The sequence below is a fragment of the Malaya genurostris genome, chromosome 2, assembly GCF_030247185.1.
Source record: "Malaya genurostris strain Urasoe2022 chromosome 2, Malgen_1.1, whole genome shotgun sequence".
NCBI lineage: Eukaryota > Metazoa > Arthropoda > Insecta > Diptera > Culicidae > Malaya > Malaya genurostris.
In genome coordinates, this window is record NC_080571.1 from 275,567,898 (window position 1) to 275,631,228 (window position 63,331).

The window sequence follows — 63,331 nt, forward strand, 5'->3', positions numbered from 1 at the left end:
CTATGTCGATAAAATTCGCCTCCCTGTTCGGCTTTTTGTTCCAAATGTAATGAATTGTACGAACTGCAAAAAATTCGGCCACACAGCTACTTACTGTAGTAATAAACCAAAATGTATTAAGTGTGAAGGGCCTCATAAAGATAATGATTGCAACAAGGAAATTGAAAAATGTATTTATTGTGGGAATAGTCCTCATGATGATATTTCAGTATGCACTGCATTTAAAGTGCACAAAGACAAAATTAAGCTTTCTTTAAAAGCACGGTCTAAGCGCACATATGCAGAAATGCTTAAAACGGTCATTGATGTCCCCCCTTTGGAAACCGAAAACGGGTTTTCAAATCTAGAGGAACCAGAGGACTCTGACTCTGACGAAAATAGTGAAGGTAATTCGTTTATCACTACCCAAGGGTCAGTTAAGAGAAAGAAGTCTTCCTCCAAATTACCAAAAAAGACACCTAAAATTTCATCTTCAAAAAAAGATCCCCGTGTTAAACAAAAAAAGTCAAAACCAAAGACTGTGCCTCCTGGTTTGTCAAATTCACAAACCAATCCAGGATCTAGTACAGAAAAAGATAATAATCCAGTGGGCTCCATTTCACAGCCACCAACAGGATTACTGAAGTTTTCGGAAATTGTTGAATGGATTTTCTCAGCATTCAATATATCTGAACCCTTAAAGACCCTCATAATGGCATTCCTTCCAATAGCTAGAACCTTTTTGAAGCAGTTATCAGCTCAATGGCCAATTGTCTCAGGTTTTGTATCTTTTGATGGATAATTTATCACCCGTCGCAAATGATACAATCACTGTCCTGCAGTGGAATTGTCGAAGCATCATGCCAAAACTTGATTCATTTAAAATATTATTGCATAGTCAAAAATGTGATGTATTTGCTTTATGCGAAACATGGCTTACTTCAAACATAGCTTTAAATTTTAATGATTTTAACATTATACGTCTCGATAGAGACTCTCCGTATGGTGGAGTGCTTTTGGGAATTAAGAAATGCTATTCCTTTTATAGATTAAACATCCCTTCAACTTCTAGTATAGAAGTTGTTGCTTGCCAAATAAACATTAAAGGCAAAGATATTTGCATAGCTTCGGTTTATATTCCTCCAAAAGCACAAGTTGGACAGCAACAGCTTAATGAAATGGTTGAAGCCCTTCCTGCACCACGATTGATTCTGGGGGATTTAAATTCGCACGGTATTATGTGGGGTTCCGTTTACAATGATAGCAGATCATCTTTAATACAAAACATTTGTGACAATTTTAGCATGACGGTATTAAATATGGGTAGCATGACACGGATCCCAAGACCTCCGGCACGCCCAAGTGCATTAGATCTATCTCTTTGCTCAACATCAATTCGACTAGATTGCACCTGGAAAATACTGCCTGATTTACACGGTAGCGATCATTTACCAATCATCATCTCAATTAGCAGTAGCAATTGCATTGCTACTTCCGCTAGTATTCCATATGATTTGACAAAAAATATCGACTGGATTAAATACCAAAGTAGTATCTCTAGTATTTTGAATTCAATGGAAGAGCTCCCTCCACTTGAAGAATATGACTTCCTCATTTGTTCGATTCTGGAGGCAGCAGAACAATCCCAAACTAAACGCTTTCCTGGGCCAACGACTAACAGAAGGCCTCCCAACCCCTGGTGGGACAAAGAGTGCTCAGAGGCTAAACTCGCAAAACAAAATGCTTGCAAGACGTTTCTAAAACGGGGAGGAGGAACTCCTCAGAATTTTGAAAAACTTATGGTTTTAGAAACCAAGTACAAGAGCATACTTCGAGCCAAAAAATGTAGCTATTGGAGACATTTTGTCGAAGGTTTGTCAAGAGATACCTCAATGAGCACTCTTTGGAACACGGCCAGACGAATGAGGAATCGTAACGTGGGCAATGAGAGTGATGAATACTCGAACCGATGGATATTTGACTTTGCTAGGAAAGTTTGCCCAGATTCTGTTCCTACGCAGAGCATTATACGGGAATCTCCTCCAAATAATGGTTTTATTAATAACCCATTTTCAATGATGGAATTTTCTATAGCACTCTTGTCTTGTAACAATAACGCTCCAGGGTTGGACAGAATTAAATTCAACTTGGTGAAGAATCTGCCCAACCTCGCAAAAAGACGTTTGTTGGAATTGTTCAACAAGTTTCTTGAGCAAAATATTGTTCCACCTGACTGGAGACAAGTGAAAGTTATCGCCATTCAAAAACCGGGGAAACCAGCTTCCAATCACAACTCATATAGACCCATTGCGATGTTGTCCTGCATCAGAAAATTGTTCGAAAAAATTATTCTACGACGTCTCGACACTTGGGTCGAGACGAACGGTTTGTTGTCAGATACTCAGTTTGGCTTCCGTAGAAATAAAGGGACGAATGATTGCCTTGCATTACTTTCGTCTGACATCCAAATTGCCTTCGCTCAAAAGCAACAAATGGCATCTGTATTTTTAGACATTAAAGGAGCATTTGATTCAGTTTCCATTGATGTTCTTTCAGACAAGCTTCACCAAAATGGACTCCCAGCGGTTATAAATAATTATTTGCACAACCTTTTGTCAGAGAAACACATGCATTTTTCACATGGCGATTTGGCAACACTCAGAAATAGTTACATGGGTCTCCCGCAAGGCTCATGCCTCAGTCCGTTCCTCTATAATTTTTACGTAAATGACATTGACAGCTGTCTAGTAACCCCATGTACACTAAGACAATTGGCAGATGATGGCGTGGTTTCAGTTACTGGACCCAAAGCTATTGATCTGCATAAACCATTGCAAGATACCTTAGATAACTTGTCCGATTGGGCTGTTCATCTTGGTATCGAATTCTCTGCGGAGAAAACAGAGCTGGTCGTCTTTTCAAGAAAGCATGATCCCGCGCAGCTTCAGCTTCATATGATGGGAAGAATGATCCAACAGGTTTTGACTTTCAAATACCTTGGGGTGTGGTTTGATTCCAAATGCACGTGGGGAGGACACATTAGGTTTCTGATAACAAAATGCCAACAAAGAGTAAATTTTCTTCGAACAATAACAGGATCTTGGTGGGGTGCTCATCCGGAAGATCTAATAAAATTGTATCAGACAACGATACTTTCAGTGATGGAATATGGATGCGTTTGCTTTCGTTCCGCTGCAAACTCTCATATTATCAAACTGGAGCGAATTCAGTATCGTTGTTTGCGAATTGCTTTAGGGTGCATGCATTCGACACATACAATGAGTCTTGAAGTTCTGGCGGGAGTTCTTCCATTAAAAGATCGATTTTGGGAGCTTTCATCACGCCTGCTAATAAGATGTGAGGTGCTGAATCCCATGGTAATTAATAATTTCGAACGACTAGTCGAGCTTCGATCTCAAACAAAATTCATGACAGTATATTTTAAACATATGTCACAGGAAATCAACCCTTCAAGATATATTCCTATCCGTGTCAGCCTCCTAAATGTCCCTGACTCAACTTTATTTTTCGATACATCCATGCAGCGCGAAGTGCGTGGAATCCCGGATCATCTACGTTCGACGGAAATCCCAAAAATATTTTCAAGTAAGTTCAGGCATATTGACTCTGAGAAAATGTTTTACACGGACGGATCGCGAATTGAAGAAGCGACAGGGTTTGGTATGTTCAACAATAATGTTTCGGCCTCATTTAGGCTTCAAGAACCTGCATCTGTTTATATAGCAGAGCTAGCAGCAGTTCATTATAGTTTGAGTGTAATCGTCACATTAATTCCAAACCATTATTTCCTCTTCACAGATAGTCTGAGTGCAATTGAAGCCATTCGCTCAAACATGACTGGCAAGACTGAACCGTTTTTCCTGGGCAAAATAAAACAGTGCCTGAACGACATATTGAACAATAATTATCTAATCACTATAGTCTGGGTCCCGGCTCATTGCTCCATTCCTGGCAATGAAAGAGCCGATATTTTAGCCAAACGTGGTGCTATTGAGGGTGAAATTTATGAGAGACCAATTGCTTTCAACGAATTCTATAGCTCGTCTCGCCAAAGAACACTTGCCAGCTGGCAAGCTTCTTGGGATAAAGATGATCTGGGTCGGTGGATGCACTCAATTATTCCGAAAATATCGACAAAGGCATGGTTCAGGGGACTGGATGTGAGTAGAGATTTCATTCGTGTGATGTCCAGACTCATGTCCAATCACTACACGTTAGATGCACATCTCCTTCGAATTGGGCTCTCCGAGACTAATCATTGTGCTTGTGGCGAAGGTTATCGAGATATTGATCATGTCGTTTGGACATGCGTGGAGTATCGTGATGTCAGATCTCAACTAATAAATTCTTTGCGTACCCAAGGTAGACTATCCAATATCCCAGTTCGAGACATTCTTGCTTGTCGTGACCTTTCATACATGAAACTTATTTATCATTTCATAAAGAAAACTGGAGTTTCAATTTAATAAAGGCTTAGTTCTGATCCCAGCTGCGTCCATGAGTTCAACCAATAGCTAAATTAGAATAAAAATAATGTAATGATACAAACAAACTCGAAACAGTTTATGAAATTATTAACAAAATGTCTGAAAATAACAGCTTATTTTATAATTTATAGAAGTTAATCGTTTGGTTCAAATAATATTTCCGAGTAGATTTCATAATTAATGACGAGTTACCTAAGATGATATTTAAGTAATAAGAGAATATGTTTTAATAAATGCAAAACGTTGTGACTATGTTAGAATTAAATTAGGATAAGAATATTATGTAAAAGTGATGCTACGGCGAAGAAAAACTTATGTAAACTGCCTTAAGAAATAAACGTATTTATGAAAAAAAAAAACAGCCTCATTTTCAATATTTTACTGTCTCATTCGTAAATGACCGACACCAGAACAAACGAAGCGAGACGAAGCATTCTCGTTTCTCATTGAAACAAAGAGAGAGTATAATTGCCAACGTCACTCGAAACAAGACGAAATCAAACTAACGTCTTCAGAGAGCATCAGCAGAATTTCAATTCTCATTCTTTCATCGATGTATTGAAAATCTGTGACGCTTGGCTACAAAAAGTGCCTAAAATATGACAAATCGAAGTAATTACATGCCAGAACCTCTTTGGAAACCAAAACTACTACAAATTCGAGCATATAAAAGATAAAAGTTATTGTGAAACCTTTTTCTGTCATTTTTGATACTCACAGCTTTGGTTGAATATCGACACTGCATACTATGGGATTTTCACTGAAAACTGCAAATGATTGAAAGGGCAAATGAAAGGAAAAACACAATTTTGAAACTACTCTCCCGCTTATGTCATTGACTGGACATGGATTTCGTTCTCATAGTTTGCAAGCGAAGCTGAGAGTGACAGTAATGTCTTGTCATTTTCGTCTATTTTGAGTCAATGAAAATTACTTTTATTAGCTCTGGTTGCACGTTTGCAGACCCCGTCAGCTTGGAGCGAATCAATCTTCAGTTCAGCAACGCCATCGCACGGCATCACATTCAACATATCATGTCAATTGTATGAGTGTGCAGTGCTGCTATTTTGGCGGGCACGAATTTGACATTTCTGTCCCATACTTCTATGTACGAGATTCGATGCGGACTCGCCTGAGGGTACCATGCTTGCAAGAAAGGATGTTGCCAATAATTTGTTCAGGAAATGTGCGAGCTGGATATCTTGTTAATATGATGGCTTTGACGTTTGCTAGCTTGAGTTTATGATAATCCATAAATAAAGATACATCGAGTGCATAGACCGCCATCTACGTGAAGATAGTGGAACTAAACGCAGGAAAACAACAACATGCGAAATGGTACTCAACTTGTATAACTGTACTTGTATACAAATTTTAGAACGGTTAAATTCGAAGCGAAAACTAATGTCGTTTTCGTTTTTAAATTGCACTACACCGGTGTAGCGAAAGTTGCACCTAAACCGTTCGTTTTTACCAATTGCACTACACCAGTGCTACACTTTTTCAGCACCGATACCACTGGTGTAGCACTCATCAAAAGTTTGGTGTAGCTCTGTGCAATGGAATCGTTTATTGTAGTCAATGGTTACTGTTTATGTTTTCGTCATTTTTGTTCGTTTATTCATGCCTCAGTGTAGCACTGCACCGGTGTAGTGCAAATTAAAAACGAAAACGCCATAACAAAAGCCAGGACAGGCGTTCCATATCATGTCCAGCACCTAAAATAGAATATTTCCCAAGTCGACATTGGTTTTCAAATGAAGATATTAGATAAAATTATTATTACGATTACTGGAAAATGCATAGGAGTTTCTTTTGCGTATGATAATTACAAACACAATTAAATCGATTTCTTTAATAGATATTTACTAAATGGTGCTCATTTCACAAACGTTTGTAAAATACAAAATAGGACGTATTATTGACTTAAATAGCTTATTTCTTACACTACACGTAATGTTCGTTATCAAAATATGTTTTTCCTCAATTTTCTGTTTATACCATATGGACGGACGGAATTATTACAAAGTATTGTTGAAACTATTGCTACAGCAGTGTAATTAAATGCTCAAACCTCCCGTGGTATTTTAAACTGGAAAACCTACATACAAATATAGCAGAATACTTATGTACAGCGTTCGACACTACCCTAAATCAACTCAATATCGTTTAGTACAGTCATTATTGTGACAAGAAAGCAGTAGTCGAAATATTGTCCGTGCAATCAAACTTGCGATTGTATAAGCTTACGAAAAATCGTTAATAAAGCTTCTCGTTCTACTTATTGGATTGTTCACCTAACCTAGTTCTCGTTCAGCCCTAGAAAGATGTAAGCCTGCCTGATTTTGTTTTCTGTGTGTATATTGATTTTCATACTCTTGGGTTCAAGAGACTGCGATAGGAAAACAAAATATCTCTCACCGGTACCTGTTAATAAATTTACTCACTACGGTCGAGCAGCAGGTCTAGCGTTCATTCTGACCCACAAGGATTGAATATATTTCGTATGATAATTACGGCTTAAGCGCAATGTGGACAGTCTCGAACGGGCTAGCGGCGACAACACTGTGCCCTGAACGATAAACATTCATGAAAAGACGCACATGAAAGTTAATTAACGCTCGTTCCAAAAGAGAAAGGCATCTGTAAATAGACTGAAAGAAAATAAAAGTTCAGTATTAAACGGATCCAATGCAAATGGGTTGTTAAATTATATTTAGAAATAGTTATCGTGGATGAATAAATGACACATATTAGGTGAGCTTTTTCTCTAGCTTCGAATACAAGGGATCATAATCTTATGATTATTCATCTCTCGGGTCAAAACAAAAGCTTTCTGATTCTATGTGTGGGATTGGGAATCGAATCTAGATAGATTGCATTAATCGGATTTGGAATCGTTTCGCTATTTAGGAATGCGTGCCAGTATAATTGAATTAAGTCTAGAAGGTGTTTTACGTCTTTAGGAAATATGAAACATGAAGCTATTGATTCTATATTTTGACAGCTATGATAATCAAATTTTTACGATGGACGTACTTTAGCCTAAATTTCGTGTTCTAAATTATTTTTTGTTTGATTTTTATTTTGAAAAGAACACTTAAATGACAATAATATGACAAGATAAACAATTACATGGGAACAAAATTTATTTCATGAATTCCAAACACACTGCGCCCTATAATTCCGGAACCGGAAGTCGGATCCGGAACAAATTTAGGAATTCCATATGGAAACACAGGATCTTTCATTTGAATCTAAGTTTTTGAAAATCGGTCAAACCATCGCTGAGAAAATTGGGTGAACTCCGTGTGGAAAAATATGACCACTATTTCCGGTGCCTCCGGAATCGGAAATCGGGAACAATGATAGCCGGAATCAGTTTTTCAACCGTCTACAGATAATGACTATCGAATGGAGTAGTTTTGAGGCCATTCTAAAAAATTTTTCAAGTGTTTGTTTCGCCCATTTAAGTGATGGTATAAATTTTTTAACACACTTTACTCTATAATTCCGAGACCAAAAGTCGGATTCAGATGAAATTCAGAAGTTTTGTATATAATCGTAGGACCTTTAATTTAAATCTATGTTTGTGAAAATCGGCCACGCCATCTTTGAGAAAAAACGACACAAATATTTTAATTTTTTTGCACATTTTACTCCATAACTCCGGAGCCGGAAGTCCTATCCAAACAAAATTTTGTATGGGATCATAAGGCCTTTCATTTGGATCTCAGTTTGTAAAAATCGGTTTAGCCTTCTCATACACACACAGACATTTTGCTACTCGACGAACTGAGTCGAATAGTGTATGACACTCGGCCCTACGGACCTCAGCTCAAAAGTCGGTTTTCCCAATGATTGCATACCTTTTTATATGAGGTTTTTCGGAACGGGATTGATGAGTAGATGACGGAAAACGATGTTTGAAGTGGCTCGGATATCCAAGATGGCGACTTCCGGTTTGTCGATATTTCATAAAAACCCATACAATGTGGGTATTTTCGGACTGGAATTGGTGAGTAGATGACGGAAAACGATGTTTTTAAATGGTTCGGAAATCCAAGATGGCGACTTCCGGTTTATCGATAGAGTTTAAAAACCCTTACAATGTGGGTATTTTCGGAACGGGATTGATGAGCAGATGACGGAAAACGATGTTTGAATTGGTTCGGAAATTCAAGATGGCGACTTCCGGTTTATCGATATTGTTTAAAAACCCTTACAATGTGGATATTTTCGCAACGGGATTGATGAGTAGATGACGGAAAACGATGTTTGAAGTGGTGCGGAAATCCAAGATGGCGACTTCCGGTTTGTCGATATTCCTTAAAAACCTTTACCATGTGGGTATTTTCGGACCGGAATTTATGAGTAGATGACGGAAAACGATGTTTGAGGTAATTCGGAAATCCAAGATGGCGACTTCCGGTTTGACGATATTCCTTAAAAACCCATACAATGTGGGTATTTTCGGAACGGGATTGATGAGCAGATGACGGAAAACGATGTTTGAAGTGGTTCGGAAATCCAAGATGGCGACTTTCGGTTTATCGATATTGTTTAAAAACCCTTACAATGTGGTTATTTTCGGAACGGGATTGATGAGCAGATGACGGAAAACGATGTTAGAAGTGGTTCGGAAATCCAAGGTGGTGACTTCCGGTTTATCGATATTGTTTAAAAACCCTTACAATGTGGGTATTTTCGGAACGGGATTGATGAGGAGATGACGGAAAACGATGTTTGAAGTGGTGCGGAAATCCAAGATGGCGACTTCCGGTTTGTCGATATGCCTTAAAAACCTTTACCATGTGGGTATTTTCGGACCGGAATTTATGAGTAGATGACGGAAAACGATGTTTGAGGAAGTTCGGAAATCCAAGATGGCGACTTCCGGTTTGACGATATTCCTTAAAAACCCATACAATGTGGGTATTTTCGGAACGGGATTGATGAGCAGATGACGGAAAACGATGTTTGAAGTGGTTCGGAAATCCAAGATGGCGACTTTCGGTTTATCGATATTGTTTAAAAACCCTTACAATGTGGGTATTTTCGGAACGGGATTGATGAGCAGATGACGGAAAACGATGTTAGAAGTGGTTCGGAAATCCAAGATGGCGTCTTCCGGTTCTTTGATATTGCTTAAAAACATTCACAATATGGGTATTTTCGGGACGGGTTTGATGAGTATATACCGAGAAATTATGTTTGAGAGCGCTTCAAAAATCAAAATAGAGAGTTCAGTTGTATCGTTATTCTTTGACGATCATTACGATATAATTATATATCGTTTAAAAAGATGTTATGCTTCTGACAAAGGTGTTTCCCGCTAATAATTATTGTTTGAATATTGTACTATATTTTCGAAATGACCATAACAAGTAGACGTCTGAACAGCTATAATAATTTTATATTGTTATAGTTATATTGTATGCTTTCAATATTTTATTGAACAACTAGAAGTCTCAATCTAATATTTGGAAGCAACCACAAACATTAAAATTTCATAAACATAAACATAAACATAAACATAAACATAAACATTAAAGTTTCAAATCAATGATCGTGTTCTCCATTTTTTTAATTTTCATTTATATTTTCAGTTGTTTTAGTGTACGTGATAAAGTCGAAAAAAGTACTGTTACTCTCATCACGACACATTTGTTTTTATTTGAACTTGTCAAAATCTTATGTCAACTGGCCCGTCGGAATATGATTCAACATTTTGTAAGCAATTGAGAAAAAGAGATATTATTTGGCTCAAGTGGTAAGAGTCAGTTAGACAACCACATGACACTGATTTTCTAACATTTATGAGTAATTCCAGAAATAAATAGCAGATAAACTGACGGGATCGCCTTTCTCCGAATCGGATGGAACAATGTTATACACCTCTTCAGTATGGCAATCTCTCCTTCCTGATAAAGGAACCTTTTCGACTCAATATTAATTTTTAGAATGTCGAAATTTAAAACCGTAACTAACCACTTCAAACATCGTTTTTCGTCATCTGCTCATCAATCCCGTTCCGAAAATACTTACATTGTAAATGTTTTAAAGGAATATCGACAAACCGGAAGACGCCATCTTGGATTTACAAATCAAATCAAACATCATTTTCCGTCAACTTCTCATCAATTCCGGTTCAAAAATACCCACATTGTAAAGGTTTTGAAGGAATATCGACAAACCGGAAGTAACCATATTGGATTTCCAAACCACTTCAAACATCGTTTTCCGTCAACTACTCATCAAACCCGTTCCGAAAATTCCCACATTGTAAAAGTTTTTAAGGAATATCGACAAACCGGAAGTCGCCATCTTGGATTTCCGAACCATTTCAAACATCGTTTTCCGTCATCTGCTCATCAAACTCGTTCCGAAAATACCCACATTGTAAAGCTTTTAAAGGAATATTGACAAACCGGAAGTCGCCATATTGGATTTCCAAACCACTTCAAACATCGTTTTCCGTCAACTACTCATCAGTTCCGGTTCGAAAATACTCACATTGTAAGGGTGTTTAGAAATATTGATAAACCGGAAGTCGCCATATTGGATTTCCAAACCACTTCAAACATCGTTTTCCGTCAACTACTCATCAAACCCGTTCCGAAAATACCCACATTGTAAAAGTTTTTAAGGAATATCGACAAACCGGAAGTCGCCATCTTGGATTTCCGAACCATTTCAAACATCGTTTTCCGTCATCTGCTCATCAAACTCGTTCCGAAAATACCCACATTGTAAAGCTTTTAAAGGAATATTGACAAACCGGAAGTCGCCATATTGGATTTCCAAACCACTTCAAACATCGTTTTCCGTCAACTACTCATCAATCCCGTTCCGAAAATACCCACATTGTAAAAGTTTTTAAGGAATATCGACAAACCGGAAGTCGCCATCTTGGATTTCCGAACCATTTCAAACATCGTTTTCCGTCATCTGCTCATCAAACTCGTTCCGAAAATACCCACATTGTAAAGCTTTTAAAGGAATATCGACAAACCGGAAGTCGCCATCTTGGATTTCCAAACCACTTCAAACATCGTTTTCCGTCAACTACTCATCAGTTCCGTTCCGAAAATACCCACATTGTAAAGGTTTTTAAGGAATATCGATAAACCGGAAATTGCCATCTTGGATTTTGAACCGACCCCAAACATCATTTTCTTGCACCCACTTATCACATCCGTTCCGAAAATGGCCATATGATTGGGGGTTTCCACATTCATTACACAAAACTTTTTCTACGAAGTAAATTTCAAATAACGTAAACTTTTTTTACGAACCAAATCCCAAATAACGTAAACTTTTTTTACGAACCAATCCTAAATAACGTAAACATTTTTTTCGAACTACCTCCATTTACGAACCCCTGTTTAGTTCGTAAATGGAGGTTTCGGTGTATATTTATACGTTATGTACAACAAGAGATATTCACGATCGAATATTTAACACTCTCTCAGAGGGTAAATCTTAAAAAGGCGCCCCATGGTAATTCACGACAAAATCGGTTGACCGGTCTCCTAGAAATTCGAGTGCACTTTTTTCATATTTTAGCACATTTCACCCTGTTACTCCCAAACCGAAAGTTTTTAAGAAATTAGAGTGATTTCCGGTATAAAGTACACGATCACTTTTTTTCGATACTTCCGGAATCTGGAACCCAAAATTAATGTATTTGGTCATCAACTAACCAAATCTGTCCAACTCAAGAATTATACGGCTATTTGAATGTATTTGATTGAATTTTCCGTTACATGTATAAAAACACGTCTCTGAAAATGGAATTTTAATAGGTACCAGTTTATAATTCCGGAACCGGAAGTCGTACCCGGTTGAAATTTGGTAGGATTATATTGGATTGTAAGACCTTTCATTTGAACCTACGCTAGTGAAAATTAGATGAGCGGACTCTGAGAAATTCGATTGAACGTTTTTAGTTCATTTTGCCCATTTTAGCCCGTAACAGTTCATCGAGCTGAGTCGAATGGTATATTTTTTTTATTTAAAAGATATTTTTTTATTCAGGCCTATTTGCGGACAAGCTTTACGTAGCCGAATTAGCCGATTTTTTAAATAAAGAATTTTTTGAAGTGGATCTCGTTGTCACTCTTTTTCTAAGAGGAGAAGAGCTTCCTTGTCTTTGGTTGAAGATGTTCTTTTCGCAGTTTCAGTGCAAGGTTTACCGTAGTGTGCAGGTTGTTCACAAAACTGACATATAATCAGCTAATTTTCATAAGTAATCAGCGTTTTACACGGATGTGTCCCACCTTGACCACAAATGATGTAGGATGGAATTGCCTTACGTAGTTGCATACGTACCACTCGCACGCCATTCCGGATGCCGGGGAAAAAAATTCCGCCATACTTCTCTTTCGATGGAAAGAACTTCACCGTACTGCGACATGATTTCCCTAAGGTCATGCACGCGTACTTATATGGCATTGTCCACCATGTGAACAGGAATTTTGTATTTAATGTTGTCACACTCAACGCTGTGCACCTCGTTGTTAACCGAAGCGAATGCAATTGCATCGCTTTCACGTTTAAACATAATGTACATACAGTTAGACGCCTTGTTGAATTGAATCTCAGTTACATTGTTAGCGTCTAGATGCATTCGTTCTTTAAGTAAGATTTCAATTTCATTTGCTGCTGGTCTAACTTTGCAACGCTTGAAATCTATACAAATTGAATTTGGTCTTGTTGGCTTTGTTAAATCGTATTTGACCATTCCGTACACTCTATTGTTCACTGCACTGTATTGTATTTGTTTATTTTGCTTCGACCGCAAACGATTTTCGACTGTGTTGGGTGAGATGCGAGCACGAACTGACGAATGGTATATGACAAATAGAAATTAGACGATTTTCAACATTGTTCAACTTTAACTTTAATTCTTTCGGGTAAAAAGCTTTTTTTTTAATAAATTCAAATAATCATCCAAAAATCGTTACAAAAATAAAAACTTGTCGATTTTTTTAAACCGCTGTATTTCAAGAATGGTAGCATTTAGCAAAATTTTGATTAACATCGTTTTAATTGGAAATTTAGCGTTTTTTCATAATATTTTGTTTAAAAATTAATAAAAATAAGTTTTTCATGATATTCAAAAATTTACATTATTTTAAAAATATGTAACCATTCTAGAAATTTGACAGTATTTTACTTTGGACTTTAGCTACAACATATAAAAAAACTAAAAAAAAATCAAAAATACCTTATTTGATATATTTGAATTTATTTTAATTCAAAATATCTAAAAAATCTAAACAGTCCTAATTTTTTTTATTCCTGGAACATTCAATTTTTTTTTATTCCTAAAACATTCAAAACATTCAAATCGATCAGACTCACCGTTTCTGAAACATATATTATTGAAAATTTTCAAGGGATTTTTACTTTATTGATTCCGATTGTTGATGAAAAATTACAAATATTAAATAATAAGAAGTTACAAATATTATATTCCTCGTGAATGTTTCAGTGAGATATGAAGAACTAACGTTGAAAAGACTTACAGTTTTTTCCCGAATCTCGGCTAAATTTTCCCGAATTTTGAACAACCGAGTGCTCGGCAAACTTCAAAACTATTGAAATTCTCGATATTTTTCTTCTGACAGGTAATTTGAATTTACCGAAATTTCAGGTATAGGAAATAAATGAAATTTTAAATCTAAAATAAACATTTTAGTTAAAACTCGTTATCATAGATTTAATGATTTAAACGTTATGTTTGCGGTTGAGCTATTAGGCTTGGAAATGCAAGAAAAACAATATATTAGATGAAAAAGACAATGATTAAAAAACTGCAAAGCAGTGGTTCCCGACCTTACTATATCGTGGACCTCTTTGGAACAATAATAGTTCTCCGTGAACCCCCACGTTTAAAATTGATTTTGTCCACTCAAGGTCGGATAAAGGCAAAGGCGAATGAGATTAGAGGTGAGAAATTTGGAAAACGTTTATATCTTTTTCTAGAATTCTTGAATGTGGAAAATAAAAAATCATACACAATGAAAGTAAAGGAACGTTCTCAGATTCTAAATTCAGGCCGTCATTTAGAAATCAAATACCAAAATAATTGATATCATAAAGTATTTTGAATTATGTGGAATAGGAAAATGTGTTTGTTACTGCGCTAGTGCTCTTTATTGAAGCATAGAATTACTCGTGTTGAAAATCGAATGTATAATCGATCTAACTTTGTAGTTTTTTTCAATTCGACTCTTTCTGTAGTTTTTTAATTTTCTCGTATGTTTTACCTGAAATATAACTGCGTGGTTTCTGTTGAATTAATTTGATAATTTCCATGATGGGGAATTCGAGAGTTAGCTGTTATGTAACAAATCGAGATAACGTTGTACGACTCGAAAGTGTGTCATTTTTTCGGAAACTGTTTCACTGAACCGGTAATCTCGATGAAAAGGTCACCTAATTTTGACACTATTTTTGCAAGAGAAAAAATAACAACAAAGCGTTTCAGCACACTGAACGAATATTTCGTGCAGTATATCGTTCAACAAGCGCTTAACGACCAGCAAAATAGACCCGCCTGCTTGATCTGCGCAAATCTGAGTTTCTTTGCTTTAGTTCGGAAAGCACACAATATACCAAAACAAATGCTTTGTATTTAATAATTTCAACATACTTTCTTGTAAAGTTCATCCATACTTTCCCGTAAGTGCCACGGACATATCAATCACTTATTGATACAGACAGAGATGATAATTACATGTTTAGTAATCGATGATTTTAATTTCTTGTTCTTTCGCATTATTTTAAATTATAATTCGTACTTGTTTAAGTTCGAAATTGTCTTAAATATAGAAATAGCAGCTAAAGAAACATGCGGTTTCATCTTCTACCAGAGCTGTTCCAGATTGCATTGTGCTATAACCATAAATCAGTGACGAAAGTATCTGCCCATCCGGCGTTTTCTTCCTGTTTCGGGAGAAATTGTGAGATACTTGCCGACCACCTAGCCAGTATGCTCCGATAAACAACGAGGTTGTAAACGCTCGCAAGAATGTCGTTTTCCGGAGGAAATACAAAGATACGAAATTAAAAACGAAAAAAGAGGTACATAAATTTCACTGTCATTAACCTCCACGGTACGCAACTGTTGGTTTCATTTGCCTATTTTTAATAAGACAAGTTTCCTTTCCGGAGAAGTCTAAATTGCAACGAAAGACCTTCGCCGGTCCAATGAAGTGCAAAACCACATTTCAAAGATGACGGTGACGACAGGCATGACGGCAGTCCAAACCGGTAACCGTAGTGATATTGCCAGCTTTTCTATTAGCTCAGGAACTAGGTATTTCTTATTGTTTTTGTTTCACATGTGATTTCTTAGTATAAGATCCCATTTTAGGCATGATGAAAAGCTGTTTCATGTCTCATTTAGAGGCTGTACTAGCAAATGTGGACACGTCTTAGGTCAACACCTAAATCATTCGATTTGTCCTCAAGATCAAAAAGTGACTGCACTTTCATCAAAACTTGTGATGTGTTCTTTTTTTATAATTTCTATTTTTTGTCAGTAACGTTTCGAGCCGGTTTATGGTCATAAAGAAGGCAAGCAATTTTCAGAGGGCACATTCAATCCATTGGTTTTTTCGTCAAAGTCACTTTCAAAGTAAGCCATGCAAAATGTTGTTTAGTCGTGCAATAGAGTTGCCCTAGTGCTACCGGTGGACCTTGACCATGGTGACTACGATGTCAACAGAATCAGTGAATAGCGTGACCACTGGGTAGCGCATTGACGAAGCAGTGTGGCACCACTCGGATTGTCAACATTGAGGCTAGTGGCAATCATTATTTGAAGTATTTTTTTTACCTATCGCGTTTAGAGGCCCCACGGGAAGTGCATGAAGATGTGGGATGGAACTAGTCCGAAACAAATGTCTATAGTTGTAGCTGCGTGACACGCGATTACCGCCCTGTGAGGTTAGTTAACTTTGAAATTTACTACCAAACAGATTAGTAATAGTTGATACCTATGGCGAAACCAGTGAAAGCAATTTACGCTAATCTGACGAGCCGAGTTTCTTCGGTCTTGTTAGTAAATCGGAAATACCAAAGAAATTAACGTCTAGCTTTAGGTTTTGACCAGATATATGGAATTCTTCTAGCTTTCTACGTTTTTAGGTGCACGGATGGCGATAATTGAACTTGCGTGACTCGGTTTACGTGAATTGTGATTGCAATAGAATGTAGCATTAGTACTAGCAGGTGTTATTATAAACTTGTCGTAGCATTCCTACAACCATTCTGCGACCAAGGAAGGTATCTGAATCAGTTAGTAGCTACCGTGACACACGCGATCCGTGTAGTTCCTGCTACTTGTTATTAGAGGCACCGATATACCTAGTGGTTGATTTTATAACACACGAAGTAGTGTTTGAGCGGGCAAATGATTTAACTCCGAATAATGTATCGTTAGTCATTGAAGCAATTTTCCTAGATCATTGGGGTTTGGTCTGCCTGTTCTGCATATTGAGTTTACTGTATGCGACGAAACTCAGGTGCATAAATATTGTCATAACTTATTTGATTTATATTACCTAATGCTATAAAATTCACAAGTTGTAGCATAATTGTAGTATTTAAAAATAGGTTATAAAGTAGGCATACTGAAAGAACAGAATGAAAACAATTCTACACTGAGAGTTGATGACGTTTGCGAAGATTAGTGGCGTTCACACAAAAATAGTGTACATGAAAAAAATCAAAATGCTATGGGTGCAATTCCGTTTCGACTCGGATCGACGGATCGATTAATTTAATTACTCATATTATACAGTTGTAAAGAGTGGGCAAAAAATGGATTTATATTGTAAACTATTACTGAATCAAAACACATTACAACTTGCGCCATTTTGAGTTTTAAACAAATTTTAGGGATGGCGAAAAACAAGAATGTCGTATCCGGCTATAATTGCGGTACCTTGAGGTACTGCTGTCAACAAATGCTTATTTGGACTGATATATCGGTAGAATGAAAATGTTCTGAAGTTCGGCTGCTCAAAACTCGCCAAAAGATACGAAAACTAACGAACGAAGTGAGTATCGCATAATTTCGGAAATCGACATAATAAATATCTTAACTTGAAAATTCACATAATAATCGCACAGCTTTAAAAAATTTCATAAAAAGAAAGCAGAACTTTAAAAATTACAAAAAAAACCATAACTTTGGAAATTCGCATAAAATAATTACCATAAAAAATCACATATATAGGCACTTAAGCTCCTTTTCATAAAGGGAATACGTACCGCAAAAATACGGAAAACATTGTTTGGTGCCAAGCATCTTATAAAAAGAGCTAAAAAAAGTTATTTTCATTGATTTAAAATATTCGAAAATGACGAGAAATAAATGTCACTCTCAGCTGCGCTTGCAAATTATGAGAACTAACAATGTCCATAAGCGGAACAGTAATTTCAAAATTGTGTCCTTTCTATCATTTGCCCTTTTCTGTTATTTGCGGTTTTCAGTGAAAATCACATAGTATGTAGCGTCGATATTCAACCAAAGCTTTGAGTATCGAGAATGGCAGAAAAAGGTTTCGCAATGACTTTTACCTGTTGGTGCTCGAATCTGTATTAGTTTTCGTTTCCAAAGAGGTTCGGTGTAGTTTTGTTTTGAAATTGCAAATCATTTTGAAAATGCATCAATCGTCGAATTCTTGTGCTATATCGAAATATTGTTCTATTGAAAAAAAACGGAAGTCCCAGTAAGTCGACTCAAAAAATATTTAACACCAGATCACAAGTATTCGTGCAATTCTTATGTAGAACAAGAAAACATCATAACTTTAAAAATTCGTATGAAAAAATCTCATAAATATGAAAATTTGCATAAAAACTGCATGAAAAATATCGCTTAAGACTGGAGTCTTTTTTAGACGAGGTGCGAATTTTCGAGGCTAAAAAATCTACAGGACTGCATGAAAAAGAGAACACAAAACTTTGAAAATTCGCTTCAGACAAATTTCATGAAAAACCGCCAAACTAAAGAAAAAATAAATTTCATGTAGGGGAGACCGGGGCTAAATCGGAAAATTTTTAGAAACTGTAAATAACATCCATGAAAACTGAGATTTTACCCAAGTTATCTGAACCTCCTCATCTCTAAACGCGTTTACAGTGAATCCATGAATCTAAAAAATGGTAGGTTTATAAAATATTTAAGCTTAATCACGTGTCCGGTCTAGCACCTGTCTCCCCCAATAATTGTTTGAGTTTTGGGAGGGGTTTGAACCTCTAGAACTTCTCTTTTATACGCGCCTGGTGTCGAGTATGAAACTGAAATCACATTGATTTTTCAATTATTAAAAGATGATTTCGCTCGAACTTGTTGAATTCTGAAGAAATATTTTAAGAAAATTTCGTAAAGACAAAAGTAGACAAATTGACAAATGAATGATGTGTCACATCTCCTGACAGCCGGCTAACTGTAGTTTTACGAATTCTGCAAAGTGATGTGACTTCTTGAAGTTCATCGTTTCGTTTACCGAATTTTCTATTGAGATTGTATTGTTTACCAAAATATATCCCGGATCTTTTCCCATCCTACTGGTACATCTCCTATCCTGTATTACTCGTGGAGATGCTGTGGTACCCGCGGTCTCTAGAAACAGGCATTATCGGACTAACATTTCTTTTCTCCCTCAGTTGCACAGTATTTGATAGTGGCCGGCGTCGTTATTAACCATGTAATGAAAAGTTTTCAGTAAGTGAGTATGGACAGTGAAAACGATTTGCTTCTCCCAAGCATATATTTTTTTGTTTTTTTGTGCATTTTCATTCATGCGGTCAATCACGAAGTGCAACTACGGGCTTCGGACTTCTCTCTTTTAGAAATCGGTTTTACCTTTTTTTATAAATATAAAAAATAGAAATAGAATTCGCTCAAACTTCAGAAATATTTTCCGAGGGCCGGAATGCCGAATGTCATATACCAATCGATTCAGCTCAACGAACTGAGCAAATGTCCGTGTGTGTGTATGTGTGTGTGTCTCTATGTGTGTTGTCAACTAAGAGGTCGAGATCTCTGAGATGGCAGAACCGATTTTGATAAAACTAGTCGCAAATGAAAGGTCTCCCCGTCACCCTGAACGCTATTGAATGGTTCTGCGATCGGATGTTTACTTTTTGGGTTATACGAAGTTTTATGTCAAAATTTTCAGTTTTTTGACAGTATCTGTCACAATTGACCTTGAAAACAGAATTTATTTTCAGACTTAAATTTCGCACGGTAATACCTATCCAACAAGCCACAGATTGTTAAAACCCATCCATTTTTAACGGAGATATCGAAATTTTTGTGTAAGCGACTTTTTCTCCTATTCCAGCAGCAGCAGTTTTGAGCGCTGCCCGGGAAAGAAATGCTTGGGAGCAACATAAAACACTATTTTTTCTACTGTTACATACATTTGTTTCTAAGTACCCAAAAGACTGTGTACAGCATGATATTTTGCGTCGGACCGATTTTAGCACGGTTCGTTTTTGGCAACATAATCGTTTGAATATGACATATGTAAACCAGATGATGGTAGAATTTTCGAGTTAAAAGCAATTCCATAATTATATTGTTTTAAACAACTTGTTGGAAGAATATAACACGAATATACAATTCGAATCAGTTCGTCGAGATCAGCAAATGCGTGTGTGACCAATAATTTCACTCATTTTTTTTTCGGAAATGACTCAACCGTTTTCTACTAACTCAGATTCATATGAAAAGTCGTATACTCTCAAACAAGGTTAATGAATTATGTTTAGTTCCGACCACTGGCTCCGGAACTACAGGATGATATGTTAAACGAAATTAAAATTAAACTCATTTTCTCGTAGATGGCTGAACCGATCTAAGATTTAAATGATATCTAAGATTCATCTAAGATTCAAATGAAAAGTTTTAAGATTCTATAAAACATCTTGCTTTTTCAGTCAGATCCAACTTCCGGTTTCGGAAATACAGGGTGATTAGTATAAAAAAGGTCTATTTCACATAAATTAATCAGGTTTATCGGGTTAGCAGATCTGGATAGTCGATAACCAAATAAACTTATTTCATTTTTGGTTGTATTCAGTTTTCGTTTCGGAAGGCACCCAAAAATTTATTTCGCACTACGATTCCTCAAAGATGTCTACATTGATTTTCAAACATTTTGAAACAAATGTAAACTATACAGCTACTCTGGTAAATTTGTCTGACTTCGGCTACACCAAATTTTGAATTCCGGTTCCAGTATCGAATCGTTTCTCAAAGCTCAATCGCTTTCTCAAAAAAAAAAGCCAAATCGAATTTCCTAAACAAAAGTACAAATTAAAATAAATCCAATTTTATCCAATTCTGACTTCCGGTTCTGGAATTGTAGGATGATTCCTATATACCGGCTCTGGAAATACCTTAAATAACCGTAAACTCTAAAGCGGAAATTACTTCGACATATCATGGAATGTTTAATCGGTTGTTAGACTTATAGATTCAAATTCGATCCGATGAGTAATGAGTGATTAAAATCTTAAATTGCCACTTAAAACGACGGACATTAGAATAATGTCATGAAAACTGAAACACCGAAGAATATTCATGCAAAAAACACATGCGGATTGATAAAAAAAAAGTATCATCTCACTGCTAGGTGGATTAAGCACGTTTTTTCTCAAATTATTCAAAGTTATTCAATGTTTACATACCGACATAAAAGATCGAGCACCCTGTATGACTAGTATCAACTAATTCCTTAAACGCAAAATGTTGTTTTAAGCAAAAATACCGGGTGCACGCGGAATAAAAAAATTAAAAAAACGACCTTGCGCATTTATGGATTAACCTTTATCAAGCTTGCGCTATCAAGAATTTGGCGCGAACATGATACTGGGAATTACGTTTTCATTTGGATAAGATTTTAAATCGGACTTAGAAGTTAGATAAAAATAAAAATACTTACATTGAGTGTTGTCATCGTCGTTACTTCGCAGTCACTCGCTATTTTGTTAATTCTATACGTTCACAAGCAAAGCTGTCTCTTTTGACATGATTCGTCGCCAGTGTTTTGCAACGAACGAATGAGTATGGAAATTTGAGATCAGAACCGTTCATCAGGAAATTGAATCAGATTGCACCAAGAGCTGGCACTGGTCCGGACCGGTGGTGCCGGGCAGCCGTCACGTGTCACTCCCTACACCGAGCAGCATGTTGGCGGCGGGATCGTTCGCCTTGGTCGTGAGGACACCTATCTTTACCGCAGCGGCTTTGGTAGTTTTTAGGAAATCCGAACCAACGGTCGTAGTTGAAATGTTAGCGGCGCTATTAGCCATCAAGGCCGGAGGTTTCGTATAGAACTGGGGCTGACTTAGAACGTAGGATGGCGCTGGTTTGGTAGTAGAAATTTGGCTTGATTCGAGCAGCTCGTGGTACCAGTTGAGTGGGTTGAAGGTAGGCCCTTCGCCACCCAACTCCGTAGGTAGAATATCGCGAGCGATACAGTCATGCACCGTTGACAGGTTACCACCGTGTAATTTTATCCTTTCCCGTGTTTTCTCCTTCAGGAATGGTCGAATTACTGCTAGTGCTGCTTCCACATACCACGGTTGACCGATGAAATGGATCGCTTTGAAGCGAACAGGAAAGCAATCCTGTTGGTTTGAGAAGATAATGGTTAGGTTTACACAACCAAAAACAAACATTTACTTGCTCAACCGCAAACAATAAACTTACCTGTAATCCCTCTATCATCAATTTTAGAACCTTGGGATTTAAGTTAGACGATTGTCGGAATGTGAAATTTGTCCAATCCACAATTGCAATAAATCCATTGGCTTGATTCTGCTTATCCTCCAGTAGTTTTTCTAGTGACAGTAGCATTGCCCTGTACACTGTGACTAGTGAATACGACGAATAATCCCAATTGGCTGCTAGGAAAATTAACACCTTTCTACCCCGTCGATCCCTGTTGGGCAACACACCCGGAAATCCATCCCGCAGTGCCAACTGTATGTTCTCATCGAGTACCGATAGCCTCTGCAAGAGTGAACCATTTCGTTGTCGATACGCATGATAGTTTATCACAAGTTGAAACGAATCGTTCACGTTGAACTTTCGTGCATACAGAAACCGGTACAGAAATTCGTCATCCTGAAAGCAGGATTTATCTTTCAGGGCATAATCCATACTGGCTCCAATCAGCTCTTTTAGCGCTTTCAGAGCCCGGAGCCGGTCTGCAGGCTCATGTTTATTGTAGCCCTTCAGATCCGATATGGTTAAATTGTGCCGGAACCGGTTGTTAGACCACTCGAAATCACAGATATCGGACATTTTTGTGCCGCTACCTAACCTATCTCATTCGTAAATTTATCACCAAGCTATAATCTCTGCTTTAATCGTGTTTTCAGGTTATCTTTTTGATCTATTAACAAAAACCACTTTATCACAATATCCGCGCGCGATATTCGAAAAACGTTTCTGAAGGCACCAACATTCGTTTGCCTTTTTACGGCATATAACTTTTAATCCCCTAACTCATTACGGCAAATTGGAAAGTGACCAAGTCCCATCAGTTTGAGTAAAAACGTTTCAATTCCGGTAGCATTTGTCATTCAGCACGTTCCCTTTTAGCAGGTGTTGATCGGCGAGGTTTCTGTAAAGATAAATAGTTCATCGTTAATGCCATGGTATTAGAGTGTCTTAAATGCTTAATGTATTTGCGTAGGATAATAAGTTTTGTGCTGAGTGTAATTTACTTCAGCCAAACCCACACCCACTGTTTTACAGAAAATGTAATTGATATAGTGAACGTACATATGCTACAAACCATCAAATAGGAATTAGATGGTTTGCTAATTTAGATCATATAAAGTAATTGTATATAAGGCATCCAAGCTAAATAAAAATTTAAAACTATCTGTCTTACTAGTACTAGAGTCTATATTTAAACACAATCACAATCAGAGTCTATATTTAAACACCTTCAATATTAGAGCTAGATCAATCAAGATCGCTGGTTGGCAGTTTTCGTACCTTTTCGGGTCGTCAATCATACGACGTTTTGGAATTTTTAACACTTCATAAGACCTTTCATTTGAAAGTTCAATATTGTCTAAGAAATCTATTTAGGTTCTTTTTTAGAGTTTTTGACTTTCTCTATAGAAAGGTAATGAAATTGCTGGAAAACCAACTTTCGAACAGAGTCTCGGATACCCATAGTGGTATATAACATTCGACTGTTTTTGTGTATGTGTGTGTGCGTACACCTTTCAAAAAATTTTTTATCGCTCAATTTTCTCGAAGGTGACTAAACCGATTTTCACAATCATAGACTCGTTTGGAAGCGCCTGGAAGGTTATTTATCAAGTTCGAAAATCAAATGGCCGGCACTTCCGGTTCCGGAGATATAATATTATAAATGCCGACTAAGTGCGTTGTTTTTTTAGGGCTCAGTTTTCCCAGATATGGCTGAATCGATTTTAACAAGCTTAGACTTGTTTGAAAGCTTCTATTGTGCCTTTGATTGAGTTTGAAGTTCAAATGACTGTTACTTTCGGTTTCGGAGATATAATGGCATACTAAGTAACGTAATCGCACTTTTCTCACTGGCCTAAATTTCTCGAAGATAAACTTAGGTTTATTTAAAAGCTGCAAAGTGGTGCAAAGTTAAGTCAAACATTTCAATCGCAATTTCTGAGAAATCAAAGACAGTTCCATTGCGATGTGTTTCGAACAATACTTTCAGTTCTTCCTAAACCGGAAATCGAAGACCGGTAAAGTGATTGCTTTTGTTCTTCAGCTAATGAGACTAGCATGATAACATAATTCACCGGCTAAGTTTATGGAATTTGCTCATCTTTACATTCTATTATATAAATTAACACTCTCGAAAATAAAATTTCCGGAACCGGATGTCGAATTCTGATAAAATTCAATAATAGGATATGGGACTTTTTATTCATGCAGAGTTCAATGACAAATAAGAGCACATTTTAACAACCGTGTAATTTAGAAATTTAGTACCTTTGCAGATAAGAAGTGTTTGGCCATGTTTAAACGTAACAAACCAGAATTTGTGCGTAGTGTAATATATATACTATCTTGAGAAAGGAAGTACCATTAACAGTGAATATTATATAGCGTTATTGGCAAAGAATGCAAAATCGTTTCATCAAGACAACACACAACGTGTCACAAGTCAATCAAAACAATGGCAAAACTACATGATTTGAACTTCGAATTTCTCCCACATCCACGGTATTCGCCGGATTTGACTCCCAGCGACTACTGGCTGTTCACAGACCTGAAAAAAATGCTCGCCGGTAAGAAACATTCGCACGAATGAAGAGGTTTCCGCTGGAAGTGAGGCCTATTTTGAGGCAAAATATTAATCGTTTTACAAATAGGGTATTGAAATGTTAGAGCGACGTTGGAATGACAGCGTTGCTCTGGATGGAGATTACGTTGATGAATAAAGTTAATTGTGAACCAAAAAAATTGTGTTCTCTTTGTTAGGCCCGGGATTTTTCAACTCATGTGTTATATAGCACTCAACCTTTCGTTCCTCGGTTGAAAAGTCAATTTTCACAACGCTTGTATGGCCTTACTATATGAGTTCAGATGAAAAGTAAATAAATTAAATAAATCAAAAAAATTACATGATATCGATATCAACTCGTCGACTGCCTCGTCATCTAATAGCCAACACTTAGTCTTTGTAGAGTTTACGGTCAATTTCATGCTTGCAGCCAAGGATGGCTTTTATCGTATCAAAGAACGTTCACTGGCAACTCTTCAACGATTGAATCAGTGCCATCAAACAGAAACGAAAATCATCTCAACAACAAAAACCCGGCATGGCTCATTTAACATAGAATCGACACCAGTGCGAGAGTGAATTTCTCTCGATGACATTTCTGAGAATCAAAGGTTAGTACGCTGCTGTGGGGATCCTCTCTGAAGCAACAAACGGTCGCTTATTCTCGTTTCGCGATCCGATTCTATACAGGCAGTTGACAATTGCGATAGAATCATTTTACTATTGCCGCTTATTCTAACTATGTGCATATAACCTTTGTATAAGTTGTGTCTATGAAAATGTATGTGAATGCTCCACACAAGGGTTTTGAAATATTGCAACCTAGTATGAGAATCATCAAGTTGAAACATCGATTCGATTTTCTGCGATAATTGTCAACTTGCGATTCTCTCTTGGGAAATTCCACACAGCAACGATCATTATCAGACTGTGAATTTTTTTAAGGGCGTGAAATACTCAGAGTATGAAGTGGAGCGAAGAAATGTAGCAAAATTCTCTCACGGTTCATGCATTGAGAGACTCGAGTTCTTGTAGCATATTCTACCGGATTGAAAATGTTGTATACAATATAGATAGCAATATAGCAGCTTCTGTCAAATTTTCGGCAATCACCAACACTGCTTGCAGCTTTCCTCTTAAAAGGTACAAAGATCTCTTCCACAAATCTACGATCAACACTAATAATATAATCTTCGTTATCAAAACCTATGTAAGATTGATCCGTTAGAGTTAGAATTAAAGCTCGCATCGCCCTGCTACAATTCATCTAACGACACGAAACCACCGAAATGTCATAATATCCGCTATTTGATCCATACAATTGCTCTGCTATTGAGCTAGCCAGGACTAACCGGAAGATCACCTTTTGAAGAAAAACCTGATTAAACGACTCTCATATAGAAAGGCTATTAAATCACAATGAAAACCGACTTTTGAACCGAGGACCGAAGGGCCGAATATCATATACCATTCGACTCAGCTCGACGAATTGAGCAAATGTCTCTGTCTGTGTATATGTATGTGTGTATGTGACAAATAATATCACTACATTTTCTCACAGATGGCTGAACCGATTTTCACTAACTTAGATTCAAATGAAAAGTCTTACAGTCACATAGATTGATCCAAATTGAATTTTATCCCGATCCCACATCCGGTTCCGTAATTACAGGGCAATATATGCAGATCTTTGAGATTCAATTGAGATCTTTGCGCATTCAATTTTCTCGGAAATTTCTAAGCCGATTTTTCCTAACTAAGATGCAAACGAAAGGTCTTGAAGTTCTTTAAAAAGTCGCCAAAAAGTTGATCCAGATTCCGGTTCCGGTATTACAGTGCGATTAGTAAAAATTTTCAATTTCATGAGTATTTTTTCACAAGCGATTGCGAAACGAGGTGCACATTTTTATAAAATTTACTGGTAAATTCCTATCTAATTAGCAGACCTTGTTAGTTGGTCGATATATAAATCTACTTTGAAGCAACTAGTACCCTATTTCCGCTTCCGAACGTAATAGTGAGGTAAAGCTACAAAAACGGAACTCACTTTGATTTCTCAGCAACGGTTAAACTGATTTTCACAAATCATGATTCAAATTAAAGCTCTCATTGTCTTAAAAAATACTGTGCAATTTCATCCAGATCCGATTTCCAGTTCCTAAATTTTAGGGCAATGATTATCAAAACTTCCAAACTGTCATACAAAATGATGCAAACCCGGTACGCATCGGTACGTGCTGGTACAGAAGAAGAAAACGCCATCGGCTAGCACACAGCATGCTTTGTTCAATTGTGTATACACCAAGGTTGTGCAAACTCTGGTAAATCATACTGATACAATTTAGATGCGCAAAAAAGATTATATGTATTCATTGTAAACGTTTTTTTTAATTATTCAGTTTTCGACCGAATGGTATAGAAAAACATAATTTTCTACTCGATGTAATTTCTAAACTTTTCTTTTAAATGAAATAAATAATTTTCTAACTTTCAATTGTTGACGGAATACTGGTTTTTCGAATATTTTTCAAAATTTGGTTATGTAAACGGCATTATCGTGAGATCCTAAGAAGCACCGACAAAAAATTTTAGATCGTTCTGAACAACTACTTAACGTAACGATTATTTATGATAAAAGTAGGTTTGGATCGGGTTATTAGTTACTAATGAAAATCAAAATTTTTATGCGCAATAAAATGTCCCCGCTTTGCCCCTCTTCCCCTATAATTACTGTCCACTGTCCATATTATATTAGTATCGTCCACTAAAATATAGCCGAATAGTGAACGGCTCGGACTACATTTAACATCACTGATATAAAAATAATACATACAAAAATACTCTGCTATCGTTTCAGTTCCTGATATTTCCTGTCCGTCATTTTGTTATAGACTTTGACAGCTCCTTTGGACACTCGTTATGAATGAACCGTTTCCATTTCGGATGAATATGGAAAGCAATAAGAATTCCCGAAGACTAGGTATTATACTCTAAGCAAAGGATGGCGAATAATGACGGAGCATTACTTAACCTAATTGCTAACTGTACCAAGGAACATCAAGAGCATGAGCATGAACAGCTTTGCTTATAATACTTCGGTAGTTTATTGTTTCCAGTCCATCAATATCGACCATTTGTTTGCTTCAGCTGTTACGGCGTTTCAAGCCAAAATCCTAAGCCATTACGATCAAAAAGCGGTATCAATGGAAAACAGCAGCAGCAGAGGGCTTGGGTGTATCGAAGTTAAACACTTACTAGCTCAGTATTAGGTAACAACAGCTTCTGCTGTTGGTAGATACTTGATCAGTTTACACTTCGTCTTTCAAGTGCCGGTAGTTTCGCAAGTATCATTAATTAAGTCATTTTGTGACTAGGTGGAATCTTCCTGTTATTAATAACGTTTGTTGGAAAACCTATCTATTTCATAATGAAACGCTTCACTATGAGATTGGACCGAAGAGCAATATGAAGTCGATAACAAATCTCGCCATCCATTTATCTCGCTTTCACTTGAAACCACAGCAAGGTTGCATCGAAGGTCTCTTCTTTTACTCGGCTTATGCAGATGAGTACTTTGATAGAGAAGATGGGGTGAAATTCGTGCGAGAAAATGAGGTCACTTTTCCGCCTGCTATGCCTAGCTGCAGTTTTCACTACCAACCGAAGCAAGCTGAAACTTGAATAAATGTACGCGGATTACTCATCGGTATTCTGCAGCCCGAACGGGTGGATGCGTTCACGGTTGGTACACGCAGATGAGAGGTTGCTGGAAGCCGGTTTATAAATAACCAGTTTTACCTTTCTCCCGGATTCAAGGTAGTTCGGTCGATGCACATCTGCTCGCAGTTTATTTGGAAGATTATTTTAAGGTATTAGAAGCGAGTTCGAACTCTAACTTGATATATTATTAAACAGCATTTAAACACATGATATAAAACATTGTTTAAAATAAAAAACAAAAAAAATTGTTAAATTTTGTTACATCAGAAAAATTGTACCTCACTGCAATGTGATTGAAGCTTTTGCTATTTTATTTATCATTATTATATGGTTTCTTCTCACAGTTGAACTGTTTCCACCCGAGAATCACACCGGGACTGATTCCGTGGTTTTTATTATATCCACTGATGCCATATAGGCTCTGATGCCAGGTAGCGTCAGACAAAAGAGATGGATCATACACAAAGAAACAAGCCTAATAGTAGAGGCACTCTGAGGCGTACCCGGAACATAATGATGTTATTTATGGTGTTATTTTCCGCTGCGGTTAGGTACTACCGCGAGTGCTTTAGACGCGATACTTTTAATTTAATTTTCTTGTTTGTTTTCATCCATCGCTGTTAGTTTCACAGAGCTGTTGAATTTGCAGTTAACCTAATTTTAATTTCTCGGTCGCACTAACTAAATCGTAAATCCGACCTTAAACCAGTGACTGACATTTGAGTCTTGGAAAACATGCAAGTATCGTCGAACTAACGGACCTTGAACGAAAATGGAACCTTGTCAGTCAGTTTCAAAATGTCATGCAACCAACCACATGCAAGGTGTGACAAATTACAAGATAATAAATATCTACGTTCTACCGTCAGGTTCGCTTGTTCAATCTGACATGTCTGCTATGAATCATTCACACTACACAACACAAGCCGTTCAGAATGGGACAATGTCATCCGGCTTGCCAAATATGAAAGCCCGGTTCTTGCATTCGATGGCCATCAATGTCCGTCGCTAATTTCGAATTCAAATCCATTTGTAGAATAAGTTCAGATTTGGATCCCCTTGCGTACGCTCTATTGAACGCAAATTAGGGATTTGCACACGCCTACTATTTGACCACTTGGTGGTCCATCTTTTTTTTCTCTCTTTATGAGAAGCAGTTTACTACTAGATTGGCAACGCTTTGAGCAGTCAATGTACACAATTGAAAGTTTTCGGTTATTCGGCTTTGGTAGCTGACCTCAAATCTTCCTCCTATATTCAAATGCAATCGAATGATTTGCGTACAACAGACGGACACGTGCTGTCACGTAGAGGTCAGTGGAGCAATGCATACTGACAAATGAAACAGATTAATTGAAGCTGAGCATATGATAGCAGGCGGTTTTTTACGGGAGCTGAGTTGATTAAGTGTAAGCGAACAAATGCAAAAAATGAACATGAACATTTCTTCATACTGTAAGCGTATCTATCTTTGTCACAATGTGCACTATATTTAAAGAAGAATATAATGAGTGGTAATTATCTCTTATGGTGCTCATGTTAACTAAGCATGTTATTTATTCGTTGCATTCAGTTGTGAGTTAAGGGATGTTAAATATGGAAGTCAAAAAAGAGAAGATTCGGTACCTTTTACAGCTAAACAACTGAAATTGTAAATTTTGTATATGGTCCCGACACTGTAATAACTAATCACGTGCAATGTAGTTTCGTCGTAAACATTATACATCAAAAATAAGCTTGATGTTTGGGTGCCACACCAATTAGCACAAAAAAAGCATTATGGATGGAATTTCCATATGCGAAGCGTTGAGTAAACGAAATGAAATTCACCCATTTACGTATCATGACTGGGGATGAGAAGTATGTCAACAATATTGTGCAGAAAAACAATCGTGATCAAAGTGCGGTGAAGCATTTCAAACGGTGACCAAACCAGGACTAATGAAAAAAATAAATCTATATAGCAGAAACGTCAAGAAATTCCCAATAGAAGAGGCGACGACACGACCTGCCGCTCGTCTATCAAAACTGTATCGTAAATTTAACTACCCCTCAGTAACTGGAAATGTCAAATCGAAAACGCTAGTGAATTTTTTTAAACTGGCAGCACAAGTTGATATATTTATTGATTTTGAATAACAGTCACCATAACCTTGGTTACTGCATATCGAAGGCAAGATGAATGTAAACAAAATAAATTTCAGATCGGTTATTATATTACGGAACATTTTAATGGATTTACCTAACTCGAGCGGAATGTAAAAATTGAGGAGTATGAATTATGTCTTTTATAAAGCCAAGTTCAAAATTCAGGTCTTGACTTGAAACCGTTGTGTGAGAAGGAAGACATGGAAATGACCGACAACGAGCTGAGCGAGGCTAGTGCTCTGCGGTACCTGCATAACGTACGGTAAAATGATTTTGTGGAATTCCACTAGTAATTCTCGAATAGTGGCCAACAAAGTGAAATACTGTTTCCACTGCTGCGCAATCAACCAACAATTTTGACACCGGCATATTACACCGAATCCTATTGCCCAGAAAAGCTAGCAGTTGAAGTGTACGGATGAATCGCTGGAAGCAGATCATTGTCCTCGTTCGTTGGTTTCATCCATAGTTTCGATTAAATTCCGAAAATCGAGTTCATTTAAATGCATTTCTGCTTAACTTGGACAAAGATTAACCGACGACTTTAACACTAATAGAACTATCCCACCGCTTTCAAAACATGTTTATTTGTTTTGGGGTTCCTTGGTAACTAGTCCATAGCAACTTAAACAGTGTTGCTCGAGAAGATTATTTTTATCATTTACAAGGGGTCGCTAGATTTGTGGTAACTGACGGTGAATCGTTAGCGAACAGTTTTATTGCTGATTTTTCTTCGGAGTGTCTGGTCGTGTCGTCGAAAGAGGTGTCGTATTCCATCACGACAATTCATGGCCGCACGTGTCTATGATGACTCATCAGAGGCTCTAAGTGACGAAAAAACAAAACAAACTCTAACGTGTTGCATAATACAAAGCATCATTTGAACATTTTGTTTTTTTTTTTCGTTGAAAAATATTGAGAAATAAGTCGGTGAAGAGGTAATTTTCAGGACGCTTCTTAAAAATCATGATTTGCGGTCTCAGCGCAGACTAATCAGAAGTCAACAAATCGAAGCAGTATATATAGAGTAGAAGTTTTTCTAGATTTTTAGAATTTTTTTTAACACTAATCATACCAACACTCAATATATACCTATTTGTACCATGCCCGATCAAATGACCTGACTTCTTGTTCCTTTACGAAATGTATGAAAAATATATGTTAGAAGCGAAATAATAATAAAAATTAAAGTTATTATTGAAAAAACAGCATATTGACTATTTCAAGTTCGAACCCACCTAGTAGTGTGATAATACCTTTGTCATGTCATTCAAATGATCTCATAATACAATATTTTTATTATAGAGCTAATACTCAACACAACCTTGATTAGGAACAATAATTTCCATGTTGGTTTCGGTAATCCACAAAATTGAGCTTGAACACTAAATATACAAACATGCTTTTGAGGAATTATTTGTTGAAAAAAAGTGAGAACAAAAATAATTATGTTTCATATCTGTTTGGAATACATTTAAACAATCTTGGGAAAATTTTTAAAGCTATCACACGGAATATTTTCGAAGGTACATAGATCAACAGGAACAAATATAAATTCGCGACGCTTTAGACTTTGCGCATAACTAAAGTAAAAAACCTATTTTAATCCACACTTTTCATTTTTTTTCATCATTGGTTCCGGTACTTTCAAAACCAGAAATCGAGGCCCGATATAGTCGAAGTTGGTAGGCATCAACTAACAAGGTCAAGAAATTGGAATAATTTTGTGATCAGTTTTGAATATTTTTCCCATTTCTGGCATCGTTACTCTACAAAAATTTGAAATTTTAAGCACTCATGCTTTAATCCCGGAACCGGAAGTTGAATCCGAATAAAATTCAATAGCAATACCCAAAATACCTTTTATTTGAATCAACAAATTAGTGAAAATCGGCTTATCCGTCTCTGAAAAATTGATGCGAGGTCCGATTTGGGAGTTTTTGAATACTGTTTCCGGTACTTCCGAAATCGGAACCCGACTAACGGTTTAGTCGAGCCATCATTTGACCGGTCTTGGTATGTTTAGTGTTAATTTTTGGTGGTTGTTTAAAGTCAAAAGTACGATTTTCACGAAAAAACCCGCCCTTTTGTTGCTGTGTTCCCAGAAAAGAAAGTGAAAATCGGGCCATTCAAAGAGATTTACAAATATTGCTTTCAATAAATTAATCTCGAAAACTTCCGAGCATATTGAATACCTTGATTTTACTTTTTTCCCTTTATGGGCTACTCTGATCGAGGGGGGTGGTTACAACGCTCCGCACTTTCCATACCAGACGAACTAGGCTATGGTGCCCAAATGAACACTAGTAACGAAGGAGGAAACCGACCTATAATTGATAGGTTCCCTCCAGCATGTAACCCAAGCGACAGATTCCTTTATGGTTATCAATTTGCAACGAAAGATACGAATATCTTCTATTGGAAGTTCGCCAGAGAGTTTGTCACTTGGGCAGGAAGTGTGTACTTCACCCTGTAACCAGTAAATCATTGAGTCGTGCGTCTGTACAGTATTGATATTTTGTCATCCTACCAACTGCTTCTGTGTCTTAAATGTCCTCGTCGATGAAACTTTGGAAAATTTCGCATTATATCCGCTTCGGTCTTGGCCCTGCCTTCCTATAAAGTCCTTTATGTCTGAAGCGGTACCTACGATTATTACTTTGAAGTTCCTAAATAGGTGTAGATAAGTTTGGTCTACTAACACTATCCATTCTAATCTACTCTATCTGTTTCTATCTTTGTCGACGTTACGTTACGTTTCCTTTTCCCCATTCCATTGTTTTTTACTATGCCGGAGAAACCTGCTCATATCTCAAGCTGATAGATTATCAAGAATAAAGGAAAAAGAATAATAATAATACTAATAATAATAATAATAATAATAATAATAATAATAATAATAATAATAATAATAATAATAATAATAATAATAATAATAATAATAATAATAATAATAATAATAATAATAATAATAATAATAATAATAATAATAATAATAATAATAATAATAATAATAATAATAATAATAATAATAATAATAATAATAATAATAATAATAATAATAAAATTGACAGTAAAAATAGTAGTGCATTTACCTTTTTCTTTTATCATAACGTTTCTTTTATCATAACCTACCAAAAGTTAGGTAATTACATAAAATACCTATTTCTCTTCATTTTCTTGGGACATTTTAGGGTCTTTTTTCTTGGTCTTAAATCTTCGATGCTAATCCTTTATTTCAACAGGCTCGTTTTTCGTCAAGAAAATAAAATAAAATAAAATCAGGTTTTAGTGAGCTTGTCAAATTATATAATGCAAAGATGCGCATTTAACACTAGACCGCCCAGGAAAGTCACAATATGTAAACAATGGAAGGATTGCTTAAAATTCTGTTATCTTTTTTTTTTAATTATTTAACGATATATGCACTAAGGCACACTACACTAGCTCTTAGTTATTCTGTCATTTTTTTTTAAGAGAGACTCTAATCATTTTGACTGCTTTTGAGCACTTTAGGTTTGGGCTATATAGTGTTGAGCACGCATCCAGGGAACAAGAACTACATGTATTTCGCAAAGCAATACTAGGTGTGATTGTATGAAATGGTCCACGTGAACCGCTCTCTTCCAGAAACACACATCTCACACTTTCAGTTTGAAAGTGACATCTGTGTCAAAGTTAAAGAAGTTTAGGTACATTCAAACTTCTCGTGATTTGAAAGTGTATCCACACCTGATCAATCAGTTTCGCCGTCATTGACATTTGTAAACATTAGTACCGATACCGAACCGGATCGGAAAGGTTTGAAAGCTCCTCGACGGTTCATGAGAGGTTAATTTACTCTTATTCCTGATAACATTAGTAATCTTTTTTGAATTAAATTCACCAGTTCAGGACGAATGTTATATATTAACATCAATCCCAACTGGATCAAGATAATTCAAATTGGTGACCAATTCCAGGCATAAGAATGCTCAAAACCACCTAATGACCTATTGTCAATTTCAAACAGTATTAGTCCTGTCCACTCCGTGATCGATCCAGATAACATAATAATTTTCATCTTTTTACTTTTATAAGCGAACGATCGATCTCGGTATGGTCCGACTTTGTCAATACGCGAAATATAAATTGACTCCCACCCCCATCCGCCAAGCGGGGATACGCGCCCTGTAGCTCATCATACAAAGCCTAGGGTAACACCATGATTTTACTTATTACAAAATTGGTTTTGTGTTGGTTTTGGTTTTGTTGTAACTATCAGGCAAATTTGCTCGGTCCGTTTCGGTTATCAGAGCATGACCTTGGCGGTTTCTATTTATATATGCAAAGTAAAGTAACGATCCATTCGGAGAAATTTCCCGAAACAACTTTCAGCGGAATGGTATTCGGCGAAAATGCTTTCGGTGAATTGATACCGTAAAAACTGACACTTGTTTGAAAATAATGAATGGAGAAATATGTAAAAGTATCAGTTTGGATATAAATGATAATCCGTTTCAGAATTCCGATTTCATATAATTAGCTTTTTATTTTGGACCGTTTTTCAGAATGATTTTCAGATGTATCATATTGAAAGTTTCTCTCTAATGATTGTATCCATTTGATGCAAATATTTCATTGAGGTGGGGTTGGGCAATGGAAAGATGTCTTTGGAACACGATTGGTTCTGTATCTGACATGCGTAATTCGATGCTTAATATAATCCATCCTAAAAAGAGAAATACTATTTTTAAACTGTGAACTAGAAACTGTTCGGATGCTCGTATGTCGTCCCACGTACCGTGCCGGTTGTACAACTTTTCAACAGGTTTACATGAATTTAGATGGAGTTGTTCACTATTTCGTTACAAATCAATGTGAAAAATGAGGCATCAATTGCCCACACACCGACATTCAGTCCTCTTCGATTTGAGCACTGCGTGTCGATGAGCTGCTCGTAAATTATTATAATCAGCATATTGAATAGCAAACACTTGGCCTGTTCGAAGACTCCACTTCGTTCATTATACAGTCCGCCTACTGCGTCCGAAACCTCAAAAGCCAAACAGTTTTTTTTTCGAAATTTATATTATATCCAACTACTTTCGTGAAGGTCATGAAATCTATAGGGTACCAATATAAGACTGTCTCTATAAAACCAAATAAAAATGTTCAATTTTGTTATTTCAATTCTGGATAAACCTGTATATTCATTAATCGGCTTTCTAATCTAATGTTTTTTTTAGATATGAATCAAACAATTGGTTTTAGAGAACTATTTACTTGGATGACCAATTCACACTCTAGACTTGGTTGCCCAAGGAAACCATTTTGACTTTTAGATTGCAAATAGAAAAACAATATGTACAGAAAATTTTGTTTAAATAAAATTCTATACATATTAGTTATTCTACAACAGTTTTCTGACTTTTTTTTTGTTTCGATTATAGAGGTTTTAATCTTAAGGTCATTCGCCTCTTCGGGCCAGAAAAACTTTCTGACCCTATCTGCGGGGTTGGGAATCGAACCCAGGCTGCGTGAATGGCATCGACTTACCCATCACACTATACCCGTCCCCTTTTCTGACTTCCTCACTTCCATTTTAACTGGTATTGGGCAATATACGTATATACTAAATTCCGGGCTTTCTAGTGTTAAGAAAACATGTAGAAGTCCAATGAGGTAGAAACAGGTGGAGTAAATAAAATAAACATTACAGAGTCTTCAGATGAATTTTATTTGAACCGCAATTCCAAAATTACATGAGGGGTAATGAGCCAACTCTTCATAGGGTAGCGGAATCCTCATTCATCTCTGTTCCAGTAGTCGTCTCATATACGAAAACCATTAGTTAGGGTGAGATCTGCTGTCTCTGTTCGATAAGTTAACTTTCAGGGTAAGGCGAAAATAGATGCATTCACTTCGAGTTTTCGCGTTTGTTGCACAATTTTCGAACTATTTTTTCTTCGGTATTGCTTTTTAGAGCTGAAGCAAATCGATTATGTTCGATCTTATCACAATTCGTTGATTGAAAATCTAGTACTCGGCAAAATAACATGGCGACTAACGACTACTAATGAAGTAACTATTGATACAAAAGCCCTATAAGGAACTTCGTCATACAGTAAGTATGAAGTCTTCAACACTGATCTCTAAACTCTATCCTCCAGTAGAAACCTGTTTCAAATACCTACATAACTATACTTGGCTCTCTACTTTCATGGCATTTGTTGATCGATTGATGGAAGCTCAAAATCACCGACAAAACATCGTTTGGAATTTATTGACTTTATAGATATTGCGGAAACAATATTTCTACGTTCCACACGAGGTGCGTAATTGCTACTGAGATGAAAACCGCAACCTGATCAAATTCATATTCTACGAAATGTTATGCCGGCACGAAAAAAAATCACTGAACGAGTGTTGGTTGTAGTTCATTCATTGGTTCATAGCAAATCAGAGCAAAATTTGATAGCTACTACCAATCATCAATTATCATAATTATATAGACTAGCACTTCGAATTTTGATTTATAGGAGATACCAAGTTTTAATACACAGCATCCGGTGATATCTGAGCAATATTTTTTCCCAGCTCCAAGTCCACTCTTTATTATTCACTGCGAAGTGTCATAGAACAACTTTCAAACCGCCCAGGTTGTACTCGCGAAGATTTGACCGTGTGGGCAACTATTCTGATTTTCTGCAGCATTTTATTGCTGCTTGATTCATTCGTCCTTGACTCGTTCGCCGGCAACGCCAAGAAGAAATAATCATGCCGAAGGCGCTTGTGCTTGAAGTAAATCTCTAAACGTCGATCGGTGAGCTAAAACAGACGATCAGGTTGTGGTATTCCGACCGTGACCGACCCGATCTTTTGCGACAATCAAGATCCGTGCCTTGAATGTGCTCTTTTTTCCTCTCTGGTCGTCCACTTTGTACAGTCAGCATCTCACAGTGTCAGGTGAGGATCTGGGGGCAATTATTTTAATCCACCTTTTAGCATCCGTCCCGTGCGCTGGGAGTCCACTTAGGAGTGTAATCTATTTACTTTAATACCACACTGCTGTACCGTGTTTGCTACATCTAAGTATCGCTTTACTGCTTTCAAGTTGTCATTCGACCTATAGGTTGTTCTGTGTCTTGTTGACTGGAAAACTGGTTGAGAACGTGGGCTTCTCAAATAACTGAAGCAAAACCACTACACCATCGCCAACTGACACTTTGTGATTCCATCGGCGAGAGTTTATCATTAAATAACGGCATGCTTTTTATTAATCAGTCAGGTTTCTCGGGTAGCATCCTGGTGCCATTTGAATAACCGCATCGTGCCCAACCAGTTGAATGTGCGTGTTTTTTTTTGCTTATATCGCTCGAATTAATGTTGTGTCTAGTGAACCTCATTTAACTCCCTTCGCCCTACTTATTCTTCTAATTAAATTCGTTCGCCAGTAGATGTCAGTTAAGATTAAATTAAGTTATAAATATCTAGTAGGATTGAACATTCTAACAATCTGAACGATCAGGTGACACCCGTAATTTATTTTCTAATTAGAATCTGCAAAAACCACTACACAAAAAGAAAAGATGAAACTTACGACATGTAAACCGATAGTACTATGAAATAGATATCAGTTGAAACAAAAATCTGATTTAATACCATGATTGATGTAAAATTACATTAAGATTAATTTAGTTTTTCATTGAACAAGACTGTATTTTTACAAACCGCTTAGTTTTGTAATGTAAATATGCTAAATATGTGCATGAAAAAACATGTAAATTCACAAAATATTTTTAACTGTGTATTTTACTAAGATCTACTATGATTATGATCAACAGGAAACCTTTTTAAAACCAGTTCTGAAAATTTCGTACCTATTTTACAACGTCACTTTTCTAAAGAATTGATATTTTTAGCTGTCTTTTAAAATTTAAAAATTAAACAGCAACTAATAAGATTAATAAATCTTTTATTTAATCCTGAGTTGGTAAATCGATTAAGCCATTATCTGAGAAATCGATGTGAGTGTAATTATTATGCCTTTTGACGATAATTTGTCGCTGCCTTCTAAATTTGAAATCTGGGACCGTTTATTTAACCACTAACAAACAAGTTTTGTAAATCATACACTCTTAGAAAAATGAAATTTACACTAAATTCAAACATGCCGTAGTTTCTTGGATGATGACAGAGTATTACATCTTTTAACATGTAAAAATAAATATTGTGTCTGTTTTAATGTCAACTTCAGCTAAATTAGCTGTAAAGTTGATGACATGATTCTATTTTACTTATTTTGAGATGTAAATTTAAGTAAATTCCGACGCTTCTTTTATGTGCACCTATAGAGACGCAAATTTACACGATTTTTTATGTGTTATGTGTGTAAGAAATCACTCTTCAGTTTTTAGAAATTAGGTTTGTTTCTATCTAATCATTTATAAAAACAGAATTCCGAAACCGGAAGACGGATCTAAATAAAATTCAATAGCAAATTATGGAGTCGTAAAATAGCAGCAATCTAAGAGAAAATTTAGTGTTCCTGCGTTTTATGTCCCATTAGCTCTGAAACCGGAAATCGGACGCAGATATAATTAAATAGCAGGCTATGACTATAACATCTTTCATTTGAACGGCTGAATGCATAAATTCGTTAGGGGTAAATGGGGTAAAACGTACCCCCTAAGGAAATGTTTTTATATCTTAACTAAGGAGAATAACACGTGAGAATTACATGCATGGCTATCTTCCGTCATCATTATTTCTCAAAATTACGAACAAATACTCAAATAAAATTGTCCATTAAAATATACGCATGACGCCCGATCGTAGAAAACATGGAAAACATACATTTTAAATTACACAAAGCGACGATTATCTGAACATAGAGGCAGGATGATCTTAAACAACGGGTGAATATCCACCAAAACAACGGAGTAAAACTCATGACAACAACAGGGCAAAAGACACCCTCATAAAGCTTATTCTTATTATTTAAAGAAAGTTTAGCCTGTTCGTGGACGAAATATTTGCCAGATGGAATATTGTTGAAATGAAGTAGAAGTGAGTTTTTAAGCATTTTGCCTCACACAATTCGGATCGTTTTGCCCCTAAAAACATGGGACGATAACTTTGACGATTTTGTCATAAAGTTAAAACTACATCGTTTGTATTAGAACTAGTTTTAGAAAAACGAAGTATTGGCAAAGATGTTCACTAGTTACTTAATTGAAATCATCTTTCTCACTCTAGAAAATTACTATGGAACGAATATCAAAAATTATATATAACAGAGACATAATTGTTTTTTGGTTATTTTTCCAGATATGATTGAACCAAAAACTAGCAAAATTTTATAGTAATCTATTGTCATGACGAACTTTCAGTTTCATTAAAATTTCAGTGATGATAACTTCTGAGAAAAGCAAAAGGTGTATTTTGCCTCGAGGGCACGTTTTAATCCATCTCCCCCTAAGTGCAGCTCAGCTTAGAAAACAATATTAAATGTTTTTAAATGCAAAAACCGGATGAAAACATTGACTGCAAAAACCGTACATTGATTTTCCAATGCAAAAATCGTCAAAAAACAATTTATTGGTAAGACTGAAAAACAATTTTTTGGCAAGACTTTTGCATTCACCTGTTCATTCCAATCTAAGCTTGTGAAAATCGATCTTGTGATCTCTGAGAAAATCGAGTGCCATTCTTTTTGCATCAGATCCGGATACATTTCATTTGAATCTCGTTTTAGGAATATTGATCTGGCAGTTCCTAAGAATGAAAAACTCTAGTATTCTTTATTCCAATAATTGTGCACAGTTTACCTTGGTACTCCACAACAGAAAGTTAGATCCTGATAGTATACAACAGCAGAATATGCCACAAGAATATCTTACATTTGATCTTTAGCATGTGCAGACCCTTCTACCCGATTATTCTGAGACCGGAAGTCAGATTTGGATATAATTCAATAGCAAGGAACCTGACAGTGGCGTATCTAGGGGGTCATTCATAAAGCTTTACCTAAGGCAAGACCGATTTGAGCATTGCGGAAGTACAAATTCACGAAAAAATACACTTCAGTAGCTGAACTCGAGCAAGCTAACTCAAACTCTTCCCCGTTAAATTGTTCATTTGGATTACTTTTCGAATAAAACTGATTTTCTTTCCCATCGTTCATCCGGTAAAGCCGCTTGAGAATCATGGTATCTCATTACCGCTTGTGTAACACTATCGACTCTAGTAGTCATCTCATACGAAAACCATTAGTTAGAGTGAAATAAACTGTCTCGGTTCGATAGATTGACCTTAAGGGCTGAGGCCAGTAGGTCGCGTATAACCACGTGTCTCGCTCTGCGTATTACATTTCTCTCCTTGCTCTCTCGCATATATGCTAAATGACTCTCGATGGGTCGGATGGCCAAGAAAGTTTTGATATTATCGGTTACAAGTTTGACTACATCACATAAAATCCAATCAAGCTATCGCTTGTTTGGCAGCCTTTCCGAGCAGATTTTATTTCTCTCTCATTTTTCGTTACGTTACCAGGAAACTGGAGCAGAAAAAATGGCGCGTGCATAGAAATCGAATTTTTTTTTTATATTCGTCACCGTTTCTGAGAAAATCAGGTTTGAAGTGGGAAAATAGCCCTCTAAAACACACTGGCCTCAGACCTTAAGGGTGAGATGAAAATACTCCCTGATCATGTTTATTAGTAACACTATTTCGCAGCGCTCTCAAAATACTGGGTTAAAGTTCACTGAACTTTTTTTTCAATCATGTTCATGAATTTCACCAGGGAAACTAGAAAACTCATTTTTAGCTATTAGTGAATGAATTAAGTTTATTAAAATTGTTCTAGCGGGTTCTAAGAATGAAATATTTGTCTACTTATTATTTTATTAATTTTGCAAATTTTACTAAGTTACCCCGAAGCCGAAAACCTGATCCGCAACACCGTCTAAGGTACCTACAACTGTTTTAATCTTCATATGTTTGTTCTACACGACTCATGTCGTAAATTCAAAATTACAGTTACATTAACTATCCGGTGCCAAATGAAACGATCTCAATTAGAAACAGCACTAATTTACATTTTCATATTTTGATGCGCTAAACTCTTCTATTCCAGCTACAGCACACTCGGTCCAAGTCTGAAGCCAAACATCAATATCAGAATGATTTATCTATTGATGTGGGATTCTCGAAACCTATCGCGAACGGTTCTCCAAGTTACGCAAACAGAAGACAGAGGCCAACTGCTGTGTGGCCAAAGCATCCAAGCATAACAAAAACAACAGCTGCACCCAAACCGTAGCGGTGTACAATTCATACGTGGAACGGGACGTTATATGTATGTACATTTTTACCGGTAATTTCGAAGCCGGTATACTGTTAGATCGCCATGGTCAATGACGAGAATGCCGGCTACATTTTTTCCAGTACTTTCACCAGATCCATCCACATCAATTATCATCGGTATCTGTTATGTAAGTGGTTTCAGTTACAATTGACACGTTATTTGCTACGTCTTTGTTGTTGCAAAGTTTTATCAGGGATATAACTTTGGAAGAAGTGACATTTGTTATCAGCACCCAACACACGTGCTGCACAGTATTTCAATGCATTTTTCACGTTAACTGTATGTTTGGGTAACCGTTTCCGGAATCGTTAAAACGGTGTATTTTCCCCTTGAAAATTTATCAACTACGACCAATTAAGACCCAATCGGAACACATTTCATGTTTCATGTGCGATGGTAGCATCTTAAAAATGAATTGATGAAAGGACTCATAAATCAACGTAGGAGCTAACACTGTTTTTAAAGCCAGGTGATTTGATATTATTATTCATATCAATTATTTTCACTGCGGAACTGTAAGTTCATTTTTCCTGAGATCAACAAAAAGTCGTCTGGTTCGCTTTGACTGAACATCGACCTGATATTAGTGTTAATTGAGATAAGGTGTTAATTGGAAAAAAAGAAAACAACGATTACCGCAAATTCAATTATCTTTTGATGTACAAGCTAAAACTGGTATAATCAATAGTATGTTGATTTAAAAAAATAATTCCGGTAATGGATCAAATTACATCAAAATCAAATTACATCAAACCAAAAAGTAAATCATTCTCACTACTCTCATACGGAATATTGAATCGAAAACAATAATTTTAGATATCAAAGTACGGTCGTTTTGAAGCTCATCGCGTTACTTCTGAGTTGGCATGCTTCCCGCAGCCTCTGGATAACTCAATCGCGAACTTTTGTTAGGAAAAGTCTTGAATACTTGAAAAAGTAAGGGAGCGTTTTGGCCAGCAGGGGCACTTTACAAAATTTTCCCCTATATGCATCTTATAAGAAGTAAACTCACAACAATTTTTCGAACTGTGTTGTGCTTGTGGCGAAGGTTATCGCGATATTGATCATGTCGTTTGGACATGCGTGGCGTATCGTGATGTCAGATCTCAACAAATAAATTCCTTACGTACCCAAGGTAGACTATCCAACGTCCCAGCTCGAGACATTGTTGTGACCTTTCATACATGATATTTCTTTATCATTTCATAAAGAAAATTGGAGTTTCAATTCAATAATTGACCCTTTTAAGACTTAGTTCTGATTTTAACTGCGTCCATTAGTTCAACCAATAGATAAATTTGAATATAAATGATGTGCTGATACAAACAAACTAGAAACAGTTTTATAGCAGTTAAACATTTTGTTCAAATAATATTATTGAGTAGATTTAATACATTCTGTTGCATAAGAGCGTGATCACGATTACTCGATTACTCGCACCCGAAAGGTCCCTAAATGATCCAAGCTACCGCGGCAAAATACATAAAAAAGTCGAAACAGTTTGTGAGTAAGTGGGTGAATCGATTGAAAGAGATGAAAAATGTCGACGACTTTTCAAATCGCGACTATGTCAGTGTATTGTCGGAAAAAAGACGTGCAAAGTGGAACTGTTTGCAGACATTTGATTGCAAATAATTTGAAATTTCGAAGTACTACCGATGTTGAGTGAAAAACATGTACAAAAGCGTATTGAATGGGTAAAGGAGTAAAATGGTGTCGTGACCTTAGATTAGCACTCTCAGTCGCCCGATGACAATCCAATTGAGAACGTTTGAGCTCAAGTGAAGATGAAGCTTGGGAAAACCGACCACAGAATTTGCAACAGCTTGTTCGCTGAATTCACAAATTTGGAGGTCGTTTTCAGAAAAATACGCGCAAAATCTCGCTCAAAGTATGCTTCGAAGGTGTCAAGCCATTATTAACGCTGAAGGGGATTGGACTTGCTATTAATGTATTTGCATACAAGTTTATGATCTAATAAAATAATACTCAAAAGTATTTTTATGTTGAGTCTTTTCATTTTCTCACAACAGTGACCACGTAACAGACTGTAATAAATGATGAAATACCTAATATGATATTTAAAATATAAGAGGAATATGTTTTATTAAATTCAAATCGTTGTGAATTCTATGTAAAAGTGATGCTACGGCGAAGAAAAACTTATGTAAACTTAAGGCCATCGTCCAAGTACCATGCGCGCGGGTGGTTTAAGGAAATTTTCGATGCAAATTTTGAAAAAAAATTGCCGAAACCAAAAACATACAGACATTTGAAAAACTTTTATTTATCTGCAGGCTGAAAATGGCTGGAAAATTAGGAGGATTTTCCGAGTCTTATCAAAAATAGCTCTGAAAAATAAGTGTTTTTGTGATCTTTCACTATTATTTGGAAAAATAATGCTGGTATGAATTTTTTTTTTCAAATAAAGCTTATGCAGGCTACAATGATCCCATTCACATTTTTGGAAAACCTTTTCACACTTTCCATGGAAAATCAACGAATTCCGTATAACCGATTTCGTTGAAATTTTTGAATTTTCCAGCTTTTGTAGCATCCTCTATCGGATTGCAAATGTTGTATACAATATAGATAAAAATCGAGCAGCTTCTGTCAAATTTTCGGCAATCACCAACTCTGCTTGGACGATGGCCTTAAGAAATAAACGTATTTATGAAAACAAACAATTTTAGTAGAGAAAAATCGATTTCAAAGTGATTACTACTACTTTTTTTTAGTGTAAACTACGATTAGGCATGGAAAATCTTCAGAAAAGTGTGGAATTGGGTAAGGTTAGATTTTTTCGGATCAACATTTTTTTTAAACAGAAACCAGTGTAATGTTGATTTCTCGTGTACTAGAATATTTAACGATCGATTACCATTTATTTCGGATACTTTGTGTGTTATTTCCGGGCATTTGAAAAATGGTATTGAACCAAGTTTAATGCTTCATTGTAAATAAACGTTAATTCTCGTACAATAAATTACGATCAACATTACCATCTCAGAGTAAAAACTTTTTTTTCCACTTCTACTATGATTTTTCAAATGAGTTTGTCCGTTTTTATCGTTAATCGTTGAAAAGGTGAAGTAGTTAAAAAAATTTCCTACCGATTTGACAGCATTTGCTGAAAGTATCATTCCCAAACAACCAGCGTCTTTACATTTAATTTTAGCGTTATTGTGCCAATCTTCCCACATCAAGAGACTTATTTATTCAGCCTGATGACATTTGGTATCAACAAGCCGGTATCATATCACAATTGCAGTAGTAATTTTTGGAGCAGTTCGCTTCTTGCAGTGAACATGTCAATTGGTTATTCAAATCTTGTTATCTAACACTTAGAAATTTTTCTCTTTACGATTATGTTTTGTCGAAACTCTAATCTGAAAAGTCAATAATTAATAAACCGCCGAAAATAAACAGTAGTCGTAGAATTTATCAAATTTCAGGTCGAACACGAAATCGAAAATTGGTTCATCGGGCTATGGGTATCGCAAACGCAGGTGCAACCGACATTTGCAAGAAAAGAAATAGATGCGTTTTAGGTTGATTCCAAATGATTCTTGAATATATAAAATAAAAATATAATTTTCTAGTTTGCAGTCTACAAGTTTTAAGCGTTTTTCCGAAATCATGATTCTGTTGCAGAGAACTTGTACCACGAATTTCATTCAGACGACTATCCACAGAGCTGATAACTGTCACTATCAACTAGCAACTAGCAAGATTGGACAGCTGCCAACCAGGCTCTATAAATCACCATCCCACATTATCGAAATGAATTTTTACTCGACTGCATAATTTTTCAGTGCTCGATCGGTTCAGTGCCTGAATTGGCTGCTCGATCGACCCGATTGACAGTGACATTATCAATGTTATTGAATATTCGCTCATTTTATGAATGTGTTAGTGTAAAATTTAGGCGACTTAAGCCATTTCACCACACTTTAGCTAGAGGAATGGATGATGCTGACTAGGCCGTTTGGCTGTAGGCCGTTTTGTTAATTTCCCGCGAATTTCAACAGTTTATATTGGAATTCTAAGAAGAACTGGTTATTTACTAGTTCTGTATATCCGAGAAATATGAAGATTTAAATGTGTATATTCAGTTATGTAATGTTTTCATTTAAAAATAAACTGAAAATCAGCACGAAAACGTGGAAAATCGGGAAAGAAGAAGAAGAAGACAAATTGACAAGTCAGTACGCATCTTCTCACTCAATTCCGACAGATTTCCGAATCAACCGGTTTTAGGCGAAATTCATTCGGAATCGGTTGTTGCACTGGAGTTGGAATTGATTCGGAATTCCACATGATTTCCACATGGAATTCCGAATGAAAATTTCTCGCCGATTCGGAATTGATTCGGAATCGATTCGGATCTGATAATGTGGGATGTTTTGAGTGTCTGAAATCAGGTATGTCGCCGAAAGGGTCATTTTGCCGAATGTAATTTCGCCGAGAGGGGAATTTCGCCGAATTCTTCAAGAGTCTTTATATTGTGATTGGTCATTTAGGGGTTAGCCAAATTTTGTGCTAGGGCACATAACCGTTTTCATTATTTTTACGTTTCGTCTTTGACTCATCAGTGCAGAGCAGTTCAAATTGAACTGCTTAGTGCTAAACTCGGCAGTTCAATTTGAACCGCTAAGCAGACGTAAAGTTTCTGCTACTTACAGAACACTTTTTGTTTTGCAACGAAGTGCAATGTCTTTACTGACGTGCCGAACGAAAACGTGTTTTCGACTATTGTGATTGTGATTGGTGTTGATTTGAAGTGAAGATTAATGAAAAATGATAATGTTTACTTCCTTTCTGTTGAACTACAATCGTCCTTTTGTAACAATCCAGAAAGACTTCTTTATTTTATTTTTTATTGTATAGAACGGAATTTCCAAGAAAACTTGTTGACTTTATTCGAGTGTCTACCAGGCAATTGTTTGCGGTTTTACCGATAACTGAGTGAGAATGAAAAAAATATCGAATGCGGCTTCGCCACATCGTTTTGTTCGTGTGCTGTCCGACCTCGCTACCGCTAGTTCGGACCTAACTGAAGTAAAGAAACCTAGCTTTGAATAGACCGGGCAGAAGAAGCTATTACAATTTTGTATGCAAGAGGCCGCCACTTCCGACGGCGGTCGGCGGCCAACTCAGCTGGCGTCGCCTTAGCTTAGTGCCGCCGAGCCATCTTGGCTTCGGTTATGTAGTTGCGCCACATCAATTAGCCAGGAGATATAAAAACAAATAGATAATTTTGATGAATAACCGGAATTTTCAGTTTTCGAATTCATTATGTGATGTAAACGAAACTACCCTTTCGGCGAAATGATTTCTTCGGCGAAACAACTTTCGGCGAAATGATCCATTTGGCGAAATGGCACTCGGCAAAATGATTTTCGGCGAAATGGGTTTCGGCGAAATGACCCGCTCCCATAATGCACTTTATCGATTTATGTTCATGGTAATATTCTCTTTGTTTTATTTAACTTGAACATGGAATAGGAGAATGAGAGAGAAAGCAGAAAGAGTTATCTGTCTTCGACTGAGTACACTCTACTTGGTCATAGAACTATCGAATATCTTATTTGACGGTCCCTTTTACAGTGCAGATTATAGTGGAGGATGATATTAGTCGGTCTGTCTAGGTCGTTCGGCGTGACTGACAAATTGCAACTCTGACTGTTCATCGCATTCTATAACTTATTTTCACCTACCGGGTAATTTCCTGGATCCTATTTTCATATAAGTTTTGTGGTTTTGAAACAATCCACGAATCAGTGAACGAATGAGCTGTTGTCCAGCAAAATCATATGTTAGTTGCCAGAACAGATAGAAACCCGATGGTGCTATATGACGGGTGCGACAACAGTTTTCGGTCGCTTCTGACGTAATTTTTGGTTCGAATCCGACAATTACCAACGTTAGAGTTCCGCTGTATTGCTTTTCGGAGAATCTTAGCAACTCATAATAGGTATCGTCTTTCTGATCACACCAAATGCATAGCATCACTTTAGAACTGTGGATATTAGGCTTCGATGCTGGTGGCAATTCTGCAATAGCCTCTGGTTTTCCTTAACTCTTTTCTTCTTCTATTTTAGAATTACCGTTTGTGAACATGAACTTGAAACGCAGTTCTCTCATATTTTATTGAAGCAAATTCTTGGTGTTACTTCTGACCATTCTGTTCGACAAACGCGTCCGGGTCGGCGGTTCAATGCATAGGGCGCTGGTCTTACAAGCCAGCGGTCGTATGTTCGAGCCCCTCCCTGGAAGGATTCATAGTGTCAGTAGGATCGTAGTACTAGCCATGCAATGATTCTGTGCGCTATCAACAGACCTCACATCCAATTCTTTGCGTATAGAATCGTTGCATGGCTAGTGCCAGAATTCTACTGATACTAAAAATCCTTCCAGATCAGGACTGTAAGATCTGCGCCTCAAGCATTGAATTATTAAACCAGGACGTTTTCATTTACTAAAGACGAATATTTCCCATATGCTATGTACATCATTTGGTGACTTAGAGCTGTTTTTTTTCCCAAATGATAGCCTCACAGAGCCATTTTGTTTAAATCCCTCAAAACTTACTGGTGAACGCAGTATTTTTTTAAATAAACTATTTTGTATACACCATTTCTTCTGACAGCGTATGAATTCCGTTTCGTAACAGCTGCTCATCTGTTGACTCAATTTATGTATCAAACCAGTAGTCAAATGGGGCATCGTCTAGAGAGTATGGCTGATGAGATGTATTGTATATAGTTACCGTTTTTATCTTTAAGTGCTCGACTCAAACGCATGTAATAAGGCCCGAAAGTTAATACACCGATCATAATTGTCCTGAAATTGATTCCTTATCTTATGAATTTTAACAACTGTTGTCTATCGTACTCATGTGCTTCGTGCAAATATTAGCAAAAGTTTTGCAATGATCTTCACTCACTTCAAGAGCTAAAATTGCAATGCAAAGATGCCGTCAACGAGCCGGGAAAAGGAATCTATTGCATCATGATCAATTTTCCGTGAGAAAATGGATACACGAACTGTTTCCATAGAAAAGCCAATCATAGCGGCTTCTGAACTTACAATTGGCAATAATTAGTACTTCCCACCTGTTCACTACACCACAAATAGCATGATTATTCCCATCACAATTACACACCCACTGTTCCGAGTAGATATGTTAGTTGAGAGCAGCGAGGAGAGTTCAGATCGTTGAAACTCAACACATTTAATTGATCGGCTTATGGGAAAGCTTTTCCGAGCACATATGCCATTTCCGCGTTCACAAACATCAACGTGCGTATTTCAGCGGCCACATTATTCTAATGGTACCACGGGAGAGCTGAAATAATACACTTCATAGATACCGACATATGTTAGTCAGACGCTTCATGACTCGCAACTTCCAGGAACACAAACAACAACAAAAAACCTCACGTCAAGGTCGATCACTTTTCGCATTTCTGCTTTTTACCGACGGAGACGGCAGTTTGGCGGACAGTCGATGGCTTTGAAGTTGCTCTGAAAACGGAAAGCGGAATTCCACGAACAACTGACAAAATATAAAGAGCTCCAATGACAGCTGCTGCGGTTTTACTGGAGCTGAACCAGTTTGCGCCAGGAGTCATTCTGTCGTTATATTTTCGACAAGTGGTGTGTCACCCGTTTTATCAGAATGCAAAATAAGCACCCCTTTGCCGTGGGTTGATTGTTATGAGTAGGTAATGTGGGCAGGAAAAAAGCAGTGCAATAATCGCAACTGGCCCGGCAACTTTCGAAAATATTAAAAATAAGGGTTTCAGTAGCCAAGATATGAGGCAACGTGAAAACGAAACAAAAAAAACATCTGTCTGACAGTACACGTTTTGAGTGACCTAAACAATATACAGGGGGATCCACGCGTCGCGACTGAATGGCACTACGAATGGTGGGCGATTATGCTCTGTACAATAGGCTACCTATAAGAAGAGGAGAAATCGGGTGCAAGAAAACGTGTATGACGATGACATAGGAAATGGCGTTTTTGGAACAACACATGCAGGGAACAAACCTTGCTATTTAACTTAATGTGAATACAAATCCGTATGCACCAGAATGTGTGGTATTTTCGTCATAAGTTGTGACACCAAAACAATGCTGAAGAGGGCTTGTTTCATACAGTGTGAAATCTAATGTAATGAAGATCAAAATAATTGTACGAATTGTGCAACCTAGCTTGAGTTTCTATAAATTAATATTCATGTTTCATTATATTTATGATTGGAGTCAAAGCCAACAATTGTAAAAACGCTTGCAGACCAGTATCATGTAGGCTTTACCGGTGCCCACAGCACTTCAGATAAATAGCTTCGATTAAGTAATATGCCCACACATTTAGTTATAGAATTAAAAGCCGCGAGTATCGGATATGTGTTTCCGAAGAAACTGACACGAATGGTGAAGTTCGGTTTGCCTAATATCTAGACGCACTGATAATTTTGTTACAGTGCCCCTAGTGAGCGGAGGAGTTCCGGAGGTGTTTTGACAGCAAGTTTTTTATTATGTGGCATTTAATTTATTGCTGACAAAATGTTGAAAAATCATAAATCACAAAGGAATATATGTTTCGAATAGTAAAATCATTATTTTCAATAATCATGGAAAGAATAATTTTGATTGCAAAATTCGTGAAATACATACGAAAAGAGCAAAAATGCGTCGGCCACTTGAATTTCTTCACCAGTCTCGCTTGCCCAACTGATCTCAATTCTTAGTCAATTTCTAAAAAGAAAAACAGGTTGGAAAAAGACTGATGAATGAAACAGCAGAAATGAAAATTGGTGAAAAAGTTACCGCAGAGACGGGACTCAAACCCGAAACTTTTCCAATCCGAGGGGAAATACTAAAAAAAATAGAGTTTGACAAAAGTACAGGATGAATTCGACTCATGATGCGATGAGTGGAATGTTGTCTTGAGGGAAGAATGCCGTTGGGGCATATCTATTAAATGAACTGCGTGACGTCCGAGCACAGCTGAACATACTCGATTCTTCTGATCGATTATGCTGTTTCTATTTGTGTAGTAGTTCAGTTGCAAAACTGATTGTACGGTTTTCAGTTCCAGTTCAGTTCAGTTTTTTTGCAGTAACTTTTCCACAAGTTTCCATTTCTGCTGTTTTATTCGTTTTTTGCCTTCCTCATATAGAAAGATTATGCAAACACTGTGAAAACCGACTTTAGAACCGAGGCCCGAAGGGCCGAGTGTCATATACCATTGGACTTAGTTTCTTACGCAAAATGTCTGTGTGTGTAACGTTTTTTTGGCACTGACGTTTTTTTTATTCACAAACTTAGATACAAATGAAAGGTCTTGTGGTCCTATACAAAATTCCTGAATTTGGATCCGTCTTACGGCTACGGAATTATGGGGTTAAATGTGCAAAAAATTGTGAAAATAAGTGCACCATTTTTTTTCGGAGATGGCAGAATCGATTTTCACAAACTTAGATTCAAATGAAAGGTCTTGTGGTCCCATACAAAATTCCTGAATATTATTTGGATCCGACTTCCGGTTCCGGAGTTATGGGGTAAAATGAACAAAAAAAATGAAAATATGTATTCTAGGTTCAAATGAAAGATCCTGTGGTCCCATACGTAATTCCTGGATTTCATCCCGTTCCGACTTCCAGATATATAGGGTAAAGTGTATTAAAAATTTTATACCATCACTGAAACTGGCGAAAAGCCATAAAAAGTTTTCTAAATCGACCTCAAATCTTCTCCAATTGATAGTTTTTATCAGTAGACGGTCAAACAAACCGATTTCGGTTATTCTTTCAAGAATCGCAGAGAATTATTTTCGAGAATGTCACAGTATTATATATTATAGTATGATAGAAATGAGAAAGACATCATCACACCTCCAGGTAAATTAAAACAGGTTTTTTATTCTGTTCTTCTAATATGTTTTTCTCGTTAGGTACTGATAAAAACTAAAAAACCTTTTTAATCCACCTATTGATGTAATGATGCCTTTCTCATATTACCTATATTTTCGAAAACATCACTAGAAGAATCTTTCGAGATTTTTTTTCAAACTTGAAAAAAATCAAAAACTTTCTCTGGTATAAACTACTAATACCTTTTCAGTTTGCAAACAGTTGTGTCAAGTTAATATAGATTTAAATGTGGCAACCCTGCACGTTATACAAAATTGAAAAAAGCACGCTGTGTGCTAGGCGGTGACGTTTTCTTCTTCCTTACCAGCACGTACCGATGCGTCCCGATTTTGCATGATTTTTTTTATGACAGTTTGACATTTTTGATACTCATTATCCTATAATTTCGGAACCGGAAGTCGCATCTGGATTGAATTGAAGTATCTTTTTAGACATTGAGAGCTTTAATTTGAATCATGATTTGTGAAAATCGGTTTAACCGTTGCTGAGAAATCGAAGTGAGTTCCGGTTTTGGAGCTTTTCTTCACTATTATCGATGCTTCCGGAATCGGAAACCAGAGACTAGTAGTCCCAAAGTAGATTTATATATCCACTAACTTACAAGATCTGCCAACTAGATGAATTTAGAAGTAAGTTTTATAAAAATGTGCACCTCGTTTCGCCATCGCTTGTGAAAAAATAGTCATGGAATTGAAAATTTTCACTAATGACTCTGTAATACCGGAACCAGAAGTCGGATCTAGATCAACTTTTTGAAGAGTTTCCAGACCTTTCATTTACATCATTTTTAGTTTGTAAAAATCGGTTGAGAAATTCCCGAAAAATTGAAAATTGCCTTGTAATTCCGGAACAGGAACGATCTATGAGAATATAGGGCCTTTCGTTTGAATCTAAGTTTGTAATCGGTCACGCCATCTCTGAGAAAAGTGAGTGACAATTTTTCTCCTTTCGAGGTTTGCACCGATGCGCCAAATGAACTAAGCTTTCGTTTCAAATGAATCTATGAACTTAGAACTCTTGAAAGAAATGTGGCCTCAAGAAACCCACTCTAAGATTTAACAAAACATCCATTATGGCTAGATTTTGCTAACTGCCACTATAATCGAGAGACTTTTCAGTGATACTATGACAGCAGGGTTTAAAAAAGAACATCAGCTCACCCTACTGGATGATAGATGATGGCTATTGTAAAGAAACACTCACGTAACTTCATACTAAACAAATTGCATTGATGTAATGTTCAGTGTTTTATTTATTTATTTATTTATTTATTATGTTCATGTTATAACCAATAAAAACTAGAAGGTTTATTTGGGAATAAACTAACCTTTTCAATCAGTAAAAAGTTGTGAGTCAAATTTAGAATTTTGTTCGTTTCGCTTTCAGCTCATCAGTGCGTCAGCAGTTTATGTTGAACTGCTAACGCCACCTAACGGTTCAACATAAACCGCTAAAAAATAAAAAATGAAAATAGTTATGTGTACTTAGCACAAAACTGATACCCACATGGTATCAAACCCCTAAATAACTACTATCTGTTGACGGCCAGAACGTCGTCACTTAGTTTCGTTTCTTTCGGCACGTCAGTAAAGACATAGCACTTCGGTGTGATAAGTGTATATGTAAATAGCATTAACTTTACGTCTGCTCAGCGGTTTATGTTGAACCGTTAGGTGGCGTTAGCAGTTCAACATAAACTGCTGACGCACTAATGAGCTGAGAGCGAAACGTAAAAAATGGAAATAGTTATGTGTACTTAGCATAAATCCGGTACCCAAGTGGTACCAAACCCCTAAATAAAAAATTTAGGAGAATTTTTGCCTGTTTTGCATAGTCGCTCAAAATGACGGTTCACAATTTTCAACACATTTCATCCTGTAGCTCCGAAACTGGAAGTCGGATCCGGAAGAAATTCAATAGCAAGCAATAGGGACCATGAGACCTTTCATTTGAGCTTAAGTTTGTAAAAATATGTTTTATCATTTCAGAGAAAAGCAAATGAGTTCCGTTTTAGAATTTTTGATCACTATTTTCAATATTTACGGAACCGGGAGCTGGGATCCTGTATAGTCGAAGTAAGTTCATTTGGACAGTAACTAATATAACCTACAAATTGAAACCGTTCAGAGCCACATTGAGAAGATTTTTCTCAATTTTGCATCTTCACTCTAATGGACAGTTTTCAATTTTTAACACATTTTACTCTGTAATTCCGGAGTCAGTAGTCAGATTGGAATAAAATTCAATAACGTTCTATGAGAAAGATTAACCTTCTATATGGATATAATTTTGTGAAAATCAATTCAATCATCCTTGGAAAAAAGAGTGCTTATTTTTGTCACTTACACTAACACATACTCTCGGTCCTCCAAGCCTCGGTTCAAAAGTCGGGTTTTACAGTGATTACATATCCTTTCGATATGGATTAATTTAGTACTTTACAATAACTAAATAACTAATAAATAGATAAATAAAGTTTGTAGATAAAGTACCGTAGAAATCAGAGACGTGCACATAAAATTTAAGACACGTTTTGATGATCTTTGTCTGGTGGCAAACCGAGAATATAGTTTAAACTGTGTTTAAATACATCTAAGTCTATCTTAGATGTATTTCACATAGCTTTACGTCGCACTGGACGTTCATTTACTATTCTATTAGTGGTTCAATTTGTCGATATATCGTAAACATAACGTTACTCCCAACAGCCGGAAGTCTGAAGCTATGCGAGCTTTGGAAAATGATCCTTTCGTGCACCGTACCTTCTGTTGAGATCGAATTGTTTACCAGGATATATCTGGATCTTCTCCCATTCCTACAAACACGATCACTCTTCCGAGATGATTTTTTTGTTTGTTCATTGAGAATTTTCATTCATTCGATCAACCGTAAAGAGCAACTACGGGCAACTTACTTCTGCTTACCAATGAATTTTTGATAAACTAATCAAATCGATAGTGAAACGTTGATCTAGTCAAATGAAGCCAATTGAAATAACCTCATTTCTAAAACCGGAAAAATATCGCACGCGCATTGTCACATGCCTCGCATGCCTAACCTGTCCCGGTAACTCGTCCTAGTTACCACAAGTTGTCGCTTTGTTGAACATTCGAACCAATCGGATCGGTTTCAAGTTCGTCATGGTCCATTCGCTGTGGGACAATGTCACTCCAATGAGAGATATTTACGCATCGAAAGTTGAAAACGTTACTGCGAGTCGTTTTGAAATTTCTTCTTTGAATTTCATATCTGATTCATACATATTAATCCCAAGATTTTCGATGACTATGCCGGTACTTAGTGTGAACTGAATCAGTCGGATTACACTAGATAAAATGTTATCAATTTCATAAGTGAAAGAACACATGGGTGTTGTTCATCAAATTTACGAATAGTATAGATAATGTGATTTACAAACAACCGGTTAGGTGACATAAAAATTGTAACAATTAGTCAAACTATAGTTTAGGTGCTGTTTCAATCAATTATGAGAAATAAATTATACCCATTATATTTTCTTGGTTTCGAAATTTGTGAAGCCTAACATACTCGGGACTCAGGCCAATGAAGGAAAATTCTCATTAACAGACTAATTTTGAATTTCAGTTCTGCCCAACAGCTAACCGATTGTGTCGATTAGTCGTAAAATATATTTCTTTCATGCGGTAACCAGCACCGAATGAACAAGAAAACTTGTAAAGGGTTGTCTGACGAAACTCGATGAAACTTTCAACATCTATATTGCAATATGTTTCTCGACAGTGCAATAAAACACAGCACAGTCCAGCAGCAATCCACTGTACCACCACTACTCCGGAGACAATAATAACACCTCGCTACTGCAATTGTTCCCTGCAAATGACTATGGCGAAACTTACATTTTACTACTCCTCGTGTAAGTGCAAAGCATGTAACTACTTTGGAATCTGCATTAGCTTTTGCGGTCGGCAGCAATCAAATAACCGTATTTTTCGATGCACTGTATAAACTTGAAGCCAATATTTTTTGTTTTTCGATGAGCAATACATTAGTATAGGTGTAGAATTCGTTATCACCTGGTTTTTTTTTATCATTCACAACACAATTTTATCATTCCTTCGCATCGATATCATTGTAACTATTTCAAAATCAATACACACTGATTGAACAGTGTAGCACACTCACACACACATAACCAATCAAGTTTAGATCTCACTGAATACTTTTTCACCTGCCCCTCGATAACTGCAAATCGCACAGAACAGCTCACGTTTTCGAAAAACAACAAGAACGTTCTGAACGTAGGTCTAGAGCATGCAATGCAACACGTCGTAGAAGGAAAACTAAGCAAAGCTGGCGGATACCGGGGAAATCGACGCGATATAAGTATATGTATGCAACAAAATTCATTTAGTTAGGTATGAGTTTAATCTATCGTAGTAACAAGTAAAAAAAATCACTCTTTCTCGGTGGTAACCGTTAAGAATATGCATATGCCTCTTAGGTACAGTAAACTTGAACTGTGAAATTGCATTTGTGGGTTAATTTGTAACACTGGAGTCTAAACCAAATCGTAGAATAGTAAAACCACTGAAATAAGATTTTGGAAACTGCACATTTTTAAAATTTTTAAAGTTAGGCGGTTTTTTAATTCGAGTTTTTAAAGTTTCGCGGTATTTTATGCCAATTTTCACAGTTATGCGATTTTCTTGTTTCGTCTTAGAAATGCACGAAACATCGAGATTTTGTGATATCTCATATAGAAAGGTTATGTAATCACTGTGAAAACCTACTTTTTAAACGAGGCCCGGAGGGCCGAATGTCATATACCATTCGACTCAGTTAGTCGAGATCACAAAATGTCTGTCTGTGTCTATGTGTTTATGTATGTATGTTTGTGTGTATGTGACAAATAATGTCATTCAATATTTCCAGAGATGGCTGAACCGATTTTCACAAACTTAAATTAAAATGAAAGATCTTATGGCCTCATACAATATTTTTTGAATTTCATTTGGATCCAACTTCCGGAATTACAATTACAATTATGTGCAAACTAATTTAAAAAAAGGGCACTCAATTTTCTTGAAAATTTTTCAACCGATTTTCACAAACTAAGTAGAAGGTAAAAGGTCTTGAAATATTTTAAAAAGTCCGCGAAAAATGATCCAGATCCGACTTCCGGTTCCGGTGTTACAGCGCGATTAGTGAAAATTTTCAATTTCATGAGTATAGCAATAGCGAAACGAGATACACACTTCTATAAAAATTACTAACAAAATCATCTAGTTGACAGATCTTGTTAGTTAGTGAATATTTATAACTACTTTGGGACTACTAGTCCTCGGTTTTCGCTCCCGAAAGCACCGATAATAGTGAAGAAAATCTCCAAAAACGGAACTCACTTCGATTTCTCAGCAATGTGCAATTTCCTGATCCGTCTTCCGGTTCCGAAATTATAGGACGATGAGTGTCAAAACATTCAAATCGTCGTTCAAAATGACGATGCAAAACTAGTACGCGACGGTAGGTGCGGCTTTGCTCCGTTCGCAGCCTGCTTTGTTCAATTTCGTATAGCGTGCAGGGTTGCCACATTAAAATTTATATTTTTCAGGTGAAAAAAATGTAAATTTCTAATGCACTGAATGCCTTTCTCATATATAAAGTTTATGCAATCACTTGGAAAAATGACTAGTGAAAATTGGCACAGAGGGCTAAGTATTCTATATCATCCGACACAGTTCATCAAACTGAGCAATGTATGTGTCTGTGCGTGTATGTATGTGAGTATGTGTCAAATAATGTCACTCATAAAATAAAAAATCTCGTAGTCCCATAGGTTGCTATTAAAATTCACACCGTAATTTAGAGCGACGATGCAAAAAAGGGTAAAATTCTTCTAGATTTAGCTTAAAACCGACTCAATTTGTAGGCTATATTAGTTACTTACTAAACAAACCGACTTCGGCTATACAGGTTTCTATTTCCCGGTTCCAGAAGTACCGGAAGTGCAACGACAAGTGACATAACTGTTTACAAATTGAGAAGGTTATGTTAGTTTATATCCAAAGAAAGTTTCTTATTTTATTCAAGATTAAAAAAAATTCTTCACAGAATCTTCTAGTGATATTTTTGGAAATATAAGTAATATGAGAAAGGCATCATTACACCACTAGGTGAATTAAAAAAGGTTTTTTCATGTATTTATGAAATATCTTTCGATCTCAGAAACCTCAGTCCAAAAAGTTATTCAAAAAAAAATTTTTATGAATTTTCAAGACATCTGGCGACAGTTTTTTTTTGTTTTGCGGTTTTTCATGTAAAGTTTCACAGTTAATCCAATTAGTGATAATACATCTCCAAAAGAAGGACTTGGCGTTGCATGCCACAATAATTCACGAAAACTCCGATGCGCTTAAGACACTCCTGAGTATTAAACTACTTTATGTGTTTCTGGAACATACCGTTTACCGTAGACTATGCAACATGCAGGATTCTTTACAAAACATTCCATGTGAGATATCAATAAAAATGTTTTTTTTCACAGCTTTATTACAGAATATTTTACTTTCTATTATCATTATTATTATTATTTTATTTAATGTGTATTTTGGCATCTACACATAGTTTCACACTATTTTGAAGAAAGAAGAAACATTTGTTTTGTGCTGTCAAAACACTTTCCATATTAGTTTTTTTCAATCAATATTATTTTTATTAATCGATTGCCATATTTTTTATTTGACTTTAAATGTGAGTGAATCCAAATACTATTGCTTTCAGAAAAGATTCATCCAATTTTTCACTGTGTTAGAGTTACGATGATAGGATTGGTCAGCATTTTCTGAGTTTTTCAAATGGTAGATTGTAGATATTCTCCAGGTGCCATGAAAAGCAGTTCCAATAAAATATTTTTAGAAGCTGAGACGGAATGGGTAGACGTATGTGCACCAATGTATGCGGATGCAAAATTGGGAATTATCATGTTTTCTTCTTCTATCAAATTATATGTAAAATGAGAACATTCTTCATAAGTACCATCACCCTTCTGATGTGAGTTGTTGTTTTATCATAAGTTTATATTTGGTAGGGCTGTTAAGAAGGAGAAATTCCCCCGGGCCCGGACTTTTTCAGGGGTCCCGGAAATTCGAAGATTTAAAAATATTTCTTATTGCTCATAATAAAATCATATCTTTGGACCTTTTTTTTGCTCGTTCAATCCTTTGAATAGAGATAAGTCGTTTTTTTGCTCATTTGCTCACTAAACGAAGGTGCCCGTTTTTTCTCTCTGCGCCCTGCTATTTGATGTGTCAAAATATCTCTAAATGATTGAAATGATTACTTCATTAAAACTTGAGTTCTACTAAATTGCTGTCTTTCTTTCTGTACACCTCATTTTGAAACATTTAACCTGCAAAGCTCTACATTTTTAATCACAACGTCAAACATGAAAACACATCATCTGCGATACATAATGACTAGTTCACATGTGAATTCCCAACCCAGAACATAAAGCATTAACTACCTCGTAATAAAACTGCCTGATGCGTGTGCGATCTCACTCTGCTTGGCTGCTTGCAAAAACCAATCTCGGGTTTTCAATGTCTGGAGGAAAGACCTGATGCATGAGCTGATGGGAAGGTTTTCATGTTTTATTGGCTTCTATGTTCCGTTTGTTTGTGGCACGTGTGCTACGATGACAGCCAGCACAATCCAAAACGGAGTAGCTTCGTTCTAGATTTTTTGTTCACGGGAACGAGATTGATATCGGGTCTTTTGTTCCATAGAATGCCGGTCATGTGCCGTTTACTGCTAGTTCTTCCTTTTGGGATTTATAGCTCATTCAAGTTTACCTGGACACTGAGTTATTCTTCATGGGTTTACTTTGCGATACTATCAAAGTATTATCTCAGGAATTTGGTATGAGCAACAAGGTTAAACTAAACATGCCAATAATTATGGTATAGAACACGTATTGTTTAACTTATTGACCAGATGATTGATCTCTATTGTAAACTTGTCGTAATCATAACACTACTATTAACAGTTCTCAAAGTAAAACAGTAAATCGTAAGTTTGGAACGCAAGAATTCAACAGTGACATGAAGCTCATCATTAACAACATATTGCCATAGTCACCACCAATCAAGTATAGATTTCACTCACTGAATGATTTTTCACCTGCCACGATAACTGCAAATCGAAACAGAACCGCACAAAACAGCTCACGTCATCACAAACAACAAGAACGTTCTGAACGTAGGTCTACGGCTTGCGAAAAAACAAACACGACTATCCGGCGCGACGACGACTACAAACTGGCAGCCAACGCAAAACGTCGTAGAAGGAAAAGCAAGCGAAGCTGGTGGATACCGGGAAAATCGACACGATATATGTATGTAGGTATATGTAGCTAAATTCATGTAAGTAGGTATGAGTACGAACGGCATACCACGGCCCCGTTGAATGAGAAGCGCTCCTAAGTGACTAATCGACAGTGCAAAGAGCTTTTGGATACCTGCCTGCAACCTCACTCACTCATGTTTGATTTGGGTGTGTATTTAGCATGGAAAACCGGCTTTCAGAGGGTGGCCGATCGGTTGTGTTTTACGATTGATTTATAAACATTGTGGTTGGATTTTTCGTGTCGTTGTGTCAGATTGAAGTAGGCGGTAAACCGGCGTCAGGAGACGTTTGTTGGTGCATCATGTCGGTTTGCATAGATTCTCCGTCGATGGTGGGGTGGTTCGGAAATTTGGTTGATTTGAAGTGCACTAGTCAATCAACTTGGGTGCCACGAAGAAAACATTCACATTTGATCAAACTAATGTTTTGTTGAACCTGAAATATCTCGAAACGAATGTTTCTTGAATATTTTCCAATACGGCATCGATGGTAACAGTGAGTTGAATAGAAAATGGTCCACGCAACGTAAGTCGTTACACAGATAAAAATATTTACATCTATTTTCATGCACATATTTGGAGCAGAAAATTTAATACAAAGTTACTCCTCAGATCTTTACTTTTCAATATACTTTACAAGCAAAACTAAGCGTAATAAAAATACATTAAAAAATCAAGGCATTCTAATTTACTTGTACACCGATGATGGTTTTCAATCATAGTTTTGATTCTATTGATGTCTATTATTTTTTTCTGTGTATATTATCTAAATAACAGGAAACAGTAACATGTTATTATTTCGGAAAGAAATGATCTACGTTTTTTTATCAGTTTAAATCTTCTAGTTGGATTAAACAACAGTACAATATAGTCATTCATCTTAGCGGGCCCGACTTTTGTGATACGCACTGTAGGTATTATTTTGGTAAGCCTGTGCTGGAGATGCAAAAACAAGTTGCTCAAGCGGTAATATTTAACCACAGATAACAGATATACAGGCTCACATATAAACTGTGTGTAAATTTCCTCAATCAGCGTGGCGAACACTTGCAGATGTCACCACTTGCGACACGAGGTGCCACCGCTTTCACATGAGCCACAATTTTGGGTGCAACGTTCACTTCACGTTAAATTTTTGTTTTGCTGTTGCTTGAAATGGTAAGTTTATTTTGCTTTTATTCCGATCGAATTCTCGTGTGATTTATGCGGCATGGGAATGAATTTGTCTCTAACACTAAGGGAAATCGTGTGATAAGTGGTAAACTGTTATAGTTGGAATATTTATATAACAGGCAGGAGGATTTTGTTATCGTTCCGGAACGTTTTGAAAAATCGCGGCGAATAGTCGAGTAGGTGGCAGTAGTGTTTCCAACGTATAGCAAACTTGAAATTTACACAGGATTTTGAAAAATGTTGTTCGAGCCTGTATATCTGTTATCTGTGATATAACTGTGAGAGTAACTATGATGAACTTAACCGACGACACGACCTGCCACTCGTCTATCAAAACTGTATCGTAAATTTAACTACCCCTCAGTAACTGGTCATGTCAAAACGTAATCCCTTGAAAAAATGTTGAAACTGGCAACACATATTAATAAATTATTGATTTTGATTAGCACTTACCATAACCTTGGTTAATGGTTACTGCATTTTGATAAATGTAAGAAAAAACAAACTGCAGATCAGAAATTTTAAAGCGAATAATTAAGATGGATTTTCCGAGTGGGAAATCCTTTTCCCGTGCAACTGCTTCTCCAAGCAACCAGAAGTTCCACAATTACTTAAAACATCCACATTCTTGCTGCTTAAAAGTACACGCGGAACTTTAGAGAACTAGAAGGTACAGGACAAGTCCCGCGTGAACTTTCTCGCTGCATAGAAGCTGAACAATGTATTATAGAAGCAGCTTAGAAGTTCGTTCGGTTGCGTCGCGCAAACTTTCAAGTGTGGATAATTACTTTAAAATGGGTGGCTTAGAATGCTATTAATGAACTTTGAGAGCTGCTTAAGTCAAATCAGTCCCTTTTATCCGAACTTTGTGTTAGTTGGGTCAGAATCAGAGCAGTGGATCGACTAGTCAATCGGAATTACTAAAAAATCGTGAAAACATAGAAGTATCCATTTGCGATTGAACGAAAACAGTTTTCTACGGATTAAGAATCCTATATTCAAGCCTGAATTATGGAAATATTCTTAATGATTTGAATTGATATAATAACATTTACAGTCAGTCCATCGAAAAATCAATTGGGATAAAAATAATGTGAGTTATGAGTGTACTTTCTATTTGCAAGCGATAATCAGTGATCGTAAGACGACGCAAAGAACTTTAGGAAGCTTGAAAGTCGAACAATTGCTGATGGAGAAGCGAAAAGAATTTCTAAATTATACTTCTAATACTTATAAGAATAATTCATAAATATTATAAAAACCGTGTACATTTTCTTCAAGCAAAAATATGCATAAAACAACAAAATATCTGGTAACCTAAAAAAAATTTCTTTTTCTTTTGTGCATCCGCATCAATATAATACTTCTCGAATTTTATTTAATATATTTTTTTTCCTTGCGTAACTCTCATCTTGTGATTGAAAGTGTTATCTATAATATTGGTTTTGATCAGAGCTTAAAATTGTCACGCATTCTAAATGAAAGAAACCATTCCAACAGTCTCATTTTCAATGTTTTACTGTCTCATTCGTAAATGACCGACACCAGAACAAATGAAGAGAGACGAAACATTTTCGTTTCTCATCGAAAAAATGAGAGAGCATGATTGCCAACGTCACTCTTTCCTCTGTGACAAGACGAAACCAAACTAACGTCTTCAGGTAGCAACAACAGAATTTTAATTCTCATTCTTTCATCGATGTATTGGAAATCTGTGATGCTTGGCTATAAAAAGTGACTAAAATATGGACATGGATTTCGCTCTCATAGTTTGCAAGCAAAGCTGAGAGTG

At 36.5% G+C, this 63,331-nt stretch overlaps 1 protein-coding gene across 1 annotated transcript; it reads right to left on the minus strand.

The window, feature by feature from the left end:
- Positions 1-6,332: 6,332 nt before the first annotated feature.
- LOC131430158 (clavesin-2-like) lies at positions 6,333-60,293 on the minus strand. Its single transcript, XM_058594883.1, has 4 exons — positions 59,487-60,293; positions 22,234-23,152; positions 21,464-22,151; positions 6,333-7,141 (listed from the first exon to the last, which is right to left on the minus strand). Exons 2-3 carry the CDS (start codon positions 22,828-22,830, stop codon positions 21,681-21,683), a joined length of 1,068 nt encoding a protein of 355 aa, XP_058450866.1. The 5' UTR covers positions 22,831-23,152; positions 59,487-60,293; the 3' UTR covers positions 6,333-7,141; positions 21,464-21,680.
- Positions 60,294-63,331: the final 3,038 nt, after the last annotated feature.

Coding starts and splice junctions, on each gene's coding strand:
- LOC131430158 (XM_058594883.1), bottom strand. CDS start 22,830: ATGTCCGATATCTGTGATTTCGAGTGGTCTAACAACCGGTTCCGGCAC. Junction 22,152..22,233: donor TGATGATAGAGGGATTACAG/GTAAGTTTATTG, acceptor TCAAACCAACAG/GATTGCTTTCCTGTTCGCTT.